The 72,089-nt window shown below is 49.2% G+C and overlaps 1 non-coding gene across 1 annotated transcript; it reads right to left on the bottom strand.

Annotated features, from left to right (window-relative positions):
* Positions 1-53,685: 53,685 nt before the first annotated feature.
* On the bottom strand, positions 53,686-53,757 carry TRNAC-GCA. The gene has a single exon. It is a non-coding gene; the product is annotated as a tRNA-Cys (tRNA).
* Between the last annotated feature and the right edge of the window lie 18,332 nt (positions 53,758-72,089).

Genomic DNA, 72,089 nt, shown 5'->3' with positions numbered 1-72,089 from the left:
CTAAAGAAGGTGCTGGCTTCTAACCCCTGAGGCCGTCAGTGTGTCTGCCCTTCTTTGTTGGGCCCACGTGACAAGTTGTATTGTCCTTGGCTCTGGCTCCCATTCCCTCTCCAACTGTTGTAGCTGTCTGGAGGTGGGTGTCTTCCAAGCCTCACTCATTCACACCTCATTCGGTCAATAGGGCAATTGATTACAGAGTGGGGGGAAGATCTTATTTTACTTCTAGCCAAAAGGCACATGTTTCTTTTACTGTAACTATACTATCCTTAGGGGCTATAGCATTTGATACAAAGTTTTCTACCAATTTTCTATATAGGGATCTAATACAACGTTGTATGAAAATAGAGAGGCCCAATGCCAAGTCACATGAAATGCAAAATAACATCATGCAAGATGCAATGTCATAAAGATACTTAATACAGAAAGATATTTAATACAAAATAACACAATGCAATGTCATAAAGATTTATAGAGGTAGTTAATACAGAGATTTCTCTACAGCTGAGGCCTTAAGGAGCTGGGTTAGAAGCCACCGGGTGTTTCTGTGGAGGTTTGATTCTTGCCAGCTAGACAAGGCTGGTGTGCGGTGTCTCCATGGCTGCACTTTCAGTGATGCAGGTTTCTCTCCCCCATTGTTCCCTGGGCATCCTACTAGATTGCCAGCTGCTTTTCAACTGCAGTGTGGAGACTGTGTGTGTATGTGGGGAGAGACAGTGTGTGTGTGTTGGGGAACAGTGAGTGTGTTGAGGTAGGTAGGAGCGGATCATTATTATCCCTACTTGAAAGAGGGAGAAGCTAAGTCTGAGAAAGGAGAATTGACTTGTCTTAGGTCACACGCCCAGGCAGGGCCAGAGTTGGGAATAGGACCCAAGGGCCCTGATTTTCAAACTAACCATCAGATCTTGAATTTCAGACATTGAATGACCTGAGTAAAGTGCTCTCAGATGAGCTCCAGACCAACAGTGCATAGGAATTATTCAGCTAGTATTTGAGGAGAACTGCAATGTTAGAGAGAATCATGAACTGCTCAGAGACCATTAATGCAGAGAAGCAGCAAAATTCATCAAACACAGAACTGGTTCTGACTTATTTCCTTGGTCTTAAAAGAGAACAACAAGACCTGAGTCTCCTCCCTGTCAATAACCCCCTGCTCAGCCAATCAGGGTAGAGACTGAGGACGGGAGGCTGAAGGTTCTCACCAGAGAGCCCAAAGGATGGCCCAGGTCACTGGTGGGGATCACTGCCCGAGCACTATTTCAGCCCCACATTTTTGGGTGGACCTCCCACAATGGGAGCTGCAGAGCACTCCCTTGCAACACACACACACACCGCACCTACCTCCCAGTGTTGGGAGGAGAACAGGAGAAAGGACAAAAGAAGCAAGAGACAAAGAGAAAGGAGGGAGGGAGGGAGGGATGGAGGAAAAGGTGAAACAAAAAGGACAAACCCTAATGTGCCGCCTAATAGAGCTGATGGAAGAAAAGATCCAGGGCCTAGAGTTGCAGGTAGAAACCCTGGTTGAGTTTAGAAGGGGGTTTGAGCAGCTGATGGAGCAAAGGCAAGCAGTAACTGAAGGGGAACGCCCAGGGGTACAGGGGGAAGCAGGGGATAAGGCCAGTGAGGGGGGACCGCCGGATGAGGAAGATGGGCGGTGGCAGCATGTGACAGTGAGAAGCAGGCCGAGGAAAAGGAGAGCCAGTGAAGGAGAAATAGAGCTAAGGAACAGGTTTGAAGGTTTGGAGAATGAGGAAGGGGTACAGCAGGTGGTAGCTGACGGTGGGAGGGCAAGGAAAAAGAGACGAGCGGCCAGTCCCATAGATAGAGGGGAGGAGTCCATGGAGGCAGCACCAAGTTTGGGCCCAGGGAGGATACAGGATGGCTTAAGGGGAACCACAAGTGATGATAGGAATGGAAGGAGCTTCGAACCGGGGGGACGGAGGATAGGATAGCGGACCGCACTGTCCCCAGGCAAAGGCAGGTCTACGTGATTGGGGATTCCATACTGAGAAGGTTGGACAGGCCTGTGACCAGGGCCGATCCGGAGAACAGAAGGGTGTGCTGTCTACCGGGCGCTAAAATACGGGATGTGGACCTGAGGTTGAAAACGATCCTAAAAGGAGCAGGTAAGAACCCGTTGATCATCCTTCACGTGGGAACGAACGACACGGCTAGATTCTCGCTGGAGAGAATCAAGGGAGACTATGCCAGGTTGGGTAAGACACTCAAGGAAACTGAGGCTCAGGTGATCTTCAGTGAGATTCTACCTGTCCCTAGGGAAGGGCGTCAAAGGGGTGACAAGATCGTGACGATAAATAGTTGGCTGAGGGAGTGGTGTTACAAGGAGGGCTTTGGGATGTATGGGCACTGGGAGGCTTTTGGGGACAGAGAACTGTTCTCACGGGATGGGCTCCACCTGAGTAGGGAAGGAAGTAGAATTCTAGGAGGGAGGCTGGCTCATCTGATTAAAAGAGCTTTAAACTAGACATTGGGGGGAGACGGTTGGGAGAGGTCCAGGTACTCTCCACGCCAAATTTATACGTTGAGAGTGAGAACAACAATATAACAACAGATATAGCCAGAGGGGGACGGTTAGGTGTAAGGAAGAGGTGGGGGGACGGATACTAGACCGACAGGTCATACTGGTAGTACTGTGTCCCTACCAAGTTGGGTGAAAAGAGTGAGAGGAGCCAAACAGCAAAAATTAGGATGTTTGTTCACCAATGCGAGAAGCTTAGGTAACAAAATGGAGGAACTAGAGCTCCTGGTCCGAGAATTGAAACCGGATATCGTAGGAATAACCGAAACATGGTGGAACGGTAGCCATGACTGGAGTACAGGTATGGAAGGGTATGTGATGTTTAGGAAAGACCGATACAAAGGTAAAGGTGGGGGAGTAACATTGTATGTCAATAATGAGGTGAAAAGTAACGAAATAACTAGCAATGCAATGGATAATACAGAGTCTGTTTGGGCAATGGTCACATTGGGCAAGAAAACTACTAGAGCCTCCCCTGGGATAGTGATTGGGGTGTGCTATAGACCGCCGGGATCTAGCCTGGATATGTATAGAGAGCTCTTTAATGTTTTTAAGGAGGTAAATACTAATAGGAACTGTATGATCATGGGAGATTTTAACTTCCCAGCTATAGATTGGGAAACAAATGCTAGTAATAATAATAGGGCTCCGCTTTTCCTAGACGTGATAGCTGATGAATTCCTTCATCAAGTAGTTACTGAACCGACGAGGGGGGATGCCATTTTAGATCTGATTTTGGTAAGTAATGAGGACCTTGTTGAGGAAATAGTTGTAGGGGACAACCTTGGCTCGAGTTAATTCGTTTAAAAATAAATGGAAGGATAAACAAAATTGCATCTGAGACTAAGGTTTACGATTTCAAAAGGGCTAACTTTACTAAATTGAGGCGACTAGTTAGGGAAGTGGATTGGACTAACATATTTAGGGATCTAAAGGCGGATGACGCCTGGGGTTATTTCAGGTTGAAGTTGCAGGAGCTGTCAGAGGCATGTATCCCGAGAAAGGGAAAACGGTTCGTAGGTAGCAGTTTTAGACCGAGCTGGATGAGCAAGCGTCTTAGAGGAGTGATTAAGAAAAAACAGAAAGCGTACAAGGAGTGGAAAATGGGAGGGATCAGCAAAGAAACCTACCTTATTGAGGTCAGAGGGTGTAGGGAAGCAGTGAGAAAGGCAAAGAGCCGGGTGGAGATGGACCTAGCGAAGGGGATTAAAACCAATAGCAAAAGGTTTTTTAGCCATATAAATAGGAAGAAAACCAAGAAGGAAGAAGTGGGACCGCTTAAAACTTTAAACGGAGTGGAGATTAGGGATAATCTTGGAATGGCACAATATCTGAACGAATATTTTGCCTCGGTCTTTAATGAGGCTAATGAAGGGCTAAGGAATAGTGGTAGAGGGACTGACGGGAATGAAGATATGGGGGTAGACATTACGGTATCTGAGGTGGAAGCCAAACTTGAACAGCTTAACGGAAGTAAATCGGGGGGCCCGGATAATCTTCATCCTAGAATATTAAGGGAATTGGCGAGTGAAATTGCAAGCCCGTTAGTGATTATTTTTAATAAATCTCTAAACTCGGGGGTTGTACCGTTTGACTGGAGATTAGCTAATATAGTTCCTATATTCAAGAAGGGGAAAAAAAGTGACCCGGGTAACTACAGGCCTGTTAGTTTAACATCTGTAGTATGCAAAGTCATGGAAAAAATTTTAAAGGAGAGAGTGGTTACGGACCTTGAGGCCGATGGCAACTGGGACAAATTACAGCATGGTTTTACGAAAGGTAGATCGTGCCAAACCAACCTGATCCCCTTCTTTGAGAAAGTAACAGATTTTTTACACAAGGGAAATGCGGTGGATCTAATATATCTTGATTTCAGTAAGGCGTTTGATACGGTACCGCATGAGGAATTACTGGTTAAATTGGAAAAGATGGGGATCGAAATGAAAATCCAGAGGTGGATAAGGAGCTGGTTAAAGGGGAGACTGCAGAGGGTTGTATTGAAGGGTGATCTGTCGGGTTGGAGGGGTGTTACCAGAGGAGTTCCTCAAGGTTCGGTTTTGGGTCCGATTTTATTCAATCTATTTATCGCTGACCTCGGAACCAAAAGTAGGAGTGGGCTGATAAAGTTTGCGGATGACACAAAGTTGGGAGGTATTGCCAATTCGGAAAAGGATCGGGATATCCTCCAGGGAGATTTGGATGACCTTGTAAACTGGAGTATTAGTAACAGGATGAAATACAATAGTGAGAAGTGTAAGGTTATGCATTTAGGGATGACTAGCAAGAATTTTAGTTATAAGCTGGGGACGCACCAGTTGGAAGTAACGGAGGAGGAGAAGGACCTAAGAGTCCTGGTTGATTGTAGGATGACTATGAGTAGGCAATGTGATGTGGTCGCTAAAAAAGCAAATGCGGTCTTGGGATGCATTAGGCGAGGTATTCTAGTAGAGATAAGGAGGTGCTAGTCCCGTTATATAAGGCGTTGGTGAGTCCTCATTTGGAGTATTGTGTGCAGTTTTGGTCTCCCATGTTTAAGAAGGATGAATTCAAACTGGAACGGGTACAAAGAAGGGCCACTAGAATGATCCGAGGAATGGAAAGCCTGTCGTATGAAAGGAGACTTGAGGAGCTCGGTTTGTTTTCCTTAACCAAAAGAAGGATAAGAGGAGATATGATTGCACTCTTTAAATATATCAGAGGGATAAATACCAGGGAAGGAGAGGAATTATTTCAGCTCAGTGCTAATGTGGACACGAGGACAAAAGGATATAAATTGTCAGTCAGGAAATTTAGGCTTGAAATTAGACGAAGGTTTCTAACCATCAGAGGAGTGCAATTCTGGAACAGCCTACCGAGGGAAACAGTGGGGGCGAAGGACCTCCATGACTTTAAAATTAAGCTAGATAAGTTTATGGAGGGGATGGTATGATAGGATAATGGGTTTAGTCAATAGGTCAATAACGTGCCACAATGGTAATTAGTACAAAGGATCAATGATAGGATATTGTTAGCCTTTTTCCAGAGGGTCTGGCTGGAGAGTCTTGCCCGCATGCTCGGGGTTCAGCTGATCGCCATATTTGGGGTTGGGAAGGAATTTTCCTCCAGGGTAGATTGGCAGTGGCCCTGGAGGTTTTTCGCCTTCCTCCGAAGCATGGGGCAGGGGTCGCTTGCTGGTGGATTATCTGCTACTAGAAGTCTTTAAATCATGATTTGGAGCATTCAACCGCAGAGTCAAGGGAGAGAATTAGTTCAGGAGTGGGTGGATCGGCTTATGTGGCCTGCATCTTGCAGGAGGTCAGACTAGATGATCATAATGGTCCCTTCTGATCTTGAATTCTATGATTCTATGACTGGACTGCCCACACTGCTGCCAAACATTCCCTCTCACAGGGATCAAAATTATTTCTGGCCCCTGTAACTTCCTAGATTCGTAAGCTACTGGGACCAGTTTATCTTCTTCATTCTTTTGGAGGAGAGTAGCTGCTAATGCCAGGTCGTTAGCCGCGAGTCGGATTACAAAGGGCTGGGACTCATCTGGGAATCGCAGAGCAGGGGCTGTCAGGGCTTTTTGTTTAAGCACCCTTAGAGCCTCCTCTTGCTCTGGCCCCCACTCCCACTTTACCTTTTTCTTAAGCAGTTTCCACAAGGGCAGTGTAATCTCAGCATATTTGTAAATATGAGGTCTTAGAAAATTAAACCCTCCCAACAAGACCCGTAGGGAATGTTGGTCGGTAGGAGCTGGCATTTCTATCAGGGCTCTTACTTTTCGTTGGTCTACCTGCCTCCCTTCCTTTCCTATAACAATGCCTAGATAAGTCACTTGAGACAGGACCAACTGGGCTTTTTCTAAGCTAACTTTAAAACCAGTCTCTTGGATTAGAGCCAAAACATTTTCAGTTAATCGTTGTACCTGTGCCTCAGTTTCCCCAAAAATTAAAATATCATCTACATAGGAAAGCACAAAGGACCGATCTTGTGGGCTAAGGTGATCCAGCATGTCTATGACATGTTTGTGAGCTATAGCTGGGCTATTGTGAAATCCTTGGGGTAGACGCTGGAATGCCCATTGCTGCCCATTGACCGTGAAGGCAAATCTATCCTGTGAGTCCGGGTGCAATGGGATAGCAAAGAAGCAATTAGCCAAATCAATGACTGAGAAATACTTTGAAGTAGCCTGAACCTTTTGAATTACCTGGGTCATATCGGCTACTATAGGGGCCATAGGGATTGTGCCTTTGTTAACACGCCTATAGTCAATAGTTAAATGCCAAGATTTGCCGTCTGCCTTGAGGACTGGCCAGACGGGAGAGTTAAAAGGGGAGTTAGTTTTTCGAATGACCCCCTGCTGTTCTAAGTCCCGGACTGTTTGCTGTAACTGTGTTTCAGCCTCCTTGGGATAGGGGGATTGTTTTTGAGGGGGTACCAAATCCCCAATGATTTTTACACAAGCCTGCATTTTCCCACAGTCCGTTTTCTTTTGAGTCCAGACAGTGGGGAATTTTGAGCGCCACACCTCAGCTTGCTGAGTTGTGGTGGTGCCGGCTACTGGTCCCCCTTTGGTTAGAGGGGTCCCCTGTTCCACTTTTCCCTTATGGGGAGGGGGCATGTCCAGTTTCCATAAAGTGCCCCGTGGTAAATCAATCACTAGGCAATTTTTAAATAGCCAGTTTGTGCCAAGAATCCTATCATTTGTCATGTCTGGGGTCTGGATCAGATCTCCGTGGGTTCTAAACCCTTGCACGGAGAAAGGCACTTCTGCCCACTCCCATCCGGTACTGGGCTTCCCTTGGAAGGACTGCAGTGTGACTCGTTTGATTCTAGTGCCGGCTGGTGGCTGAGCTCTAATTAGCGAGACTGCAGCTCCTGTGTCAATTAAAGCCAATGTAGGAGCACATGTGCCCTGCTGGATATAAATACATGGTCGACCTTCGGGGTCCCATGCAATTTTACTGATGAACCTCCAACGTGGTGCTCCTACATATGGAGGAGGTTCAATATCCAGAGGGTCTCCCTATACTGTATCTCCTGGGAATGGAAGGGGGTCTGTAAATACAGAAGGAGTAGGGGGAGGGAGAGGAGCTGTCAGCGTTAGTATGCTCGCTACTCTCCCCTCCTTAGAAAGCATCTGAAGTTTAAAAGCTTCTGCCAATAAGTTCTGTGTGGGTGCCCCGTCCCACTTGTCTCTATCTGCCCCGTGTTGCATTAACACCTTCCAGGCCATGCGGCGAGCGTCTCTGTCAGTTAACTCTTCCTTGTCTGGAGCTGGGGTGTTTGTTTTAAATTTCTGGAGGTCTGGGTACAAATTATCCCTTTGTCTTCCTCCATAATACCCTCTACCCCGAGATCTACCTCTAGTGTGTGCTCCCCGTGCCCCAGTTATGCCTTTATTGCCGCTTTCATTAGAATAAGTAACCGAGGGCTCTAATGCTGTAACATACGCCACTCGTTCCTTTTTTATGGTAGGGGCAGGACCGGAATATGTAAGTATTTGCCGGACCATGTCTCTTAGTTCCCGTAATGTGGCAGGCTGGCCGGGTTGCCACACTCCCAGTCTCATTGCATAAAACGGTTGTAAGGAGGCAGCACATTCTCTTAAAGAATCTACACTGAAAGGCACCAGGTCCAGTTTAGTGGCTGTATCACGTGTAACTAAGCCAGCCATCATCTGCATGAGACCCCCTCGGATTAAAAACGTTTCAGGGTCCTCATCAGTTTCCTGTGAAATCGCAATGGCTTGGGCCACAAAATTACGCCTGCCCATTAGTTCTGCAAATTTTGTCAGAACATCCATTAGCTGGTAATCCCCACCAATCCTGAACCTGTCTATAAGCCCCCGCATATCTGGGGCTGCACAAATGCTCATTAAGCGGTGCAGCTCTTGTGAGTTGAGATCCTCCCTCTCTCCCAGTACAAGAGCATTCACACTCCATCTAGAGAAATTTTCCCGTTTTAAAATCCCCAGCCACTTTGCCATGGCCTGGAGATCAGAGGCAGAAACAGGCACTGTGGTTACTGTTTCACTCCCACCACCCTCCCTCGTGGTGGTGACTGTTCTCTTTGTTGTTGTTGAAATGGCATTTTGGCTCTCGGAGGGGGAATCTACCCAAATATCCCCTTCCCAATCTCCAGAGGGGTCTAACAAGTCTGCCCCATCTGGGGTCTCAAATATCCCTTCTCCTGAAGTTACTGCTGCAACTTGTCTGTTTGCAAATCCCACTTTTTGTTTTAGTTGGTTGATAAGTCATTTACAGTGGCTATGGTCAATAGGGGCTTTCCCCTGTTCTAAAGTTAACTTTTTGACCATTCCCTGTAATACCTGATTTTCTTTTTCAATTCTCTCCTTCTCTTTGGTATGCTCCTGTAAGATTTGAGAGTGTTGTTTTAACTCACTGTACCCATCCTTAAGGGAGTCTAGCTGGATTTGGCTGCTAATAGACAAACATTTCCACTTCTCTGCTTCTGCAGCAGAGGCTTGTAAATCTTGCTGCAGTTTCTCCTTTTCATTTTCACATTCAGCCAATCGAAGGAATACCTCATTACAGGTTTTCCATAGAAGCCAAACTGTAGCTGCTTCTTTTTTTATTGGACTTGAGGGTTTATATATTAACATATATTGAGCCAATTTATCTTCTAGGTCCGAAATCGTATGGACATCAGCTAACACTTGATCAGACCAAGGGCTGTGTCCAAGTTTTTGCAAAATTCGTTCAAAAGGGGTAACATTTTATACAAACGCCGAGACTGCTCCAAAGCTGGGGTCTTAGCACCCGTCTTGTGGATCTGCAACAGTGGGTCCAGCAGCTGGCTGGACAATTCTTCCCCCACCCCTAGTCCTGTCCTCCCCACTCCCATACTTGCCTTCTCCTGGTAGATCTCCAGGTAGGACATGGAGACGGAGAAGTCCCACTCCTCAGCCCCGGGTGAGCGGCTCGCCTCCCGTGTCATTTGCAGGACATCCCGCAGTGCCCGTGGGATCACACCTGGCTGTTCTGGGCTGCCCAGCATGGCGTGCGTCTTACCTGGGGTGGGGGGCAAGAAATGACTTCCACAGCCCCCTGCCCCGCCTCTGGGCTCAGCCTCCCCCTCACTCACCAGCACCGGTGCGTCCATAGGCAGCACACTGGCGTTCTGCCCCTCCAGCAGGTGGCACAGGACAGGCTGCATGGAGCCAGTGTAGATGTCATTCTGGGTGGCTCGATCACCATAGAAGGTGTCGAACCTGGAGAACAGGGTAGAGCATCCTGTGATGGCAAGGGAGGAGCTCAGCCCAGGGGCACCCCCAGCTGGAGACACCCCACCCGGAGACACCCCACCCCACTTACTCGTACTGTATAGTCTCCATCTTGTTCCTCCAATTGATGATCTCCACGGAGTGGGAATCCAGGCCGCGGATGCAGGGGTCCCCCTGGCTGCAGGGGCGCAGGCGGATGCACACTCGCACGTGGGCTGGGGGGCTGGCACGGCGGGGCTTGGCCAGGCTGGCTTTCTGCTGGGACAGCATGGTGCCCACCACAGGGGCTGGGGGGGGTGGCGGGGAGGGGAGAGCTCGCTGCTGGGGGGAGGGGAGTTAGAAGACTGCTAGATGGGCTTCCCCCCACTCCACTCCCCAAGTTGAGCTATGGGGTGAACCTGCTGCTCTCTGCCCCCCATGGCCCCCCACATAGCTTTCGGGCTCCTCCCCTCCCCCTCCCCTTCCCGATGCCCTGCCCCTCCCAGTGCCCCCATCCGTTCCCCTCCCCTCCTCCCTCCCGGTGCCCTTCCCCCGCCCCCTCCCTGTGTCCCCTCCTGGTGCCCCATCTTCTCTCCCCACCTCACGCCCCCCAGCTGCTCCCTCGGATGACCTCGATGGGCGCGGCGCGTGCCGGAGAGTGAGCGGCTCGCTTGACGCGTCCGGAGGCTCGGGTGGTGCTTGCCGCTCTAGCCGCCCTCTCTGTGGTCTGGAGGTCTCTGCGGGGAATGCCGCCCGGGCTGGGGGACGGTTAGTACTTGCGGGGGAGGGGCGCCATTCCCCGGCCTGTGCGCGCGCTGTGCTGCTGGGGCTCTGCGCCCCCCCCTCCCCCCAGTGACTGAGGCGGTGGGTGGGGCAGGATGCCTGGGTCCTTTCTTTTTCTGAGCAGGGAGCTGCTGGATCCTGCCCCCCAGGCCAGGGCTGGGGAGCCCTGAGAGCCTGGGCTAGCCCAGCCCCAGGGCCTGGCACGGGGGGGGGTGCCCTGTGCCTCCAGTGTGGGCTGAGACCATGTCTCGTTGCCCCCCTGTGGGGAGTAGCTGGGGGTAAGTGCGGGTGGCTGTGACACCCCAGGGGAAGGGTGCTGCAGGCAGGTGCTAATGAACACCAGCTTCCCCCTCATTGTTCTCGTCCTTCTCTCTTACGGAGCCCTTCTTCCTAGGGGATTTTCTCCTTGCTGGTGTTTTGGGCATCAGCTCAGGTTCAGCACTTAAGTTGCTGTTCAAAAAACAGAACACAAGAGAAGGACTTTATTTCCTTGCCTGAACATGATGCTGTTCAACCCTTAGCAGCAGCATGTTATTCATTACAGTGGGGACAAGGCCAAGTGATGCCATAAGGCTGTTGTACTCAAAGTACTATACAGGATCTTTTCAGGGGGATTAAGGCAAAACGCCACATTTATTAGTAATACAGGTATCAATTAATACTCTATGATACGCATATGAGATATATATCACAGTCATGCATTCACACACACACACACACAGACACAAACACACTCCGTCTTGCTGTTGTTACCAACTAGTTGCTCCCCTTAACTGCACTGGCCAGGTGAGTTAGATGGGGGAGGGGTGGAGCCGGGCTTCTGCCGATCCGGACCGATGCTCCGATGGTGACAAGACGAGACCCGGGGTCCTTCTGCAAGACACCTCACATTTATAGCAGCTTCCCTCTTATGGAAATCTAGACCAGATTCAAAATCTGGGTCTGTGTCCATTGGTCTGTGTCCGTTGGTCTTTGTGCTGCTTTTCTCTGGGTGTTGTCCCAATGCTGCTCAAAGAGGGTGTTTTCTAAAGAAGGTGCTGGCTTCTAATCCCTGAGGCCGTCAATATGTCTGCTCTTCTTTGTTGTGCCCACTTGACAAGTTGTATTGTCCTTTGCTCTGGCTCCCATTCCCTCTGCAACTGTTGTAGCTGTCTGGAGGTGGGTGTCTTCCAAACCTCACTCATTCACACCTCATTCAGTCAAGAGGGCAATTGATTACAGAGTGGCGGGGGGGAGATCTTATTCTACTTCTAGCAAAAAGGCACATGTTTCTTTTACTTTAACTATACTATTCTTAGGGGCTATAACATTTGATACAAAGTTTCCTACCAATTTTCTATATAGGGATCTAATACAAAGTTGTATGAAAATAGAGAGGCACAATGCCAAGTCATATGAAATACCAAATAACATCATGCAAGATGCAATGTCATAAAGATACTTAATACAGAAAGATACTTAATACAAAATAACACAATGCAACGTCATAAAGATTTACAGAGAGAGTTAATACAGAGATTTCTCTACATTGTCCCCCTTTTGACCTCTCAAGAACAATTCTTGAGTGGTCACCATGTAAAATCTCTGTTTCAAAGCTATGTATTGGGTCATGATTTCAGAATGTGGTTTTAATTTGGAATACGTCTGTTTTATCCAGCAGCACCTGCAGAGCATTAGAACTAACAGAACCATTAGGGTTACTAATAGAACAATGATGGGATGGAAAACTATATTTAGGACTGCTGGCCAGGTGGGTGACCAACCTTTAAACACATCGTACCACTGGTGGATACTTAACTGTTTTGCCTGTTCAGCCACCCTGAGTATTGCTCCTCCCTCATGGAGGATAGCCAAACTTCTGGTTTGGATTTTCTCTCGAGTGGATTTTGTTAGTTCACTAATTTGTTTGTTGTTGTACATCCATCCATATAGGCCTGTCCAATTAATGCCTAGGGAGAAATCAGGGTCAAGGTTTTCCAGGTCCAAGGTCCCCATATCTATTTCTTTTTCTTTGTATGTTGGGAAATAGAATACTAGTTTAGGGGTATGTAGTATGGAGACATTACACATACATTTCTGCACCGGGGGATCTGAATGAAATTTGTTTTGCCATATTACAGGTTCCAGACCTACAACACAGACACAATTCTTTCCATTAAAATATACTTTGGTGGAGGAATTATCCATTTCATCCCAGAAACATGTAACTAATTCTCTGTTTTGGAGGGAGCATGGCTCCTCCAGGACAGGAAGTGTGTGGCACACCCATTGTTGTGGGGACCACTCCTCACACCCTCTATGGTCTACTATATCCCCTTTAACATTCATGTAAGTTCCAGCTAGCCGGGGAACCCAAATATGTTGTCCTTGGATTACTGGCAGTGCTGAGAATGGCCAAAGTACTGTAGTTACCTGTGCATCTCGGGCTCTTAGCACTTGGACTGAAATACTTCCGCTCAGTTGTTGTACATTAAGGTAAGAATGTAATGGTTTGTACCATCCAGAAATATATGGTGTAAATAGATTACTTTGATGGCGTGTCAATAAAGGGGCTAGGACCATCATATCCTTGGCCCTTACCCAGTCAATTTCCCTCTCCATCAACATTATGGAAAGGATTTGTTGTTCTGAGCACCACCGAGCCATGGCAGTTCTATCTGCGCGCTCTCTCATGGTAGCATATTCTGCCCAGAAAGTATGATTTATATGTTGCCATGTATACCATTGTAGATCTACAGTATCTATATCTGTTTGCACTAACTGAGCAATTTGGTGTTCCTGCCCCTTAGTTATTGAGTAGTGCAGGGTTTCCATGGCACTAACTTTATTTCGTAGTGCTTCAAAGTCTATGGAGTTCAGGGCACTAGTTCCTGTTCCCCCCAGTATGGTATCAGCTACACTTCTAGTCCTTCTTCCAGGAATATGTTCTCGTAATAATGCCCGGTACCATGCAGCAAATATGGGGGAACACTCGGGCTTCACCTCGGCCAAGTTGTTCTTATTCCAGCTCATGGTGACATGTAGGGTATAAATCATGGGGGCCACTTGCACCCGAATACAGGGTTGTCTTCGGAGTAAGTGGGGGAAGTTCACAGTTTCTGGATCTAGACCATTTCTAATGAGAGAGGTTACATTTCCAACAGGAATAGTCTCATTTACCCAGATCATTATTGTTCTTGTTTCTGTTGGCTCTGGTTTAAAAGGGGGGATGGTTTGAGTTCCAGGGTGGCCAGGTTTACAGGAGGGGTTGGAGCCCCACCTAGAGTCCCCTGGGGCTGACACAGCATAGGTGCACCCATAATCACCAGGAGTCATGTTTACCCAGACTTGGACCGATATGAGTGCGAAGATCCCCTGCAGCGTGGTGTTGGTCACTGGTATTTCCTGTGGCGTGTCCCAACTGGTCCAGTTATACCCTTGAATTCCCCATTGTGGGTCCGGTTGTTGTTCTGTTTCCAATGCGTGAATTATCATCAAAGTTACTGGAATCCAAATGCTCCATGCCTTGAGCGCCATCTGCTGGTTTGGGTTCATTAGTGATGTTGGTATCTGTAGCTTAAGAAAACAATTTTAGTTGCGAGATATGAGCCCATTTTAGCTTGCCCTCTTTATCTATCAAAGGGCTGAGCCGGTCCACAATAGAATATGGACCTATCCATTTAGATTCCAAATTGTGCTCCCTTCTACCCAATTTTAAATACATAACCAGATCTCCGGGCTCCCAGAGTTGGGAGTTACCAGCTTTTTGCTTATGGAGTCTGTTATTCATTTTATCAATGGCCTCATTGATCCGGTATTGCAAGGTTAATTTGTCCTCCTGTAATTGTTTGAGCCACTGAAAATAATCATGTTGTGGTGTTACCACATCTATTTCCCCTGATCCTAAACCCATCTCTGTGGGATCAATCATCAGTTTCATCGGCTGTCCAAATAAAATTTGAAATGGCTGGATTTTTGTTTTTAGCCGGTTGCTACTGCGGATGGCAGCCAGAATTAGAGGCAGCTTCTCTGGCCAATTCTTCCCAGTATTACTTACCACCTTCCTTAGGGCTTTGTCAAGGTTAGAATCAAGACTCACAATTTGTCAGACCACTCTGTTTTTATTAGCGCAGTGCTCCGCCAATAACACCCAGATAATGTGAGTGGCCATGCAAGACCCAAACAGTCTTATTTATACAGATAAAAGAGCGGGAATTAAACAAAGGGACAAAGAGAGAAAAACAGCAAAATTCACCTGGGGCATAGCATGCATATCCTACTTCCTTACTAACTCCTATCGATCTAAGGCTGATGCTTCACCAATTGCCCTTAAATGGTTCAATTGTTCTATGTTAATGTCTGTATTCCTGACACCTGGACTCCAGCATTCCAGCGATTTTCCTTAAAGGTACATTTAGCATTTCTTTAATCCTATCTATTTTTGTAATATAATTCATTCTACTTTCACAATCCCTCCTTTTGGTCACGCTTCGCCATGACCAACGATGGACTGGGTTCCACATATTAACTGTTCTTTATCTTTTTGTTCATCAGCGATATTTAAAATCATCATATTAGCACTCTGTTTTGGGGCAGTCACCTGGGTGGAATATTTTACACAATTTTGGATACAACAGGAGATTAACTGAAAACATACAAAAATCACTAGGATTCCAAACAGGATAGTCAGGGCTCCCTGAAACAACCAGTTTCCTATGCCAGAGAAATTGAACAGGTTGCTTAGCCACTTCCATAAAGAACTCGGCTCTTCATGGGGAAGATATGCGATTTGTTCTAAGTGGCTAGCGCGATCTGTTACCTCATTGGTATTGTCAGGTATATACACACAACATTCTTTTCCAATGAGAGCACAGGTCCCTCCTTTGGCCGCCAGCACTATGTCCAATGCCTGACGGTTTTGAAGGGCCACCTGTCAGATCGCCTCTGTTTCTTTGGCCAGGGTTTTTAAACTCTCCCCGGTTTCATTTGCCATTATTTCAACTACTGCTTGTAACCTCAGGAGCCTTTTTGCCTGGTGTATTACTCCCCCAAGTGGGATAAGGGAACCGCCAATGGCATCTTCCCAGGTTAAGGGGCTTATGTTATTTATATACCGTTGGGCATCTGGTAAGTCCCTTCTTTTTCGCCTGAAATTACGGAGGCGTTCTCGTGGGAAGGACCCTAGCACTCGGAATTGTGGGAAGAGTTGGGCGGGATAACAGATACCTGACCAGTTAGCTGGTAATGCAGTATAAGCTTTGGTTCCACAAACCCAATGATGGCCTATTAAGGCCGGGAAGGGTCGATTGCATCCATTTGTTACATAGGTGTCTGCAAATGAGGAGTAATAGCCTCCAAAGGGGACAGGGTAATTCTCCTTACGAGGAGTGGTAGTGTTTGTATGGCATTGAAAGATTGTATTATTTTTACTAAGATTACTGTAAGGGGAACATGAGATTGATTTTTCTGTTTGATCCCAGGTTGAGAAAAAATTCATATCCCCATACCCGGCCCACCACTCTTTAGTTTTGTTTGAATAATCCCATACACCATTGGCCACGATATGCTGAAGGCAACGGCTTTTTCCCAGATCCAGCCCTGTCCCATTACACACCCAACACCAGTGACCCTTTCCCTCCACCACACTTATCCATTTAGATACTTATTCCCACTGCTTCCCAAGTGTCATTGCTGTTCCATGTTTTGTTAAACGGACGAGGTCCTCCAGTGAGATCTGGGGAATTGAGTGGGATAGTCAGGACAGGAATACCAGCTTGAGAGTGGGCTGGGATGTGGCTGCAGACCCAGCATTTAGAAATATTAAGGGTCTGAGCTATCCACACTTGCTGCTGGATAAAAGAATTGTCATTGTGGGCTCCCCAGACCGTAAGACACCAGCAGCCGAGGAACAGGCGCCACCAGAGGTGCATGTTGGAGGCAGGGCCCTTCTGGTTCTGACAACCTCAACTGAGGGAACCGCAGTCACGGTTTTACATCCACCAGGCAGCAGGCGCTAGGCTCACTACTGCTTCTTTTGGTGGGCCTTGCTTTAGGTTGTCGTCTGCTTCTGGCAACCCTTACGAGAGCGTAGATTGTAAGGTATTGCAGGCTGTTCCTCTATGTCATCTTCTGGAGTCAAAACTGACTCTGCGTGGTCCTGAGGTGATGATTGGTTCACTGGGGAGGGTGTCTTCTTACACTGCGAAGCATGTATCCACGCTGCGATGCCAAATAGTTTAACAGCCATCTGGGTAGTAAGCAGTACCTGATGAGGACCCTTCCACCGGGGTTCCAAGGCGTGTTTTCGATTATGGTGCCATACGTAGACCCAATCACCTGGCTCGAGGTTGTGGCAAGTGTCGGAGGTGGGTTCTGTCAGCCAGACGGCTCGAACCTGTGAATGGAAGTGACTTACAGCTTGCATTAATCCCTTGCAGTATTGAAGGAGCGTACTGTGAGTCAAGTTCAAGTCTGGGACTGGAGTAATGGTAGCCACAGCTCGCATAGGGCGTCCCATAACAATTTCAAAGGGACTCAGTTTATGCCTTTGGGATGGAGTGGATCGCATTTCCATAAGGGCTAGTGGTAAAGCTGCCGGCCAGCTTAACCCTGTGGAGTCACAAATCTTAGCAAGCTTATTCTTAAGTACACCATTTCGCCTTTCCACAGCACCTGCACTTTGTGGGTGGTAGGGACAGTGCAGCAGGTGTGTGATATGTAATATACGATCCAGGTGTTGAACAATTTGTCTAGTAAAATGTGTACCCCGGTCACTGGACAGAGTGGCAGGAATTCCCTTGGCAGGCATAATATGATTTAACAAACATTTAGCAACAGACAGTGAGTCAGCCTTGTGACAAGGAAAGGCTTCAATCCAACCAGAAAATAAACATACCATAACCAAAATGAATTCATATCGTTGGCACTTGGGCATTTGTACAAAATCAAGTTGCCAATGCAAGAAGGGTGCTTGGGGCAGGCACCGGAATCCCTGAGCCACTTTTACAGGTTTACCAATATTGTGGCTTTGACAAGTGGTGCAGGCGGCACAGTGGCGGGCTGCAAAAGAGCTGAAATGGGGGGCCCACCATCCCACCTTAGTTACAGCAGAGACCATCCCCTCCTTTCCGACATGTGAAACACCGTGAAGCAGGGCGGCCAGAGACGGGTAGAGTGAAATGGGAGCCACAAAGGCACCAGTAGGCGAACGCCAAAGGGAATCAGGATGCAGAGAGCAACCCTGGGCAACCCAGGAGTCTTTTTCGGCTTCTGGGGCAGAATCCTGGAGCAGGGTGAGGTCAGTGAGGGACGGCGGTGCTATAGAAACAGAAAGGGAACCTAGAAATGCATCTGGGTAAGGTTCTATGGTAGCAGCATGTTTAGCAGAGGCATCAGCAAATGCGTTACCCGTAGCGACATCAGTATCTGCCGTCGAGTGGCCAGGGCACTTAACAATAGCTAGGGCAGAGGGAAGTAAAACTGCATACAGGAGAGCAGCAATGTAGGGGCCGTTTTTAATGGGGGTACCGGCGGAGGTAAGGAAACCCCGAGCTTGCCACAGGGTGCCAAAGTCATGTACAACCCCAAAAGCATAGCGGGAGTCAGTGTAAAGGGTGGCGGAGTGTCCCTCCGCCAAAAAGCAGGCACGGGTGAGGGCAACTAATTCAGCAACTTGTGCTGAGGTTACAGAAGGTAAAGGCGCAGCTTCGAGGGTTTCAGAGAGTGACACAACAGCGTATCCTGCAAGGAGACGACCTTGGCTGTCTCGAAAACAGGAACCATCAGTAAACAAAACAAGGTCAGAGTTAGGGAGAGGGACATCAGAAAGGTCAGGGCGCGGGACGGTGACAGCAGACACAGTTGCAAGACAGTCATGGGGATCACCATCATTAGACAAGGGAAGGAGAGTGGCAGGATTTAACTGAGAACAACGCTTTATGGTGATATACGAAGCCGACAGCAGTAGAAGTTCGTACCTGGTAAGGCGAGCGGAGGAGAGGTGGCTTGTGTTACGCTGTAACAGCAGAGTTTCCACAGAGTGAGGGACCATGAGAGTAAGGGGGGAGCGAAGGACAAGGGATTCAGACATTTTGACTAGGCGCGCTGCGGCAGCCACAGCACGCAGGCAGGGAGGTAGGCCTTGGGCCACAGGGTCCAAAGTGGCAGAGAAATAAGCTACTGGGCGGTTCTTTTCTCCGTGCACCTGAGTAAGAACTCCAAGTGCACATCCAGATTGTTCATGGCAGAAAAGGGTAAAAGGCTTAGAATAGTCTGGCAGCCCTAAAGCGGGGGCAGAAGCTAAACCTTGTTTGAGGGAAACAAAGGCAGAGTCAGCTTCAGGGGGCCATGGCATGGGATTAGGCACAGAGAGTCGAGTGAGTTCCTGGAGAGGTTTTGCAAGGGAGGCATATTGGGGAATCCATTGCCTGCAAAATCCAGCCATGCCCAAAAATTTCCGGACCTGGCGTGGGGAGCAGGGTCGGGGAAAGCTAAGGATAGCCTGGACACGGGTGGGAGAGAGCATACGGGATCACTGGGAGAGGAGAAAACCAAGGTATGTGACAGAGGCTTGACAGAGCTGTAGTTTAGAGCGAGAAGCCTTGTGACCTTTGTTTGCTAAGGCAGTAAGGAGCACTAAAGAATCAGTTTTTGAGGCAGATAACGAGGGGGAACAGAGGAGTAGATCATCTACATATTGGACTAGAGTGGACTTGGATGGGAAAACAAGGTCAGCTAGGTCTCGGGCTAATGCCTGGGAAAAATAAGATGGGCTCTCCGTATACCCCTGAGGAAGCGTGGTCCAGGTATATTGCTGTCCCTTGTAAGAAAAGGCAAAGAGGTACTGGGAGTTAGGGTGAACTGGAACAGAAAAGAAAGCAGAGCACAAATCAACAACAGTAAAATGAGTTGCAGCTGGTGGGATAGAAGCCAGAATCGTTGCTGGGTTTGGGACAACAGGAAAGGCGGGTATGACAATACGATTAATGGCTCAGAGGTCCTGAACAAATAGCCATGATTTGCCATCAGCTTTTCGAACTGGGAGGATAGGGGTGTTACAGGGACTGGAGCAGGGAACAATAATGCCTTGCTCCCACAGGGCAGTTATGACTGGAGCAATGCCAGCCTCTGCCTCAGGGTTTAAAGGGTATTGAGAAAGGCGAGGCAGGGGTTTGGAGGAGTCCACAGTAATGCAGACGGGGTCAGTGTTTAAGCGGCCCACCTCAGAGGGATGGGTTGGCCACAGAGAGGATGGGACCTGCGAAATTATGTGTTCAAGGGACGGGACCAGTGGGCAAAAAGGGACTGGAGTGGAAAGGGAAGTTTCAGACAGCAGGGAGGCTACAGAATCACTCAGAGAGGACTGGGGGATTTGTAAATAGACCCCATCCGGGGAACAGTATATGGTGCAGCCAAGCTTACATAACAGATCCCGACCCAAAAGGTTTACTGGAGTGGAATCAGAGAGAAGAAGGCATGATCCGCAGAAAGGGGACCAACCTGGACCAGTAGAGGTTTTGAAAGGGGATAAGGGGTTGGGACTCCCGTAATGCCCACAGCGGACACAGTTTTTCCGGAGTGGGGAACTGCAGGCAGATCAGTAGTACGAACTGCAGAGAGTGAAGCTCCCGTATCAACAAGGAAAGGGAGAGAAAGATCATTGATAGTTAACAAACACTCACCCGTAGGAGTGAGAGGTAGTAAAGGAGTTAAAATTTCCTGAGGTTCCCCAGCGTCCCATCATTGCTGTGGGACAAAGTAAGGCTGGGGACTGACTGGCTGTGCTGGCAGGGGGTCTAGCTGGTTATTTACAGAGTTACCAGGCCGGCTGGGACATTCGTTCTTCCAATGTCCGGGCTGTTTACAGTAATTACAAACATCCCCATAACCCGAAAAACCAGTTCCTTTGCCCCTCCCTCGACCATGTCCCCGTCCCTGGTATTTTCCCCGTCCCCGGAACTGTTTGCCCTGCCCTGAATAATGCTGTATTTGCAGGGCCATTAACTGTTGAACTGATTGTTCCTCCTTTCCCTTTAAAGTACGTTGGCAGTGCTCTGCCACTGTTTGCAATTTGTCCATGGTTTCAGTCTCCCACCCAACACTTATTCGTTTTAGCATATTGCCAATAGCAGGTAGGAGGCCATTAACAAACGCACTAGCCAGGGCGCCCTGTCCATTTCTGTCTGGCTGCTGTATACCAGAATGTTGCAGAAAAATGTCAGTTAGCCGAGTGCGATAGTCGCCCGGGTTCTCTCCCTGTCATTGCTTACAGCCATTTATGACCATCCAGTTGGTTTTAGGAGTCCATACCCGAGGGATGGCTTCAAATAGATTTTTAGCTCGCTCTTTACACTTTTTCCGGTAATCAGCACTAGGACCAGTGTCTGGTAAAGTAGAGTGGCGGTCAGCAGTGAGCCAATTTGCTGCTGTGAGCCATTTTTCATGCTCACTTGGGGCTGCTACAAGTAGCTTGCACAGCTGCAGGAGGTCTGCCTCAGAGGGTTCATAGGTGTCACATACTAACAAGAATTCCTCTGCGAATTTGGTAGGGTTTTCCCGGGGCTTTGGAAAGCCTTTTACAATTGAAAGGAGCTCTGTGCGAGTCCAGGGTTTATAGCTCCAAGTGGGACCCCCGTCTTGGCCCCCAGTATGCAGGATTCGGAGGGGAGCCTGGACATTTTTAAGGCCCAAGCGCGAGCTTTTACGGGGCAGAGTGGGTTCAGAGGAATGGGCTTCGGCCGTACTGGATGATCCGGACAGGTCTGAACTGGAGATCTCTGGGAATTGTTCATGAGCTGAGAAATCTGGTGACAGTTGTTCCTGAGCTGGGGGCGTGGGTGGCTGTCTATTGATCCGACGCAAGGCTGCCAGGCCAATTAGTGCGTCTTCCTCATCATCGTCCCCGGAATCTAGCAAGGGGTTTTCTTCGTCTCTTCCCACCCGGAGACAGGAGTATGAAGGGGGATCTGCTTGGAGAACTGGATAAAGGGGAGCGCTCGGTCTAGTGGTGGGAGAGGAGGTTTCCAATAAAGCTTTTAACTTATCATTTGAATCTTTGAGAGAGGCGAGTTTCGATTCTGTCCATCTACGATTTGCCTCTTCCCACCATTGCATGAAACAGTCAACCTCTCCTTTTGCCAATTTAGTTTTAGATTGGCCGAGTTTGTCTTTTAAGATGTCTACTCGGTCCTTGTCCCAAGATCCTAACAGTGGCCACTGAGTTTTGGGATCTCCCTGAGTTAGCCTAGACCATTTTTCCAGAAATTTACAGGAGTCCGGACCCTTCCTAAAATGCATAAAATGAGCCGGGGTTCCTTTAGGGAACTGTCCCGACTTAGACGTCTGGTTACCCATACAGGAGGACTTTACACACCAATCACACAAGAAGGAAATTTGGGTTAGTCAGAGCGATGCCCGGTGCAACACACAAAAGGAGCCCACAGGCTACTGCCTCCATCGCCCTTGCTTTCACACCATGGGCTTTACCCAAGGTGCGGTGCGGCTGCGATTGTGCAGATTTCACTCACTCAGACCGCGGGGACAGGAACCCCTTGGTCGGCCAATCCCCGGACGGAGACGGCACCCAGACTCAAACACTCCACAGAGAGGATGGATAGACAGAGACAGGACAGTCCTCAGTTCGGACAAAACACAGATATAATTACCTGACCAGATTCCTGATGCCAGATCCTGGGGTCCCTACCAGAACAGAGTGGAAACCAACAGGTTCGATGGCGTAGACTTCACTGTGATCGTGCACTCTTCCGTTCAGAAGGAGGACCGCTTGGGCCAAATGCCCAGGTGCCGGCTGCCACGGTCGTCCCACAAAATGGTCAGGAATCACACAGCCCCAGTGAAGACGGTTGCCATCTCGGTGGAACCTCCAAATTGTCAAAGTTAGAATCAAGACTCACAATTTGTCAGACCACTCTGTTTTTATTAGCACAGCGCTCCGCCAATAACACCCAGATAATGTGAGTGGCCATGCAAGACCCAAACAGTCTTATTTATACAGATAAAAGAGCGGGAATTAAACAAAGGGACAAAGAGAGAAAAACAGCAAAATTCACCTGGGGCATAGCATGCATATCCTACTTCCTTACTAACTCCTATCGATCTAAGGCTAATGCTTCACCAATTGCCCTTAAACGGTGCAATTGTTCTATGTTAATGTCTGTATTCCTGACACCTGGATTCCAGTGATTTTCCTTAAAGGTACAGACAGCATTTCTTTAATCCTATCTATTTTTGTAATATAATTCATTCTACTTTCACAGCTTCTTTAATAGTGCGGTTCATGCGCTCTACTTGCCCTGATGATTGAGGGTGATAGGGGATGTGAAATTTTTGTTTAATACCTAAGGCTTGTAATAAGCTAGTAAACATTTCCCCTACAAATGCTCCTCCATTGTCCGAATCTATTATCTCAGGAGTTCCATAACGACAGACCACCTCAGTAAATAATTTTTTTGCAGCTTCTGTGGTGGTGTTTCTTCTGGTGGGGAATGCCTCTACCCAGCCAGAGAAGGCAACTATGATTACCAGTAGGTACTGGAATCCCTCTTTGCTCCGTGGCAATTTGTCTATGTAGTCAATTTGTATTCTATGCCAGGGACCTACTCGTCTCTGGTGCATAAGGGGCTGGTAATGTGGTGGCCGGGCTTTATCCTGAGCACACCTGATGCAATTTTGAACCCAAGTTTTAACATCCTCTTCCATACCTTTCCAATGGGCTACCTCTCTTAGCCTGTTTAGCGTCCCTTCCACTCCCTCATGCATGAACTGATGTGCAACATTAACCAGTTCCTGTTTTTCTCTCTTTCCTGGGGATCTGTGTGGGGAATGTAAACAGTTATTGTCATTAATAAATTCATCGATTGACTGTGGATCCCCCATTACCTTTCCCGCCTGACTTCTAGTTGCTACTGCAGCTATATCATACTGCCGTGCTATACCATCTACTTTATTATTCCAAAAAGCCTCTGGAGTGTTCTGTCTGCTATGTGCCTTTACATGCCTGACCTTTAAACAGCCAGGATGTTGTGTTACCCATTGGTAAATCCATTTCCACTCCTCTACATACGAAATGCTTTTCCCATCTGCTGCCTTCCACCCATTTCTTTCCCAGTCATGCATCCAGTATTGTATTCCCTTGACACAGAAATCACTATCTGCATAGATAAACACAGGTCTGGGGTTGTTCTTATATTGCTGTAGTACCCGATATATGGCATGGAGTTCAGCATGCTGGGCTGACCCATGATCCAAATAGCCCTGTAGTATTTCCTCTTCTAAGTTAATTGCTGCATATTTAATTTTCCTTATGCCTTTAAGCACCATTGAGCTCCCATCTGTGAACCACATGTGTCCCTCTATCCCAATGGTATCTAGCTCCTCCAAGGGGCGGTGCCTGTATCAGGGCTATTCTTTGCTCTAATGTAACCTCGGGCACTCATGTTTATTGCCTTTTTCAATCAGAGCGTGAGTCAATAGGTCAGGTCTAGACACGGTCTCGGTGGTGACTCCTCTGTTTATCAATGTGAGGGTCCACTGAGCCATGCGGGTGTTTGAGACCTTGCCCCCAACCAGTTTCCCAGACAGAATGTACTTTAAAGGGGTGTGGGTACTTTGGATTGTTAGGGGAGCCGTTCCAGTTAGGGGTTCAAAATTCCTTATCGTAGGAATAACCAAAACATGGTGGAACGGTAGCCATGACTGGAGTACAGGTATGGAAGGGTATGTGCTGTTTAGGAAAGACCGATACAAAGGGAAAGGTGGGGGAGTAGCATTGTATGTCAATAATGAGGTGAAAAGTAACGAAATAACTAGCAATGCAATGGATAATACGGAGTCTGTTTGGGCAATGGTCACATTGGGGAAGAAAACTACTAGAGCCTCCCCTGGGATAGTGATTGGGGTGTGCTATAGACCGCCGGGATCTAGCCTGGATATGGATAGAGAGCTCTTTAATGTTTTTAAGGAGGTAAATACTAATAGGAACTGTATGATCATGGGAGATTTTAACTTCCCGGATATAGATTGGGAAACAAATGCTAGTAATAATAATAGGGCTCAGCTTTTCCTAGACGTGATAGCTGATGAATTCCTTCATCAAGTAGTTGCTGAACTGACGAGGGGGGATGCCATTTTAGATCTGATTTTGGTAAGTAACGAGGACCTTGTTGAGGAAATAGTTGTAGGGGACAACCTTGGCTCGAGTGATCATGAGCTAATTCGTTTCAAAATAAATGGAAGGATAAACAAAATTGCATCTGAGACTAAGGTTTACGATTTCAAAAGGGCTAACTTTACTAAATTGAGGCGACTAGTTAGGGAAGTGGACTGGACTAACATATTTAGGGATCTAAAGGCGGATGACGCCTGGGGTTATTTTAGGTTGAAGTTGCAGGAGCTGTCAGAGGCATGTATCCCGAGAAAGGGAAAACGGTTCGTAGGTAGCAGTTTTAGACCGAGCTGGATGAGCAAGCGTCTTAGAGGAGTGATTAAGAAGAAACAGAAAGCGTACAAGGAGTGGAAAATGGGAGGGATCAGCAAAGAAACCTACCTTATTGAGGTCAGAGGGTGTAGGGAAGCAGTGAGAAAGGCAAAGAGCCAGGTGGAGATGGACCTAGCGAAGGGGATTAAAACCAATAGCAAAAGGTTTTTTAGCCATATAAATAGGAAGAAAACCAAGAAGGAAGATGTGGGACCGCTTAAAACTTTAAACGGAGTGGAGATTAGGGATAATCTTGGCATGGCACAATATCTGAACGAATATTTTGCCTCGGTCTTTAATGAGGCTAATGAAGGGCTAAGGAATAGTGGTAGAGGGACTGACGGGAATGAAGATATGGGGGTAGACATTACGGTATCTGAGGTGGAAGCCAAACTTGAACAGCTTAATGGAAGTAAATCGGGGGGGCCCGGATAATCTTCATCCTAGAATATTAAGGGAATTGGCGAGTGAAATTGCAAGCCCGTTAGCGATGATTTTTAATAAATCTCTAAACTCGGGGGTTGTACCGTTTGACTGGAGATTAGCTAATATAGTTCCTATATTCAAGAAGGGGAAAAAAAGTGACCCGGGTAACTACAGGCCTGTTAGTTTAACATCTGTAGTATGCAAAGTCATGGAAAAAATTTTAAAGGAGGGAGTGGTTACGGACCTTGAGGCCGATGGCAACTGGGACAAATTACAGCATGGTTTTACGAAAGGTAGATCGTGCCAAACCAACCTGAACTCCTTCTTTGAGAAAGTAACAGATTTTTTAGACAAGGGAAATGCGGTGGATCTAATATATCTTGATTTCAGTAAGGCGTTTGATACGGTACCGCATGAGGAATTACTGGTTAAATTGGAAAAGATGGGGATCGAAATGAAAATCCAGAGGTGGATAAGGAGCTGGTTAAAGGGGAGACTGCAGAGGGTCATATTGAAGGGTGATCTGTCGGGTTGGGGTGGGGGTTACCAGTGGAGTTCCTCAAGGTTCAGTTTTGGGTCCGATTTTATTCAATCTATTTATCGCTGACCTTGGAACCAAAAGTAGGAGTGGGCTGATAAAGTTTGCGGGTGACACGAAGTTGGGAGGTATTGCCAATTCGGAAAAGGATCGGGATATCCTCCAGAGAGATTTGGATGACCTTGTAAACTGGAGTATTAGTAACAGGATGAAATACAATAGTGAGAAGTGTAAGGTTATGCATTTAGGGATGACTAACAAGAATTTTAGTTATAAGCTGGGGACACACCAGTTGGAAGTAACGGAGGAGAAGGACCTAGGAGTCCTGGTTGATTGTAGGATGACTATGAGTAGGCAATGTGATGTGGCCGCTAAAAAAGCAAATGCGGTCTTGGGATGCATTAGGCGAGGTATTTCTAGTAGAGATAAGGAGGTGCTAGTCCCGTTATATAAGGCGTTGGTGAGTCCTCATTTGGAGTATTGTGTGCAGTTTTGGTCTCCCATGTTTAAGAAGGATGAATTCAAACTGGAACGGGTACAAAGAAGGGCCACTAGAATGATCCGAGGAATGGAAAGCCTGTTGTATGAAAGGAGACTTGAGGAGCTCGGTTTGTTTTCCTTAACCAAAAGAAGGATAAGAGGAGATATGATTGCACTCTTTAAATATATCAGAGGGATAAATACCAGGGAAGGAGAGGAATTATTTCAGCTCAGTGCTAATGTGGACACGAGGACAAAAGGATATAAATTGTCAGTCAGGAAATTTAGGCTTGAAATTAGACGAAGGTTTCTAACCATCAGAGGAGTGCAATTCTGGAACAGCCTACCGAGGGAAACAGTGGGGGCGAAGGACCTCCATGACTTTAAGATTAAGCTAGATAAGCTTATGGAGGGGATGGTATGATAGGATAACGGGTTTAGTCAATAGGTCAATAACGTGCCACAATGGTAATTAGTAAAAAGGGTCAATGATAGGATATTGTTAGCCTTTTTCCAGAGGGTCTGGCTGGAGAGTCTTGCCCGCATGCTCGGGGTTCAGTTGATCGCCATATTTGGGGTCGGGAAGGAATTTTCCTCCAGGGTAGATTGGCAGTGGCCCTGGAGGTTTTTCGCCTTCCTCCGAAGCATGGGGCAGGGGTCGCTTGCTGGTGGATTATCTGCTACTAGAAGTCTTTAAATCATGATTTGGAGCATTCAACAGCAGAGTCAAGGGAGAGAATTATTTCAGGAGTGGGTGGATCGGCTTATGTGGCCTGCATCTTGCAGGAGGTCAGACTAGATGATCATAATGGTCCCCTTCTGATCTTGAATTCTATGATTCTATGATTTAATCCCAGGTATTTTTAGTAAATGTCATGGACAGATCACGGGCAAAAACCAAAAGCTCATTGCCCATGACCCGGCCATGACTTATACCATAAATACCCCTCACTGAATCTTGGGGAGGGAGGCCCAGGGGGTCCGTGGCACCAGCTGTGGGCGCAGGAAGTCCAGGGGGCCCGTGTACTGGGGGAGAAGCCCCGGGGACCCACTGCCACTCCAGATGCTGCCAGGTCAGGGGAGCCCTAGGGCCAGCCCTGCTCCGGCCACCTCGGGACAGGTGCCAGGAGCCACTGAGCTGTGGCTGCGCCTGCCACCCTTGGAACCACTGCTCAAGCTGCCCCCAGGCCAGCTGCTGGGGCAGCCACGGAGTCAGCCGCAGTGGCCACTGCAGAAGCCGCAGAATCTATGACGTGTGCAGCCTCCGTGACACAGAGGGATCCCTAATAAAGAGACAAACCCCTCCCTGCTGTGACTGCAGTTCCTGGAAGGAAAGAGAAGAACAGAAAGTGAAGAGAGAAGGAAAGAGAGAGACTCCCTGTCACCTCTCTCCCCTGCTCCCTCCCCCTTGTATTCTGTAACCCCATCTCACTGGGTTCCCTGTGCTGGTGCCATGGGGGTGACTCTAGAGTTCTGGGGATTTGTGGGGAGGGGAAGGGGGCTCTTCACTTCTCAGCATTTCACACAAATTTGTCTTTGGGCTGAAGTTTCTCCTGTGAGGCCTCTCAGTCAGAGCTGTACCCCACCCCCTTCAGTGGGGGGTGTGTGTAAATTGCAGAGCAGGCAGAGAAGTCGCCCATAAAGGGACATATTGATCCGGTGACTGGTTCTGACCTGGGTCACACGTCCTCTGACACAGGATCATGTACAGAACATGGGAGCTCTGGCTTGTCCTAAATGCTGTAGAGTGTGAGTTCCTGGAAAGGGCAGGGGAGAGGGAGCAAGAGGAGAAAAGCAGAGACATTGGAGACGAGGAATTGGGGGGAGAAGAAGGAGAGAACAGAGAGACAATAAATGATTGAAGCAGAACAGGTGTCCCAACTCCATCTTGCTCATCACAGGTGTTGAGAGAGACAGGTAGCTGCAGGTTTTCCAGTGTCAAGTCTGAACTTTGATTCTAACAATGTGCGTTGAAATATCAAGGGGATCTCCACATACCTGATCTCTTCCCCCCTCCCCTTTTTTGTATTAATTTTTATTTTGACATGTTTGGCTTAACCGTGATCTTCCCTTTCCCCACCTGTATTGCAATTTGGGGTTTATGTTTATTTTGCTTCCCTTTTGTTCATGTCATTATAATTGTAACAGCAAAGGAATCTGCAGGAGCAAAAACTAACTCAAAACTTCATTTCCCCATCACGCCGGAACATCCTACAAACAGCTCACGCAACTGGAATCGTAACACGCAAGGCCAGGGGATGGGAGATGCAGGTTTCCAAGGGTTCTGTCTTTCTCAGATGACACATTCCAGCCCCTTGTGTGCCTCCATCCTGTATGACCTGCTGGACTTTGACACATTTATTGTTTCATTCTATAGATAATGTGATTGTAACACAATGTGACTGAAATTGTACCACTTCCAGATGAGGAAACAACAAAAGAGAAAAGCCATTATTGCATTGACTGGGAATAAAACCCAGATGAAGTGCTTAGAAAGCACCCATGCACACCACTATACCAATGCATCTGGCAGGAGTAGCTTTCCTGCAAGCTGTGAGTGCTGGCAGAGGGAGTGACATATGACCACAGAGTTCATGAGCAGGGTGGATGGGCTGGAAGCTGCCTGACAGCTGGGAGCAGAGTTAGGATCCCAGAGTGACTGAAAGGGGGCAATGGTGAAAACAGATCTCATTGGGAGCTGGCCCCACACCTGCCCCGCCCCTAGGAGAGGGGAACTGAAGCTCAACTTCAATCACAGAAAACTCTTCCCTGAGAAGGAAGGGGACAGCTTGTTTTAAAGACCAGGTTTGTGTTTGTTCCTGCTACATACGGAGGGGCTGGGTCGTGCTGATTCCAGCCCCCAGACTCTGGGAGGATAAGGAACAAATTCAGGCTGCCAGTGACCTGCAGGAGGGAGATGATCTTTTGACAGTGACAGATGCCTCGTCCTAAAGGCCTTTGTCTGCCCCCTTCCAGTGACTGTTTGGCACAGGAATGCAGCCCCCACTCCTGGGTCTCTCCTGGGGAAATAATGTTTCTGTGCAAAACACCAAAGCTTTTAACAGAAAGGAAGAAAAGGAAATGGCCACATGATGGGACTAGCACATAAGGAATGAAACACAAGATCCTTCTCCCCTGTGCATTGACTTTTAACCTTGTTTGTGGTGATGTTGTATCCATGTTGGTCCCAGGGGTCCCCTAGGGCGCCGGGCATTGGCCCCTTTCGGGAGAGTGGGCTAGATGAACTGGTCTGACTCAGTGTGGCTGTTCTTATGTTCTAACTGCTGGTTATGGAGGAGACGACCTTCCAGGCTACACAGAACTGAAGAAGGGTGCTGGGTTAGCTCCACAGCTTGTCTCTTTCACCAACAGAGGTTGGTCCTCTGCAAGCTCTTACCCTCACCCGCCTTGTCTCTCTTGGACTCTGAAAAGTGTTTTCTCTCCACTCCCCTTGGAGAGACGTTAAGTTTCCCTTTGGGCAACTATCAGGCTGAAGCAACTGTATTGACTGTGACACTAGAATTGAAGATTTAATATTATAAATAAATGAGTCTAAACCTGAGGTTCTGGTTTTCACATTGGATTTTCTAACTCAGTTCCCAATGCTCTTCTAGAAAGGCCTCCAGGCTGCCTGCCCAGCCCAGCAAAAGTGGCCAGGAGAAAGCCCACACTGCTGCTCTTTCAGGTAGTTGAAGGCTGCTATCAAACCCCCCTCACTCCGTCAGTCCCCAGTCTGTGGCAGTGCATAGGATTCTTGGGTCCTAAGTGCAGGACTCTGCACTTCTCCTTGTTGAACCTCCTCAGATTTCTTTTGGCCCAATCCTCCAATTTGTCTAGGTCGCTCTGGACCCAAACCCTGTCCTCCAGCGCTTGGATTCTTTACATGCTTTCACAGAGCAAAGAGCACATGTTCCATGATTTCATAGGGCAGAGTTTTGTGCTATCGGGAGCTTTCGCTGTGTGAATTTGACAGGTGGATCAACATAGAGACACATTGTGACCCTTCTCAGGGTGCTGAGGGATGTGAGTCTCCTTGTTGCCACCTGCCACAAGGAAGAGGGAGTTTTGCATTTGGCAGCTGGATGTTAGTGACCAAACTCACCAGCCTGCTGGAACTCAAGGACCCTCCTCTGAGCTACAGCAGCCACCTTAACCCTTGAGTTCCTTCAATGTGTCCCCCTCTGGGGTCCAGCCTGGATCACCAGATACTTGGTGAAATCCCAGATCCTCTCTTCCCCACGTATCCCAGGTTACTAGTTTTACTGTGGACCATTGCTACTGTATCTCACACAGCACTTGAGTACAGTTATCGAACAAGCAAAAAATTTATTTCACAATGGATAGAGATTTAAACAAACAAATGTGAGTGATGGAAACCAACTGTTACCACTAAACAAAGGAAGAAAGTGATAGAAGAGAAAGGCCAGCACAAAAAACAGAGAGAGGAACAATAAGATACTAAAAGGACAATGGTTGGAACTCTCCATTTCTCTCAGTCTTTGGATTGATGGGTACTAGAGCTGTAGCAACAGTTGAGGAACGAGGGTAAATTAAATTAATTAACTTTTCAAGATTAGCCATCATTTCCTGTACGACTAACAAAACACAAAACCAAGACAACTTTCAGTTTTCCAAAATAATTCAGATTATATCACAGTCTCTTACTCTTTAACCAATAACTTCACCTATAATTTCAGTTTAATTGGTAACAATAACATATTCAAAGATCACAAATTCTTGTCATATATGTTAGTTTTCTTTTAATCCCCATTGCCAACAACTGAACCTTGGCTCAAGTTGTGGTTTCTTCCAACGTAGGTCCCAACCACTTCTGTGAGTTCATATATCTCAGGATCTTCAGCCATATGTGTTGGTAGAAGGGGTCTTCTATGTCGGAATGTTTGCATCATGGAGAAAAATACCTCTCTTTTCACACTTTTTAATCTTTTGAAGTAGGAGGAGGTAGAGAAGTAATGTAGATGCATAAAACACAAGAGAAACCTCTCTGGTCTACACTAAAGACATTTATCGGGATAACTATATTGCTTAGGGGTGTGAAAAATCCACACAGCTGAGCAACTTAGTTACACAGCCCTAACCCCCTGTGTAGATAGTGCTACATCAGCAGGAGAGTTTCTCCTGCCAACACAGCCACCGCCACTTGCGGGGGCTGGACTAATCAAGTCTGATGGGAATAATCTCTCCCATTGGCTTGGAGCATCTGTTATAGCAGTGCTACAGCAGTGCAGCTACATTGGTGCAGCTGTGCCAACATCAGCTTAATTGTGTAGCCACAGTGTCAGACACAAAACCATAGTCTCAGGACTCAACATGCGTGTATCCGGAAGTCTGAAATTGGAGGCTGACACATTTGTTGCCTCATTGGTTACCATAATTTCTACAGCCTGAAAGTCCTTGTTATATAATCAGGCAGCCAGTTTGGGATCCACAGGGAAGGACTGTCCTATGAAGCACTCTCTCTTTGCATCCAAACAGTGAAGGATGACTGTTCTCAATCTAACCCTGGCATACTTTGGAAGTGTAATCAGTGACACTGAACTAGGAAGTGGAATTGTACAAACAATTTTCCTTGGGTCACCATAGCTTCCTTTACTGGGGTGGAAACCAAGAACTGGGTGTGGACTCTTTCAACCTCAGCTCTTTCCAAATCCTTGGTCTTGGATAGGGTAAAGTTACAGTTCTCTGAAGTAGAATCCTTTACAAAACCACTTAAAATCTCAGCAGTGTTAATGAGGAATGGCTTCCTGAAACATGCCCAGCTTTTCTTTAATTCGGTGGCACAGGTCCAGGGAAGGGACTGGATACAGGCGTGGATCAGAATCTTCGTTAGTTACCAGAGCTGGAGATTCTATTAAAAAATGGCTATTTTTCGGAAGCTATTACATTTTCAACACTGGTTTCATTTTATACACATCTTTAGCACCTACAAAGGATAAATTTGACAAAAACTCCACTTCTATTTCCTCAACATCTATGTCACGAAGGGCTGCATTTCCCATAGCATAGGATTAGCTAGGAGAGATCTTCTGTAGGGCCTGGGTTACAAATGCTTTGGGAACCAAACACATGGGCATTTTGCCTAGTTCAAAATCACTTACCATGGAATTCTCTTCCCAGATCATCCGAGACAATATTTCCTTAAACAACTGAAATACACTGTGATCAGATGCACTTCCTTCAGTTAGTTGGGGTTCTGTTGTTGTTCACCATTTGTGAGTGGAGATTTTAAATCACTGCTGTTTCTTTGTTAGCCTGTCCAGTAAATTAGAGAGTTCTCTCCTGTTGATAGAACTGCACTTCAGCTTTCTCATGACAAAGAAAGTGTCAAGTGAAATTCCAGAGCAGGTTACATCTGATTATTCAGTATCGGGACAAGAGAGTCTCCCATCACATTCTCCTCTGATCCATTCAAACCTGCTTCACTCATCCCTGTCTCCATAGTCAGTTATGTTATTTACAAATTTTTTAGTATCGTAGCATCCACATAATGAGGGAAAAGCAGCCCTCTTGCCAGAAGTGGCTTTACAATAGATGGAACCTGGGATTTAAACTCTAAATGATCACACTGTATTTGGGATCCATTTGAATCCCCTCCCAGGACTTTGACACTTTCATCTCCAGTCATAGCGACTCTGATATAGGATTAAAGAAGTCAAAACATCATCTGCAAGCACAGACAACGGAGAATGCTTCATCACATGACACTTTGAGAAGTGGATGGATAGAATGTGATGAAGATAAACTCTGCCTGGCTCAGGCAAAAGGTAAGAGTTCTGCAGTGATGGGGAAGGAGGGAATCTCTGAGTCACCCCATTTCCTTCCAGTGTCACAGAAGCTGAAATTATACTGTTTTCCTGCCCCTGCTCCTCTTCATTTACATATAATTTGAAAAATTCCCAATATATCTGCTCTTCAGCACAACCCAGAGCAACGTGAGAACAATTGGCAAGGATACAATCTGTATCACTGGTGACTCTAATAATAACTTTGCAATAGGAGGAATGGTATAAATGTGATGCTCCCTGGTTCCTCATAGGAAGGGCACACTCCAATTACTTGTGGGACAATAGAAAGGACAAATAGGTCCATCTCAAAAGAGGGCGAACTGCAAAAGGCAAAAATGGGCCACTCATCTGGACAAGCTGAGGGATAACGGTGCTGCACACAGTTCAAAGAGCTTGAAAAGTTACTATGTGGGAATCAGGAAAAGTATTAAACAAAAGAAAGTCTTGACAGCCCTAGAGATTTTTACAACATTTATCTCCCTTGCATATTCTCTGATGGCTAACATGGGTTGAGCTGCGACTGAAGGTTTTCCCACACTCACTGCATTCATAGGGCCTCTCCCCTGTGTGGATTTTCTGATGTTCAGAAAGGGCTGAACTCTTAGTGAAGCATTTTCCACACTCACTGCATTTGTAGGGTCTGTCCCCTGTGTGGATTCTCTGATGCCTAATAAGGTGCGAACTGCGATTGAAGCATTTCCCATAGTCACGGCATTCATAGGGCCTCTCCCCTGTGTGGATTCTCTTTTGTTGAGAAAGGTTTGAGATGCTAGTGAAGCATTTCCCACACTCATGGCATTCAAAGGGACTCTCCCCTGTGTGGATTCTCTGATGTTGAGAAAGGTTTGAGCTGCTAGTGAAGCATTTCCCACACTCACGGCATTCATAGGGCCTCTCTCCTCTGTGGATTGTTTGATGCCTAATAAGGTGCGAACTGCGATTGAAGGTTTTCCCACACTCACTGCATTCATAGGGCCTGTCCCCTGTGTGAATTCTCTGATGTACAGAAAGGGCTGAGCTGTGAGAGAAGGTTTTTCCACACTCCCTGCATGTATTTTTTCTCTTTCGCCTGAGGATTTCCTGCTGTGTTGTGGTTTCCATGAGGACCTTCTGAGTTCCCCAACAGGAAATAAATTTATCCACTTTCTCCCCTGGCTGGTTTCCTTGATCTGTTTTTGGTCTGTGCTGAATCTCCCAGGATTTTCCCTGCTCATGACTCCTGGACACATTCCTTTTTGATCTTTGAGATAATGTTCTGTTTTTACCCACTGGCTCAACATTTTCAGGCTGAGAATTCTGCTCCTCTTTCTCACATGCCATTGCATCACCTGCTGTGATAGAGACAGAAACCTCAGACAGGGATGGAAAGGGGAAGACCGAACAAAAACAAGTGCTGAGGACAGGTCAAATAAAAATCAGGAACTGAACTCCCCCAAACTCTTCCCCCAAGTAGGAGAGAGGAGGGGGATGAATTCAGCCTTCACATCCCATCCAAATACGCAGGGGGAAGGGAGGAAGCCAGGGCCGCCCAGAGAATTCAGGGGGCCTGGGGCAAAGAAATTTTGGGGGCCCCTTCTATAAAAAAATTGCAATACTATATTCTCCTGGGGGCCCTTGTGGGGCCCACGGCAAATTGCCCCACTTGCTCCCCTCCACAGGCGTTCCTGGGGAAAATAAACCTTCTGCATTTCGGCACAAACCCAGTTTTGAGAAAACTTCTTTACAAGGTATCAGTGGTTCTCAGCATCAGCTAGTGCTAAAAGGCATAAAGCTCATTAAAAGGGTTGGACAAATATTTTCCATCAAAACTTTTTCTGGATCGAAAACTAGGGGTTTTTAAAAAGCAGAAAAAAATCACGGACAATGTCTGCTTTCCTTCAAAATTTGTTGTGGTGTTTTTAATTGAAAAGCTGAAATTAGTCTGCCAAAACCTGAATATGGTTTGAGGTTTCAGAACTGTGTGGCCAAATATTTGCTGCTTGCTGTGTTTGATTGTTTAAAGAAACAATTAAAAAATTCTGCTTAAAAAAAAATCCGAAACTTTTGAACCACCTCAGCTTGTAACCAAACACCTGAGCCCATCCAGGCAGAGATTTTTCCAGGTTTCTGATACTCTGCTGGCTTCCTTGACTCATATCTGTCTCCATAACTTTGGGTTCATTTAGGTTAGAACATAAGAACAGACATACTGGGTCAAACCAAAGGCCATCCTGCCCAGTATCCTGTCTACTGACAATGGCCAATGCCAAGTGCCCCAGAGGGAGTGAACCTATCAGGTAATGGTCAAGTGATCTCACTCCTGCCATCCATCTCCACTCTCTGAGAAACAGAGGCTAGGGACACCATTCTTTACCCAGCCTGGCTAATAGCCATTAATGGACTTAATATCCATGCATTTATCTGTTTCCTAGAGACTGGCTCCATGTGGTCCCTCACAAACTGGAGACAGTTACTGTGCGTTTTTCTTTACTATAGCTTATGTATATACTCCACAAACTGAGCATTTGAGCTTGTTCCAGAATCTGGGATGAGCCTATGTTGTCAAAACTGAAATGCTCAAAATAGCACATGCATGTGAATGGACACAGGGTGCTAAAATTAAATTAACCCAGGGTTCTCAAACTGGAGGTCAGGATCCCTCAGGGGGTCACAAGGTTATTACTGGGAGTCGTGAGCTGTCAGCCTCCACCTCAAACCCCGCTTTGCCTCCAGCATTTATAATAGTGTTAAATATATAAAAAAGTGTTTTCAGTTTATAAAGGGGGGGGGCACATCAGAGGTTTGCTATGTGAAAGGGTCACCAGGACAAAAGTTTGAGAACCACTGAATTAACCCCTCTGAAGCCTCAGGGAATGCAGGGGAGGGGGGTCTCCCTTGGTAAGGTTGGGAAGGATATTGCTCTTCTCATGTGATCCCTCCCCCAGTGGCTAATTTTAAATGAAGCTACTACCCCCTCCCCTGACATGAATCTCCCTGTGGCACTGAAATTACATATACACTATAATTTGGCATTTGAGAAGTGAAAGGGATGGTAGCTGTAGACAGGTTGGACTCACCCCTGCGGCGCCTCCTGCTGGTGACTCTGGGAATTAGCTCTGTTCCAGCACAGAGCGCCCTCTGCAGGCTGGTGTTCCGCCTGTCCTCAGGCCCCTGTGTCTCTCCCTGGACCCGGTGACCTTTTACATGGGGGTGCTGCCCCCCCAGGGAGGTCTGGGGTGCAGATCCTGGGCTGGGGATTAGGGTGCAGGAGAGGTGCAGGGTGCAGGCTTTGGGATGGAGTTTGGGTGCTGGGTGCAGGCTCTGGGCTGGGGCAGGGGGTGGGTGTGCAGGAGGGGGTGAAGGGTGCAGGCTTTGGGACGGAGTTTGGGGTTGGGAAGGGGTGTGTGGGAAGGGGGAGGGAGTTTGGGGGTAGGAGGGAGTGCAGGGTGAGGGCTGTGGGGCTGAGGATGAGGGGTTCATGCTGTGGGGGGGCTCAGGGCTGGAGCAGAGGATTAGGGTGCGGAGGGGATGAGGGTTCTGGCTGGGGCTGGTGCTGAGGGGTTCATGCTGCGGGGGGGCTCAGGGCTGGGGCTGAGGATTAGGGTGCAGGGGGATGAGGGGTTCATGATGTGGGGGTGCTCAGGGCTGGGGCTGAGGATTAGGGTGTGGGGGGAATGAGGGCTCTGGCTGGGGCTGAGGGTTTGGGGTTGGAGAGGCTCAGGGTAAGGGCAGCCTGCCTTACCATTAGTGGTGGGGGGCAGGCACTAGGACCCTGCGGCAGCAGACAGCCGTTCTGCCGGGAGCCCAAGCAGGCAGGGGAGAGGCGCGCTGCGTTCTGTCAGGCAGGGACAGGACGCGACTCGGCGGAGAGGGGGGACACGCGGCGGGGGCTGAGACCTGCTCCAGGCAGGGTTGCAGCGGCGGGGGGAGGCCCGTGGGGGCTGGGGCCCGATCCAGGCAGGGCCGGGGGAGAGACCCAGCTCCAACTATTGCTGGAGCAGGGCCCCCGGCCCTGAATATTCCTGGAGCCCGGGCACCTCACAAATATATAACCTGCCGCCCATGCTCTTGGGGGCCCCTGCGGAGCCCGGGGCAAATTGCCCCCTTTGCCCCCCCCCTCTGGGCGGCCCTGGAGGAAGCTACTGCCTGGTGTCTGCTAGGATCTATAGGAAGCCATGAACTATATTTACCCTGAGGATATGACCCCTGCTAGGGATAATAATGAACTGAGAGACCTCCCCAAGGGCTTTGTTAGGCATTCCAGATGTTTCCTTCAGGCACTTACAGATTCTGAGTTGGTTTAATGTTTCCTCACCTGTGCAGGAAGATCTCAGGATCTCTCTTTCCTCTGAACCCTGGAGGTCTGGGACCCATGGCTCTTCCCCTTGTTCCAGCTGGGAGATCACATCACGTTAGAAAACTAGAAACCCTGCTCAGATGAAAGAAAACAAAGGAGTTCAGTTGATTTCATAAGATTTGGTCATAAAAAAACATTCTATTAATTTAACTTCAGTGCTTAGTGTGACCTGGTGGGCCAGGGGCAGTTCTCACTGAAAATGCCAAGATTAGAGCAGGCTGAAAAAGACAGAGCAGATGCTCCCAAAACTGCTGGTTAACACTGAAGTTAAACTCACTGACCAGTCACCAACTAACTGACCAGTCTGATCCCCCACATAGATTATTGAGAAGCTGAAAAAAGAAATCACACAGCCCCCTTTATTGCATCCCAGTTCTCTGACTCCTAATCAGCAGCGAGGTCCAGTACAGTGAGAGGTTATTTTAAAACTCTGCTCACATAAACAAAGTGTTCCTCTGACGCCAAAGGGTCAGCCACATCACCAGGTCACTATAGGTTTGGATATTACCCAAAATTCCATCCTTCCAGACAACCCTTTAGCATCTAAACTAAAGGTTTAAACGAAAGAAAGACAGAAAGAAGTTAAATGGGAACGCAGTCAGATACATTCCAAAATGGATATATCAGGTTCTTAGCAGTATTGGTGAACTGCTGGCTTGAAAGTCTGTCTGGAACACATCCACAGCTTGGATGGGTCATTCAGTCCTTTGTTCCAGGGTTCAGTTTGTAGAGAAGTTGCTCCAGAGGTAGGAAGGGGGATTGAAGACAAAATGGAGATGATGCAGCTGCCCTTTATATTCCTTTTGCCATGTGGCCTGTACTTCCTGTGTTCCAAACACAAGATTCACAGCACATGGCATGGAAAAGCCTTGGAGTTCTCAGTAGACAGGCATACCCCGGCATGTCTTGCTGACTCAATAGGTGTATCCCCTTGGTCATTTCCATGGGCTCATTGTACAGCTGATGATCCTCAATGGGCCATCAAACAGGCTAGGCAGTGTTGATGCCAATATGTCTGAGGGTGTCACCCAGAAACACTGCACAAGTCTGGAAGTACAGATATACCCCACATATCTATAACTCACAATACAAAGGTGATACAAACATAGAAACAAAATTATCATACTTGGCAAATCATAACATTTTTACTGACACCTTACATGGCATATCTAGCACGATTCATTGCAATTTTATCAGATTATATTATTATTTTATTATTAATACCAAAGTGTCTCACAATTCCGTACAGTGTCACATGTGGTAAACCAGTGAATTCCCAGGACCAGTTCCCCAGGTCCTTGAAGATGCCGAACACTGTGTCTATGAGGGATTGAAATACCCACATATCTGCTGGGAACACACACACAGACACTGTGTCAGTCTATACCCCTGTGTTCACGCTTCTAGAAAATTATGATCAATTTTGTACACAGAATGGCTTGTGAGGTATCATTTGAAAATGCATAATCTTCTGAATATTATCCTCCTGTTAAAATGTGTAGTAACACTGTATATAAAGTTATGAGATTTTACTGTATGATATTACTGAAAAAGTTACAATTCCGGGGAACACCCACAGAGCAGTTCCTCAGAGACAGCCAGGCAAACAGCTGGTCAAACAGCCATTCTCCTGCAGGGGGAAGGTGTGAAGAAGACATTTACATTCCATCACAGGGACCTCTTGAAGCTGTTGTGGAAAACAACCACACGACTGATTTTGAATCAGCTCAGCCTGAGGCTCTTTTCTTGGTTAAAAGTGCGCAGGGGGCGACAGCTATTGGAATAATGTCCCCCTGAGCTAAAAATCACACAAGCCTTTTAAAGCTTAAAACCCCAAACAATGACACATACGTTGCATGTTAATTTCCTTATTTGGAATATATTGCAAAATATGATGCAGGTCAAAAGCAAGCTGAACAATCAGTTTTCCATATTCGGCATTTCCTGTTATTGTTATTACACCTGGTGATATGGGAGCAAAACTCTGCATGTCTCAAGAAATGTCACTACCAACTTAGGCCATTTTCACATGCTAGGGTGCAATCCAGAGCAGTGAGGAGTTGTGTCATCTGTAATCCTGGGTGAGATTCAGTGTTCTGCTGCTGGAGCTCCCCTGTCTGGATACCCTCAGCCAGCATTCAAGGATGCACCGAGAGGTTCAGAGACAGAGAGAGTGTCCTGGGGAAGCTGGGAACAGGAAGCATGGGCCGGTGGGGTTCAGTGGAGAAAGGGAACAGGAAGGGCAGGGATATCACTGAATGCAGGATCTCAGCAGTGCTAGATGTCAGGATAGCACATAGTGCAGCCCATTGGAAAACATAATCCCAACTATACATACAGAATGATGGGGTCTAAATTAGCTGTTTCCACTCAAGAGATGGATCTTGGAGTCACTGTGGATAGTTCTCTGAAAACATCCACTCAATGTGCAGCAGCAGTGAAAAAAAGCGAACAATGTTGGAAATAATTAAGAAAGGGATAGATACGACAGAATATATCATATATCATATTTGTAAAAACAGCAAATGAATCCATGATACACCCACATCTTGAATACTGCATGCAGATGTTGTCGCCCCATCTCAAAAAAAGATATATTGGAATTGGAAAAGGTTCAGAAAAGGGCAACAAGAATGATTAGGGGCATGGAACAGTTATGCCAGACCTAACCCCCAGTTTCACTTGAGCAAACAGGAGCTATTTGACACTGTGCGATACGGCTCCTGTGCTCTGTTCCCAAAGTGTTCTGCAGCAGGGGAGGGTCTCTGGTAGTGTGTGTCTGTGTCACTGGCATATTGGGGTGATGCTGAAACAGGACAGAGTAGAGGTGGCATTGTGGGGCTGGCGTAAACCTTAACTCTTCATTTCCCCTTCCAAGAACTGAGGGGACAGGAACCCTTACCCAGCGAGGTCACAGTCTCATAGTTCTCCTGCATGACATCCCAGTAGAGGGCTCTCTGAGTGGGGTCCAGCAGAGCCCACTCTTCCCTGGTGAAATGCACAGCCACCTCCTCAAAGGTCACCGGCCCCTGAAAGAGCAAGAGTCCAACACTCAGGACCTCTTTCCCCACTCACAGCCCCACTATTTGTGGCAGAGAGGAGCCAATCAAATGGAAGCTCTGGGTGGATCGCAGTCAACAGAGTCCCACCCCGACCCCGCTCAGCGTATCCAGCAAATACCAGGGTGGGGGGACGAAGAGAGAGCCCCTTGTCTCGCCCAGCAGATCCATCACACACCTACTAGCCACCGACTGATACAGGAGATGGAGCCCCTAGCAGGATCCAGGGAGAGCTCCCTGGTAGGAAGCCCAACACCCTCCCCATTGTGAGGAGCAGGATATGAAGGGAGAGGCAGCTCCAATAAGCCTGACTCATGGGTGCCCCCTTCATATCTCACAGCAGCCGCTGGTTAGTGAGCTCAGGCTCCAGCACTGGGAGTCTGGTCAGTTTGACTAGCTCCATGTAGGTGGGCTATTTTCTTTCTTCACAAATTAGGGCATTTCCACCTCCGAACCTCCTGGGTCTGTTCCTAGAATCTAGGCCACTTATTAAATAACTCCCAGCAGGTTTGCCACACCCTGGCCTCCTCCTTTCCCCACGCTGTGAATTTCCTGCCCTGCACCAACCTCCAAACCAGACTGTGCAAACCTTCCCATCTCCGGTGTATTTGCTCTCCCTCTCCTCCAGCAGGAACCCACCAGCAACCCCCCGATAATCTCTACCTGAGTTGGCTCCACTGCAGCCATTTCTCTTCCCTGTCCCACGCCAGGCTGGGATGAGCTGGAGCAAAACATGGACGTCATTCTGCAGCCTGTCTGGGGGAGAAGGGCAGTTGTGGGCGTCTCACAACCGGTTTTAGTTAATTTCACATCAGAATTCCCCCAGGCCCTTTCCCTGCAGACAGACACCCTAGATCCTGCCATGTTGGGAAATGCTGAATCTATTTATTACAATGTAGATCTGGCCCCTCCTGCCAGGCTAAGCCCACAGAGACATTTTTAACCTCCCTTCTCCCTCTCCTCACCCCGTAACAAAGTCTCTGAACACAAGGCTAGAAAAGAGCAGAACCAAAGAAGTCACTGTGGGGGATCCCTCGGACACTGACCCCACGGCAGCCACACCCCAGCAGAGGGAATATGGAGTCAGGAACTGGCTTTTCCTCTCTCTGATCCTTGTTTTGTTGACTGGAAAGTGGTTCTGCCCAGGGATGCAGCAATACATGTGTCTGGGTGGACTAGAGAGCTGGAAATCTCTCCCCCCTCATTTCTCCCACTGCCCCTTTCAGTCTCTCCTTCCCCGTCCTCTCTCCCTGCCCCTCTGGCTGGGAAAGTCCCATTCCTGGGGGCTTTGCTCTCCCAGGGCTGGATTTTCTCCTGGCAATTGCTACTGGGAGGAGAAATGAGGAGGGGCTGTTTGTGCAGAGTCACTTTCTTGCCAGTCCCCAGCACTTTCCCTGAGGTCTTTCAGTTACCTGGAGACTCTGGCTCAGAATTTAGTATTAACAGGGCCCAGGGCTGCCCTAGGGGGCTAGGACCAGCTGGAGAAAGTCATCCCCTGGGCCGGGCAGAGAAGCAGCTTTAATTCAGGTCACTTCCCAGCACAGAACCCCACTGGGGGAGCAGCAGCTGCTAAGCCTGGTCTCCCCGATCACAATGGAGGCTGCAGCCTCTGACCCAGGAAGCTGAACCCCAGTATCCTGAGCAGAGAGGGACAGAGCGTTTGAGCAGCTTCCCTCCTTTAGCTCTCTGGGGAGAGCAGCTAATGAGAGCCCCTCCTCACAGGGAGAATTGCTGATCTCATTTGCCCCACTGTCCATCCGGAGTCACTCCTTGTCTTTCCATACAGTGACTCTGGATTAACAATGGTCTCAATGAAACCAGAGTTCAGAAAGAATGAGTCCAGAATGCTGTGGAAGAGACCATTGTGCGGCAGTGCTGACCCCCTTCCCACCTCCCTCACCCCCAGATCCAGGACAAGGACTGGACAATGGACTGGACAATCTAGGAGAATGGAACTGGAAGTTCCTGCAGTTTTCAAGAGGGGAGAAAAGCAAAAATCTGTGATTTCACCTCACAGTGTTTGATAAGTGGCTAGAAAGTTATCACAGTGACTGGGCCTGGCCGGGGAATGTCGGGCAGTGCTTGGAGCCAGGATTCTGGCATAAGCTAATTAGGGAGAAGAAGCGAGGTCAGGAGCAGCCCCCAGAGCCCCAGTCAGCCCCCCACCCAGATACTCCCTGGGACCCAGCCCCCAGAGTCCCTGGCCAGGGAGCTCAGATACCCCTCAGAGCCCCACCGGCCAGAGAACCCCCACCAGATCTTCATTGCCAGGTTGGGAATCCCAAAGGGTTCCCCCCATCAAGAGACCCCAACAGCCAGAGACCCCCCAAAAGGGACCCCCACTGGGAACTCAGTCCCTCACTGCCTGCCTAGGATCCCCCCCCCGCCCTCCAGCAGGATCTGCCCTGCCCTTTGCCTGGCACCCCCTCTTCCCCCCTGCGGGATCCCCTGATGCTTTACAGGGGCACCCCCTGGCCTAGCGCCGGGGATTCTCCCACACACACTCTGTGCACTGGGCACGGCAGCGATCCCAGGAGTCTGCGGGGGAAGCCCAGACAGAGCCCCTGGCACAGCACCAGGCTCCCTCTAACCCCCTGTCCCGCCTCCCCAAGAGACGCCCACCCCGGCTGTTCTGCAGCCAACAGGCCCCCAGCGATACCCACCTCCAGGACCCACAGCCTCAGGGCTGGGCACATCACACCCACCCCCTGAAACCCCAAATCTCCAGAACCCACCAACCTCACTAGGGTACCCCCCTGCCCAGCCACCCAGAGGCCTCCCCCACCACAATCCCCCTTCAGCTGCTATCTCCCCCCACAGCCCCACCCCCACCCAGCAACACTGTTACCTCACAGTGCCTGAGAAGTGGATAGAAAGTGACCACCGCCCCCTGCTGGCCAGTCACACAGGCAGAGGGAGCCCTGGGGGATGTCTCTTTAACAGGAGAATGGAAAACCTGGAGGGACAAAATAGGTAAGAAATGTCCATGGCCTGTCACTAGCAAATAATGGCCACCATGGATCCACCCCAGAGGTGGCTGCATCTTAGCACTGCGGGAAGCAACCCCTCACAGAGGCCATTTGCCATGGGATTTGGGATACTTCTCAACTCACACTGCACTCCGAGTGACCTCCTCATCCCGTGCCAGCTGGAGAAAAGAAAAGGGTCCAGCCAACTCTCCTGTTACTGGTTGGGAACCACTGATCCCCAAACAGGGGGAGGCCTCTGGCTTTGATGGTTATTAAATATCTGGCTGGTCTCTTTCTTCGGCAAACATTTTAACAGAGGTAAAGGAGGGAACAAATGATTCGCAAAGGAGTCGGGAAAGATGATCTCTGGGCAATTTAACCCCCTACAACATCCAGGATGGAGAAGGACTCAGGGCAACAGGTTCCCTTGAAGGAAGAAGTTGCTGGGATTTAGAAACACGGGGAACAGCCGCAAACACGAGAGGATTTTTAACTGACATTTGATAATGACATAGAAAGAGGCAAAACCTGAGCTTTGAGAGCAACGTTCAGAAATGAAAGAGTTCCCAATCTGAGAGATTTTGGATCCATTTTGCAAATTATAGAGAGGTAAGTGGAAAATCAGGGGGATTTTATATCAGTTGTCGATAGGAGGCAAAATCTGAGTGTTTTACATCAATATTTGATAAATGAATAAAGAGGAAATGGGCAACATTTGCAAACATTTTATATCCAGGTTCAAGAATCTGAGAAAAGGTGTAAATCTGAGATTTTCTTGGTATTTTATAATTAGAGAGACGGGGAAATCTCAGGGCATATTCAATTAGAAATAGACAACTAGAGAGCAGTGGGGCAAACATTTAGGTTATTTTATATGAATCTTGGAGATTTGCAAAGAAAATGTGTCACAAACTGCGTATTTGGTAACATGAGAGAAAAACACCAAGATCTGAGGGGATTTTATATTGCTGTTAACGAACTAGTGGAAAAGGGGGACTGTTGGACTGGATTTTATACGACTGTCCAATACATAAACACAAAGTGATGGTTGCCCCACCCCCACCATTCCCATGGGCAGCAGGAAGCCCTTTGAGGAGCTGATTAAAAGGGCAAGGGAGGGGGAGGGGGAGCTGAAAGGTCCCTGGATGAGGGAAGGGGGCAGCAGTGGGGGACAGGCGGGTGACTGGCAACTGATGGTTGGGGGCAACTGTGTTGGTAGTTAGGGGGCAGCAACTGGGATTGGGAAAGGGGGGTCTGGGCAGTCCCCATGGGGGACACGTGCGCCTCCCTTCCCTGCCCGGGCAGAGACCCGGCATCTCCTAGAATATCAGGGTTGGAAGGGACCTCAGGAGGTGTCTAGCCCAACCCCCTGCTCAAAGCAGGACCAAACCCAACTAAATCCCCAAATGGCCCCCGCAAGGAGTCAGCTCCCAGCCCTGGGTTTAGCAGGCCAGTGCTCAAACCACTGAGCCATCCCACCCCCACTCCAGGGGCAGCCATGTGCTGGGGAATGACTCAGGGCAACAATTTCCCACCTGAACAAGGACAAATCGCTGCAGATAAAATGGGTGGGAAAATGCCCCTCAGTAGAGAAGATTTTAAACTAACGTTTGAGACTCATGGGGAGAACGGGGGTAATCGGGGGAGACGGGAGAGCTGATCATTGGAGGGGATGGGAGGGAATCGCCCCAGATTTTATAGCCCCGTGTGAGATACTGAGAGAGAAAAGGGGCAGAACTAGAGAGAATTTGTATCGGGGGCGAGAGGCAAGTGGCACAAACAGGGACAGGATCCAATTAACTCACCTCCCCCCTTCGCCCGCCCGCCATTTCCCCCCCCCCCGGGAATTTCCTGGCTGCACAGAGACAGTTCAACCCCCCCCCCCCCGCGTCCCACTGACCTTCCCCCCCCCCGCAACTCCAGCTTCTCCCCTCCCTGCCTGACACCCCCCATCCCCCCCCACACCACAGGGGATCCCCCCCACCAGGCCCCAGTCTCTGCCCCCCAAATCCCAGCGGTGCCGGGGGCAGATCCTGCTGCAGCTCCACTGGGGCTGAGGCAGCTCTGAGGCTTCTCCCAGGTTCCCCGGGGCAGAGTCACTTTCCTGCCCAGCCCCAGTGCCCCCCCCCGGGGTCTCTCACTCCCCGGGGGGCTCCGTGGGAGGCTGGACACCAGGGATGCAGGACGGCAGGAATGGGGGTGACAGGCCTCCTGTTCCTCAGTCTCACGGCGGGACCGAGGGGGCTCGTCACTCTCCGGCTCGGGAGCGCTGGGAAGACCCGACCGTGGAGGGGCCGTCGCTGGGGGGGACGGCCCCGCGCAGGCGCTGAGCACGTCCTTATATCACTTCTGTGGCGGGAAAAGTGCTGAGGAGATGGAACGCTGAGGGCTGGTTTTGGCGGGAAAAACCGGTTTGGACTGGTTTGAGCCTGTGTCCTGATGGTAAACAAGTCCCCTCTCAGAGATGGAGTCCAGGGGTCAATAGTTCATATGCTCCAGATTGGATCTTATTTTAAAGCCAGTGATTTACTTCATAAACATCTTATTAACCAACTAATGGAACCTATTGAACAGTTCATACTTCTAACACCTAACAATGAGATAAACAAAAGAACACAGACAAGCCTTGTCAGTAACGTTGCAAGGTTCAAGCAGGCTCAGCCCTGGCATTACCACCCCTCCTGCGGCTAGTAGCTGCAGCTGGCTAAGGCTGGCCTCTGGGAACTGGCCCCATGGCTGTAGCCAGAGAAGCTGCAGGTGGCTCTGTGACTACTGGGGCCATTAAACTAGAGCAGCTAAAGACACTGGAGTTCACCTCAAGGAACAGAGGTCACCAGTAGGACAGGAATGTCAGGGGGAACAGGGAAAGAGGGAGCAGGTCAGGCTGGCAGAGGGAGCTTCCAGCTGGGTGGGAGCATGTCCAAAGTGGAAAAGAAACAAGCATGGGGAGAAGTGGTGGTGACCAGGTAGCAGACTAGCATGTAGATGGGAGCAGAGGGAGAGAGGCTGGTGGCTTCAGATTCCCAAGGGCTAAGTCCTGACTTTGGGGAGATGGTGTTTGCAGGTGGCTGGCTCACATGGCAGGACGGGGGCTGAGGGAGGGATCTGTCAGAACTGATCAGGTATCTGCTGGCTTTAGAACTCTGAGCTGAGACTAGGACCACATGCCGTGACTGGTGACATGGGGGGTACTGGAGACATGGCTAGAGAAGGTCTGAATGAGGAAGGAGATAAATCTGTGGGGAGTTTCCTTGATCACTATGAAAGTTCTGCTCACTGTGGACACTGGTAAACCCACATGGCTGTACAGCTCAATAAGAAAACGCGGGGGCTGAGGGAGCTGTGTATGGCAATGCGTACAGTCACGTAGGGGTGTGTGATCAAAATGAAAAATGTCTCTGAGGTTCAGTAGCGGGTATGCTATGGCACCAATGGCACTGCCCCACCAGGCCCACACTCGGAGCCCACAGTGACTACATAGGGGCCTACAAATATGTTTGGTGCTGGGACCCACAGAAGGTTAATCCGGCCCTGACTGCCTGAGCACTATTTCAGCCCCACATTTTTGGGTGGACCTCCCAGTGGGAGCTGCCGAGCCTTCCCCCGCAACGCGCGCACGCGCACACACACACACACACACCCATCCCCCTCCTGGTGTTGGGAGGGGAACAGGAGAAAGAACAAAATAAGCAAGAGAAGAAGAGAAAGGAGGGAGGGAGGGATGGAGGAAAAGGTGAAACAAAAAGGACAAACCCCAATGTCCCCGGTGATTCTAAGGGACAAAATCCCAGGTGCACAATAAAATTCTGCCTCTTTAAGCTCGTGTTTTCCATGCCTAGAATTCAACTCTCACCAAATGGATCAGACTGAACAGGTTTCAAACCTCCAGGAGGCTCTTACCTTCTAAACAGGGACGGCTGTTTTCTAGTAAAATAAGGAAAAGGGAAGGAGAAAACTCGAAAGAGGTTCCTCCTGGCGCTCACGTCCGTGAACCCGAATACTCTTTCAGTCCTCAAAGAGAGACCTGGAGAAGGAGACTTGCTGGAGCAAAGCAGCAGGGGTCTCTGAGGTTTCCCTGGCCCCTCGCCCCTGTCCTGCCTGGCTGATGTCAGCATCTCTCTGTGAGGTCACCACCTCCCCACCACCGTGGACCAATAGTCTGAGGTCCTGCAATAGGCCTTTGTGATGTCACTGTCACACCCCTCCCTTGCAGTGCCAATGTCCTGCCCCTGCCCAGGCACTTTGGAGGTTTGAGCTACTCCCTGTGGATCACCCCACTCAAGGAGCATTTGTTCTAGGCAGCAAGCCAGCTAGACAGGGAAACATCAAACGCTGCTCACAATGCTACACTCAGTTTTTCAGAAATGAGTCGACTTTATGGCCAGAAGAGACCATTAGAGCATCTAATCTGACCCCCTGCATATCACAGGCCTCCTGTAGGACACAAGAGCTACTTTTGGGGCAAACATTCCAGAAAGGCATCTAGTCTCCATGAAATGACATCAAGAGATGGAGAATCTACCACTTTCCTTGGTAGCTTGTTCCTGTGGTGAATCATCCTCGCTGTTGAATATTAGTTGTAATAGGAATTTGTCTCTTTTCACCTTCCAGCCATTGGGTCTTGTTATGCCTTTCTCTGCTCGATTAAAGAGCCCTTTAATACCCAATCTTTTCTCTCCATTAAGGCACTTCAAGACTTCAGTGAAGTCACCTTTCAATCTTCTTTTGATAAGCTAAGCAGGTTGAGCTCTTTCAATAGTTCACTAGAAGGCATTTTTCTCCAGCCCTCAGAACATTTGGTGGCTCTTTTCTGCCCAAGCTCCAATTTCACAACATCTTTTTCAAATGAGGACACCAAAACTGGAGGCAGTATTCCAGTATCAGTCTCACTGATGCCGTGTCACCTCCTGTAACGTTATTGACATAATCTGTAACTGTATAGATCACCGTTGCGACTGCTGTTCTATATTTGCAGCCAATATTGTAGAAAGGTTGTCGTGTAAGGGGTCTATGGAGAGGTTCTGATTGGCTGATTATAATGATGCCATCTCCAGATGTGAATCATTTTTGAAGTTGACGTTATGAATATTGGCTCTGTGCTGCCCGTATTTCAAACTTGTGCTCTGCTTCCAGGGAACACCCCAGCCAGACAAATTGGTGTCAGTTCTGCCTAGCCTGCTTAATGGCCCATTAAGAACCATCAGCTACACAATCGACCCATTGAGAGAAGGCAGATACGCCTTGTGACTCAGCAAGGTCTGCAGGGACCTGCCTATGGACAGAACTCTAAGGTTTTTCTATGCCATGTGCTTAGGGAGATGTATTTTCCATGCCCTGGTTCCTCGCTGACCCAGAGAGAACAAAGGAAGACGAAAACAAAAACCTTCCCCCACAGATTTGAAAGTATTTTCTTCCCTTATCGGTCCTTTTGGTCATGTGCCAACCAGGTTATCTGAGCTTTTTAACCCTTTACAGGGTATTTTATGCTACCTGTAGCTATACGTTTATGACACCCTGTAAATAGCAATCTGCAGAATCTGATCCTGAGAAAGGGCAGGGTGAAGGGAAATGGCTTCAGCAGATTTACTGAGCATGCTCAGTTTATGTGAACATGCTCAGTGCACCATAAGTAGCAAATTCCTACACACAGCAGTTTCTCACACTACACCTGAGGCAGCATTAGGCAGGGGCTTCATTGCTGTCCAGACCCCACCCAAGAGCAGATCCCCAGGGGCTGCGAGACCCTCAGCTTCTGGGACCTGTGTGTGGAGTCTCTCTTCTGCCCACCCAGGGCTGCCTCACCTCGGATGGGCACAGAAAGTGCTTCAGTGAAAGTCTGTCCCTGGAGCAGCCCCTCTGGCGCCGCAGCAGCAGCCCGGAGCTCAGCCCCGGCTCCCAGCGCACACTGGAGGCAGCAGCACCAGCAGTGTCTGGTACCTTCCAAAGCCCGGCCACCAGGAGCTGCCCCACGGCTCTTTTCCTTGTTTTTCCTGCTTCCTTCCTACCAGCCCCCCACTGCTCCAGCCCCTTCCTGGCTCCTTCAAGTCCAACCCAGGCTGCAGCTGCCACACTCACCGGGCCAGGGACTTTCTGAGGTGGGAACTAGCCGCATCTCTGCCAGAGCCCCGCCCCGAGGAGCTGCCCCACCCCTAGGCTGTGCCAGAGCCCCGCCCCCAGGAGCTGCTCCGCCCCTGCCCTGTGCTAGAGCCCCGCCCCTGCTCTGTGCCAGAGCCTCGCCCCCAGGCTGTGCCAGAGCCCCGCCCCCAGGAGCTGCCCCGCCCAGTTTGGTTTGTTTTTTTGCCAGGGTGTGTGTGTGTGTGATCCAGATGGAGTTAGAAGAAGTTGGGCTGCAGAGGCTCAGGGAGATTGAGGGGAACCCCCTGGGTGTCCCAGTGTTGGCCAGGGATTGTACAGCACCTAGCGCAATGTGGGGTCCCAGAGCCGTAACTAGCTATTTTTGCACTCAAAGCAAGAATATAAAAGTGCCTTCCCCCGCTGTGCCACCCAGCCCCCTTGAAACAACGTCCCCAGCACTGCCCGCCCCAAAGAAACAAACCCTCCTTCCCCAGCGCCGCCCCACCAAAACAGGTGTGGGCCAAAAAGGAAGGTTGGGGGGAGGGGGAAGAAATGGCACCCATAGGGTGACCAGATCACAGCAGTAAAATAGGACCTGCCCCCTCCCCGCTCGTCCCCATCATCACACCCCTCTTCAACCCCTAGCTCCCCGCTGGCCTGCTGCGTTCCTCCTAGTCAGTCCCCTACCCACCACTCGCCTCCTTTCACCTCCTCCCTCCCCGGCCAGAAACCCCCCTGCCCACCCCTAGAGCCCCTGCTGGCTCACTGCTCACCTCTGTGCCCACCCGCCACTTGCCCACCCGCTCGCCTCCGACTCGCCTGCCCCCCAGTATAAAGCCTCATTCAAAGACCCAGGGGTCACCATATCACTGCACCCAGCAGTCACTCAGTGCAGTTGTAGCTAAATCTCTGCATTATGCATTTTTGTATAACTTGCCTATGACTTTGTATTGAACCTTGGTAATATGTTATAGGGGGCCCCTAAGGTAGTGTAATTAAGGTAATAGAAAAATGTCTTTTTGCTAGAAGTAGAATAAGATCTTCCCCCCACTTTGTAATCAGTTGCCCTGTGGAGTGAATGAGGTGGGACTGAGGAAGGCAGCACCTCCAGACAGCTGCAACCCTTGGAGAGGGGCTGGGAGCCCGACCAAGGCCAATCAGATCTGGCAAGTGGGCTGGCTAGAGAAGAGCCGACATACTGACGGCCTCAGGGGTTAGGAGCAAGCACCTTCCTGTGGGAACCCCTCTGTGCAGCACTGGGACAACCCCCAGCCCAGAGAAAAGCAGCAAAAAGGACCAACAGACACTGTCCCAGATTTTGAATCTGAGAGATTTGCCCCTCTCCATCCGTCGACTCGCAGCTGACCTCCTCACCCCCCCCCCCGAGTATGGACCCCCCAGGGGTCACTATATTACTGCACACAGCAGTCGATCACTGCAGTACCAAACATTAAAATACTGAAAATGGCGCCCCCCTCCAGCCACCGACTCACCACTCGCCTCCTCATCCCCCCTCCAAGTATCAGTGGCAGCAGGTTTGTAGAAGTTTTGGTGGTGCCCAGACCACTCAGAGCCTGCCCCCCCCCCGAACTCTTCCCCACACTTGCCTAAGGCTCTGCAAGGGAGTTTGGGTTGGGGGAGGAGGTCTGGGGTGCAGGCCCTGGATTGGGGCAGGGGATTGGAGTGTAGGATGGTTGAGAGGTTGCGCTCTGGGATGGAGTCAGGTGCAGGCTCTAGAATGGAGTTTGGGTGCTGGATGCAGGCTCCGGTCAGGGGCACAGGGTGGGGGTGGCTCTAGGCACCAGTAAAGTAAGCAGGTGCCTGGAGTAGCCCATTTGCAGGGGCGGCAGCCAGCAGGGATCGAGCCTGGGAGCGGAGAACCAACAGGGAGCCCTGAGAGCTGTAGTTCCTTGGTTAGCTCCCTGTCTATAGAGCCAGCCCTGGAGCAGGGAAAGAACCAAATTTCCCAGCATTCCCTTGGCTGCTATCAACAGGAAAGGGAGGGGGAGGGAGTATGGTAGCTGAAACCTCATGCTGAAAGTGGAGAGGGGGACAAATGTGCCCGAGGAGTAGGCGGCTTTGGCCCAGAAGCAGCAAAATTCATCAAACATAGAACTGGTTCTGACTTATTTCCTTGGTCTTAAAAGAGAACAACAAGGACCTGAGTCTCCTCCCTGTCAATAACTCCCTGCTCAGCCAATCAGGGTACAGACTGAGGACGGGAGGCTGAGGGTTCTCACCAGAGAGCCCAAAGGATGGCCCAGGTCACTGGTGGGGATCACTGCCCGAGCACTAGTTCAGCCCCACATTTTGAGCACTCTCCCGCAACACACACCCCTCTCCTGGTGTTGAGAGGGGAACAGGAGAAAGGACAAAAGGTGAAACAAAAAGGACAAACCCCAATGTCCCCAGTGATTCTAAGGGACAAAATCCCAGGTGCAGAATAAAATTCTGCCTCCTTAAGTTCATGTTTTCCATGCCTAGAATTCAACTGTCACCACATGGATCAGACTGAACAGGTTTCAAACCTCCAGGAGGCTCTTACCTTCTAAACAGGGACGGCTGTTTTCTAGTAAAATCACTGAAAGGGAAGGAGAAAACTCGAAAGAGGTTCCTCCTGGCGCTCACGTCCGTGAACCCGAATACTCCCTCAGTCCTCAAAGAGAGACCTGGAGAAGGAGACTTGCTGGAGCAAAGCCACAGGGGTCTCTGAGGTTTCCCTGGCCCCTCGCCCCTGTCCTGCCTGGCTGATGTCAGCATCTCTCTGTGAGGTCACCACCTCCCCACCACCTTGGACCAATAGGCTGAGGTCCTGCCAAAGGCCTTTGTGATGTCACTGCCGCACCCCTCCCTTGCTGGGCTAATGTCCTGCCCCTGGCCAGGCACTTTGGAGGTTTGAGCTACTCCCTGTGGATCACCCCACTCAAGGAGCGTTCGTTCTAGGCAGCAAGCCGGCTAGACAGGGAAACATCAGACACTGCTCCCAATGCTACACTCAGTTTTTCAGAAATGAGTCGACTTTATGGCCAGAAGAGACCATTAGAGCATCTAATCTGACCCCCTGCATATCACAGGCCTCCTGTAGGACACAAGAGCTACTTTTGAGGCAAACACATTCCAGAAAGGCATCTAGTCTTCATGAAATGACATCAGGAGATGGAGAATCCACCACTTTCCTTGGTAGCTTGTTCCTGTGGTGAATCATCCTCGCTGTTGAATTTTTGTGCCTTAGTTGTAATATGAATTTGTCTCTTTTCACCTTCCAGCCATTGGCTCTTGTTAGGCCTTTCTCTGCTCGATTCAAGAGCCCTTTAATACCCAATCTTATCTCTCCATTAAGGCACTTCAACAGTTCAGTGAAGTCACCTTTCAATCTTCTTTTGATAAGCTAAACAGGTTGAGCTCTTTCAATAGCTCCCTAGAAGGTATTTTTTCCAGTCCTCAGGACATTTGGTGGCTCTTTGCTGCCCCAGCTCCAATTTCACAACATCTTTTTCAAACGAGGACACCAAAACTGGAGGCAGTATTCCAGTATCAGTCTCACTGATGCCGTGTCACCTCCTGTGACGTTATTGACATAATCTGTAACTGTATAGATCACCGTTGCGACCACTGTTCTATATTTGCAGCCAATATTACAGAGAAGTGGTCGTGTAAGGGATCTATGGAGAGGTTCTGATTGGCTGATTATAATGATGCTATCTCTAGATGTGTATCGTTTTTTTGTAGTTGACATTATGAATATTAGCTCTATGCTGCCTGTATTTCAAACTTGTGCTCTGCTTCAGGGAATGATACCTTTGTTTAATTGATGAAAACATAAACTAGACACTTAGAGGATTGGAACTGATTTCAGCTGATGGACAGGTTTGCTAGGTTTTTATGCATTTGGACAGCAAAATGTTGAGTGTTCACATTCATTTCAAGCATCCTCGTATGGTGGAGCTCCTGAACGTAATGGAGAATGGAAATGAAAATGTTTTTCTTTTCTTTAAGAGGGCACTTGGGTTTGAACCAAGAACCACTTGATCTGCAATCAAACACTCTACCACTGAGCTATACCCCCATTACAACAGGAATATGGAATCGTGATCTCCAGGACTTTGAAGGACAGACCCTGCTTCATCGAGCTCCTTTGCCATTCCCAGACCACAGGTGGTTTTAAAAATGGGGTTTGATTAAACTTCTTAAATGTGGTAAACACCACAGCTTGCACCCCCACTGATATAGCTTCTCCCCATGACAGAGCTGCCACCTCCTGGGGAAGTGGATTGACTACACCAACAGGAAAACTCTCCCCCCTCAGCATGGAGCAGTGGTTCTCAAGCTATGGGTCAGGACTGCAAAGTGGGTCGTGACCCTGTTTTAATGGGGTCACCAGGGCTGGCATTAGACTTGTTGGGTCCTGGGGCTGAAGCCAAAAGTCTGAGCCCCCCCCCCCCAGGGCTGAATCCCTCAGGCTTTGGTTTTGCCCTCCCCCCACTGGGGCTCAGTCTTTGGCTCTCCCCCCCGCCCGAGTGGAGGGGCTTGGTCCCTCTTTCCAGGGCTACGTATTAAGTTATTTTGGCAGAAGGAGGTTGCAGTGAAAGGACGTTTGAGAAACCCTGGCACAGAGCATCTCCATTACTGAGCTGCAGCAGCATAGACTCACTGTTTGAAATATTGACCTGGCCTTAGCCTCTGAATATGTCTAGGCTTGGCTCCCTGTGGCACCGTGGGTGATCAGACCCTGGAAGTACAGCCATGGAGACACCACACACCAGCCTTGCCTAGCTGGCAAGGATCAAACCTTCACAGAAAGACCCCCATGGTTTTCTAGCCCCGCTACCTAAGGCCTCAGCCACAACCACTTAACGCAGAGGCCTTTCTACACTCTGGTTCTGTTCTCACTGAAGGGTCATTTCAATTGTTTGCTCAGACCAGCTTCCCCAGCGCACTCACTGCTGTGCAGCTCTGTACGTGTGGCCATGACTGAACAGCCAGAGTTCCTGCCCATTTCCCTACTGGCTGGAGCATGATTAGAGTGTGTTTGTGGTTAATGACGTTGCTGTAGATTGTTCATTCCCTGCCTTGGCAATTCAGACAGTCCCTTTTCCCGTTGTATTGCCAGCACCTCTGTGAGTCCAGTAACAGAGGCAGGTTTTCTCTGGGCACTGAGATTTTTGAGGGCATTGGTGGCTCCTTTCTTTCCTCACCCTGGAGTAAACTCAGCTTTTTATTCCATCCTTGATGACTCATGGAATAACAACAGCAGCATGAAGAGAAGAGTGAATATCTCACTGCCAGGGGGAAGGTGGACGCATCCCCTCTGTCTGACCATTGCCATTGCAGGAGAGAAGGTTTCAGTGGAATTGAATGCCCTGGCTCAGACAATAGACACAGGGAGGTTTTGCTGTTCATGGATCTGTGCAAAGGAAATTGTGTGTCTGTGTGAAAATGAGGAGGGATATGAAATGCCCACGTGGTGGTGCCTAAGGCAAAAAGGAACCCTAGAGGATTAGAATAGGATAAGTTCTCAAGCAACATGTTTCTTACTTTGCCCATGTGTTAGTTTTGATGATTATCGATTGAAAGATTTTGCCATTGGGTCGTGTGTTTACACAGAAATTGACATTTACCAACAAATACGTATTTCTTCTTAGTCTGCTGGTGGTGAGTTTAGAGGGTCACACTCACTCTTCCCACCCCCCATGCCAGGCCTGTGCTCTCCAGAATGTCAACTTCCCACAGAGCTGGGATCCTTCCCTCATCTCCCCCCAGACCACTGCCCCACCCCCACTTCTGGGGTCCCCTTCCAACACTGTCCAACGCCCCTGCTGGCAGGATCCCTTCCCATTCCTTTCATTTCCTGCCTCCCCTCTGAGCAAAAGCTCTGCATTGTTCCCACACTAGGATTGAACCCAGGCCACCTGGGTAAAAACCAGGAATCCAGATCATGAGACCATATGGGACTTGTATAGTCAATAGCATGTTTACACATTCACACCCAACAATTCAAAGTAGCCATTCAAAAAACCTTCAAAAACAGACTTCAAAGAGAAATTGCAGAGTTACAATTGATTTGCAAACTTAACACCATTAATTTGAGCTTGAATAAGGACTGGGAGTAGCTGGGTCACGACAAAAGCAATTTTCCCTCTCTTGGTATTGACACCTCCCCATCAATTATGGGGAGAGGACCACATCCACCCTGACTGAATTAGCCTTCAACACTGGTTCTCCCCTTGTACGGTAACTCCCGTCACTTCATGTTCCAATCTATATTTATGCCTCTATCTGCAATTTTCACTCCATGCATCTGAAGAAGTGGGCTTTTTACCCACGAACGCTTATGCCCAAATAAATCTGTTAGTCCTTAAGGTGCCACCGGACTCCTCATTGCTTTTAATTCTAAGCTGATCTTAACCCTTTCAGTACCCTTACAAACTCAGATGCTTCTCACCACAGGCTGGCTGGTGGCTTTTCAGCCAGGCTCTCCCCTTTCATCAGCGCTTCAGTTGCTTGGTGTGGGGGTGTCTGTAGATGTAGGTGGCAGAGAGAGATAAAGCCTGGCAAATGTCTCTCCTTTTATCATGTCCTTTCTTCCCTCATGGCTTTCCCCCCCCCCCTTCAGAGTCAGGTGAGCATCACTGCGTCTCTCCAAGCAACTCTGAGCAATTCCCCTGGGGTGTCCTAATGCAGGTGAGTCATTGCATTGTAGCTCCCTTGCTGGACAATGGCTGTCGATGGGTTGTTTGACACCCTGTCCGGGTGTTGGTTACTTTCCTTGCTGTTGCCACTGGGGAGCTAATATTTGGCTGACTCCCCCACCTTACAGCACAGTGACAACCACACTGCACAATTCTCATAACTTCATATGCATGAATGGTCTACATCTATGGGTAGAGAAATTACTTTCAGCAGATCATATCCTTTCCCCGATACCTTACAAGTCATGCTCTATATGTAAGATCACGATGATATGAAAATGAGGATTATGGGGGTTACAGCCGCTCCCCCAAAGGTATAGAATGTCACATGAGATTCTATGTTCATTTGTTCTGTAACAGCATAACAGAGATCCAGTGACTGACCAATGGCATTTCCAAGTGCTAAAATAGCAAGCGATGTCGGTCTCTCATTGGCCATCAGCGACTGAAGATGTGGTTTAATGAGCCGGAGCTTCAAGGCGAGGGTGGCTCTGTCCACTGCCTTCCATTGCGCTGCTGGACCCAAGTCCCTGATGGCCAATATGTGACGCTGGGAGAAGAGAGTGGGGTCCAAGTGATGGCAGGACTTTTGCCACCAGGGTCTAGCTGCCCAACTTCCTCCTGGTACTGCTGGCCCCCCGTCGCCTTCAGGTAACACAGGAACTAAGGCAGGAATAGGGTGAGGAAGCAAGTAAAGCCGAGCAAGGAAGGCAAAAGTGAATCTTGTCTTCATGGGCCGCTCGCAATGACGTCCTTTTTCTGTGCCACAGCTGACAACAACATCCCAGACAGAAAAGCAGGAGGCCAAAAAGAAACCGAGCAGCTGCTGAAGTAGTTCAGTTGGGAGCGTGCTAGACTAACAGGCTCTTCTGTCCCCCTGTGTGCACGAGTGGGATGTTTTCTGAAAGTGCAGCAGTGCCTTTAACTGCCACGAGTCCCTCCTTTCAGGCTATGCAGCAGGAAAAGACAGCATGGGCTTCTGCACCGAGTTGGCCCACCTGATCTTTCATTCTTCTCTTGCTCTTTGTCAGCAAGGGGAAGAAAAAGAAGCTATCCCTCAAGCTGGAGTCACAAGGGCGATGTAAGGACGACTTCCTGAGCCCCGGCTCCCGTCCTCTGCTCTGCCAGCTCACCTATTGAAGGGCTGCCACCACTTTCTCCAGGTTTGTCCATCGGTCTGTGCCAGGGTGAGCAAGAGCCAAGCAGATGGAGTTTCTGTAGTATAGTGGTTATCACATTTACCTAACACGCAGAAAGTCCCGGTTCAAAACGAGGCAGAAACATGCTGGCTTCCTTTTCCCAGATCCCCTTGCTGTTCAGGAAGATGCTCCTCCTTCTCCTATTGGCCTGTCCCTGGGATAACTCCAACCCCCGCATGACAGAGGGTGCTGACAGCAGTGGAGAAAGCACCTTGGCGTCACGCTGGAGAACCTAGAGGAGTGCGGCGTGTCACCTTTGGAGGCTTGTGGCTTGGCCTCCTCTGCTGTTGGAGGTTGGCTGGTGGAGGCCGGCTCTTCCTGCTGGCCTCCTCTGCGTGACTTGCCAAAGGAGGAAGTGAGGCAGGAATGGGGCAAATAGGAAAGTCGAGCTGAGGAAGGCAGGGCAGAAGCTAAGCGCCTCTGTGTGGCTAAGTGGGGTTAGTAGAGCATCACCATTCGTTCTGCAAAGCCGGGGGAGGTGCGGTTGGCTGCTGGGAGGCAGAATCCTGTGCCTGCCTCTTGGCTTCCCAGGGGTGGCTCCTTGCAGCCCAGGAGAAGCGGGGTTCTGGGGGGAAGGAAAAGCAGCAATGGCGAGGCTGAGTGGGCTCCTTTCTGGCCGACATGGTGGGCTGTGGTGGGTTTGGGAGTTGCCTGTAAGCCATAAGTGGACTTGGTGGAGTGAAAACCGCTGCTCCATTCTGGCTGACCTGGGGGAGCCATTAATGACATGGGAGTGGGGGCAGGGCACTGGTAACTTACTTTGATTTTTTATGCCTACCACTTATAATCCTTAAAACTCCATCTTTCTGTAGTTAATAAATCTGTTTTATGAAACTGGTGTATTTTGCTTGAAGTTTTTGGGAAATCTCAGCTCCATTACAAGGCTGGTTCATGTACTATTCATAGTGAGGGAGGGGTGGACCCTGCATAATAAACTCACTATTGTGTCATACAGGAGGCCTGTGATATGCAGGGGGTCAGATTAGATGCTCTAATGGTCTCTTCTGGCCATAAAGTCGACTAATTTCTGAAAAACGGAGTGTAGCATTGGGAGCAGCGTCTGAGATTTTCCTGTCTAGCCGGCTTGCTGCCTAGAACGAACGCTCCCTGAGTGGGGTGACCACAGGGAGTAGCTCAAACCTCCAAAGTGCCTGGCCAGGGGCAGGACATTGACACAGCAAGGGAGGGGTGTGGCAGTGACATCACAAAGGCCTTTTGCAGGACCTCAGACTATTGGTCAAAGACTATTGGTGGGGAGGTGGTGACCTCACAGAGAGATGCTGACATCAGCCAGGCAGGACAGGGGCGAGGGGCCAGGGAAACCTCAGAGACCCCTGTGGCTTTGCTTCAGCAAGTCTCCTTCTCCAGGTCTCTCTTTGAGGACTGAGGGAGTATTCGGGTTCACGGACGTGAGCACCAGGAGGAACCTCTTTCAAGTTTTCTCCTTCCCTTGTAGTGATTTTACTAGAAAACAGCCGTCCCTGTTTAGAAGGTAAGAGCCTCCTCGAGGTTTGAAACCTGTTCAGTCTGATCCATCTGGTGACAGTTGAATTCTGAGCATGGAAAACTCGAGCTTAAGGAGGCAGAATTTTATTGCGCACCTGGGATTCTGTCCCTTAGAATCACTGGGGACATTGGGGTTTATCGTTTTTGTTTCATCTTTTCCTCCATCCCTCCCTCCCTCCCTCCCTCCTTTCTCTTTGTCTTTTGCTTCTTTTGTCCTTTCTCCTGTTCCCCTCCCAACAGCAGCAGAGGGGTGTGTGTGTGTGTTGCGGGGGAGTGCTCTGCAGCTCCCACTGTGGAAGGTCCACCCAAAAATGTGGGGCTGAAATAGAGCTAGGGCAGTGATCCCCACCAATGACCTGGGCCATCCTTTGGGGTCTCTGGTGAGAACCCTCAGCCTCCCGTCCTCAGTCTCTACCCTGATTGGCTGAGCAGGGGGTTATTGACAGGGAGGAGACTCAGATCCTTGTTGTTCTCTTTTAAGACCAAGGAAATAAGTCAGAACCAGTTCTATGTTTGATGGATTTTGCTGCTTCTCTGCATTAATGGTCTCTGAGCAGTTCATGATTCTCTCTAACATTGCAGTTCTCCTCAAATACTTGCTGAATAATTCCTGTGCACTGTTGTTGGTCTGGAGCTCATCACAGAGCACTTTATTCAGGTCATTCAGTGTCTGAAATTCAAGATCCGATGGTTAGTTTGAAAATCAGGGCTCTTGGGTCCTATTCCCAACTCTGCCCCTGACTGGCTGTGTGACCTCAGACAAGTCAATTCTTCTTTCTCACATGTAGCTTCTCCCTCTTTCAAGTAGGGATAATAATGATCTGCTCCTACCTAGCTCAACACACTAACTCTTCCCCAAGACACACACACTGTCTCTCCCCACACACACACACACAGTCTCCACACTGCAGTTGAAAAGCAGCTGGCAATCTAGTAGGATGCCCATGGAACAACGGGAGAGAGAAACCTGCATCACTGAAAGTGCAGCCATGGAGACACCACACAGCAGCCTTGCCTAGCAGGGGCAGGGGGGCAAGAAGGGACATCGTCCGAGCTCCCTGCATCCAGGTCACGTTCCTCAGCCGGGCTGCGTCAGGGGAGGGCAGAGAGCAGCAGCTTCTGATGCTCCCCTCACAGCCCAGCCCAGGTGGGGAAAGTGACCAGGACGCAGGGAGCACATAGTGTTGCTCCTCGCTCCCCCCACCCTCTATGGGGCCATGGAGGAGCATTGGGGCAGGGGAGAGCAGTGAGCACCTTTGCACGGCCACACGGTGCCCTTTGACCCCCTGGAGCCCTGGGCGGCTGCCAGGGGGCCCCACCCCTAAGGCCGGCCGGGCTCCCCAGCACAAACAGCAGAGACACAGGGAGACTGGCCACCCACTGAGCAGAGGTAGCCTGGGTGGCTCGTAATGGAGGCTCGGGGGGGGGCTCAGCCTCCCCAAACCTTGCCTTGCCAAGGGGGCAGTGGGGCCCATGACTAGGGGCCCTGGCCAAATTGGGCCCCCCTGGAAAAGTCTCCCCCATGTCAGCCCCAGGGCTGGAGGAGCTCCCGCTCCCTGCTACGGCCCGGGGGCTGCAGCAGGGGCACAGAGCTTCTCTGGTCTCGGGGCCGCAGCGGGGCAGGGGTAAAGGAGTGACGGGGGGGCCAGCGGGGGATGGGGTGGAACAGAGGTCACAGTGGGTGGGGCCGTGGGTGGAAGGTGTGGAAGGGGGCGGAGCCACACACAGAAGTGGGGGGGGCAGGGTTCCGGTGCTGGGGCCCCCGCACTTGTTCTCCCTTTCCCTGGGCTTTGGCATCACCAGCCCCTGCTTAGCGAGTAGGGGTCAGTGGTCCCCAAAATGTGGGTGTGACTCCTAGGGGGACACAGAGGAAGATTGATGGGGGCACCTCAGGGCCTGAGCCAGCCCCCATGGAGGGCAGGGAGGGAGCCCCACTCAGCCCCACTCTGTCCCAGCTCTTCCCCAACCCCACCCTCAGCCTGGGCCCCTGGCTCCCAGCCCGGCCTCGACCCCCTTACCCCTGTCCGCACCCCTCTCCCCAGCAAGCACCGGCCCCACTCCCAGCCCCGGTTCTCGACCGCGGCTTCCGAGGGGCCACAGCCATGGATACGAGGGCGCAGTGTGAAATGTTTGGGGACCACTGGGTTAGGGTGACGTCCTCAATCACTTCTCTGCCGTCCAATGAAAGCGATTCCTCACCCACCCCTCCGTCAGGACGGCCTAGGTACGTTCTGCTGCCCTTCACTCATACAGGGAGGAGAATAACATTTCATTCCACTCAATCCTGAAGTGATTTGCAACCCACCACCCTCCCAAACTGGTCATTTTGGGGAAGCGACCCCTCATGCTGCATAGCTAGGCAGAGTAGGGGTGTCTATGCAAACACGGCCTGTTCCTGAAGTCTTCCCCCAGCTCCTCACTAGATGTGAGGGGGGAGCTCATTCAGCCCCTGCTTACGCTTAGTATTTAAAAACTCCTTAGTGGCCCTATCTCTGCTGGCCTTAGATTTCTCCTCCTGTCCCCATTTTAGCAGCTCAGATGAGGTGGGTGAGTGGTTAAGGTGATGCTGCTAATCCATTGTGCTCTGCACGCAGGGGTTCAAATCCCATTCTCATGGGATGCATTTAGTCTTCACCCTCCTTTATAGACAACCATCTCCCCCCTTGGTACAATGACAGATCAAACAATGTTTCTTGCAAACAAAAACCGTCTCAGAATCTCAGCTGCCTCCCTCGCTTGCTTTAAATAAAATGTCTAAATCCCAGATTTCTAAAAAAATTCTCTAGTCCAGCATATCTTAGTTTTTATCTCAAAGGGGAACAGCCTCATAATCTGCCCGAACACCCTGGGACCTCCCCAAATAATTAAAATACCCCCAACCTGAGCAAGGCCACAACAGTGAACCAGAGCTAGTGTCTAGGCCAAGCTGTTCTGAAGGAGGCAACTCAACCATTTCCTCTCTGCTTCCCTTGGCAAAGTCTGACTGAGAAAACAAAATTCCCCAAACTGAAAATTTTCTGCTGAAAAACCACTACTAGTCTGTTTGGGGACTTTGGTTTGAATGTACTATTATTATTCTCTTCTGACTTCTGAATCAGTTTTGTCATCCAGGTGTATTGCCAGTTGTTGAGTTGTGGGGGAGAGAGGCCAACTCATGATGTCTCTACCCCGCCCCCCCTTTCATAGTTTCTTCCAACTTGCTAGGAAGTCCCTTTGCTAGGATGTGAGTCAAGCAGTGTCCATTGTCTCTGTGCTGTCTCAGAGAAGTCTGCATTGTACACGGCTCCTGGGATAGTCCTTGGGAGTGTGGATCCCTTTAATGGGCCAGCAGCGAGTCTGGCTCCTCCATTGTCACACCTGAAAGGCTGGTGGTGGGCATTTCCCAACCTCATCTCAGTAACACACACAGAGCAAAACTTCCCAGCCAATGCTACACACACAATCCAACACAATAGTAATGTTCAACAGACCAAGACTTTTGAAATGACACCTCACCAGGCAGACTTTGTACAAACCATATCATCATTATAGGAGAGTGCTGAATATGGGGCTTCCAGGGTGCTGCTTTGAGCACAGCGTGCCACACCTGGGCTGACATTGCAATGGAGACGTACCCTTAGAGTCCATCTCTCCTGGGATAAAGATGGCAGCGTGGCTGGCCTGGACCATCTGACATGGGCTCATGAAGCTAAAGCTGAGAGGCTAAAAACTGTGGTGCAGATATTTGTGTTCACACTGAAGCCTGCGTTCGGAAACCCTCACCCCTCGTGGGGTCTCAGAGGTTGGGCTCAAGACCATCTGTCTGCATTGTAATTTTATACTCTTGCAGCCCAAGCCGCATGACCCTGAGTCAGCTGACCTGGGCTTTGCGACAGGTGCCCTGGGTGTGTTAATCGCAGTGCAGACATAATGTTAGGCTACGTCTCCAGTGCAATGAAACACCCATGACTGGCCCGTGTCACATTAATCAGGGTCATGCGGCTTGGGCTGTAAAGTTGCAGTGTCCGTGTCTCAGCTCAGGCTCCGTCCCCTGCTCCAGGAGCCCAGAAGGTTGGGAGGGAGTTTAGCAAGTGGAAATGGTAAAACCGCAGGGGAGTATTACCCTGGACTTACGGCATTACTCCATTGGTCTGTCTGCTTTGGGGCAGGGACAGAAACAAGTCCTGCTGCATTTGTCATTTCAAAGGGCGGTTTAGGATTTTCATTCTCAGACACAGTGCACAAAACAGGACTCCACCCTCGGCATAAACTAAACGAGCTGTCCATAGAGTCTGGCAGCCACAATGAGCATTTGGTGTGAGAGCTCAGACCTGCCCCTGTCCCAGAGGGACGGGGTCGTCTGTGAGGGGACTGGCCCACTGACCTATCAGCTCCTAACTCCCAAACTTTCAGTAACTCTATCATCAGTGCCTGTGAGTGTAATTTAAACCAGAAGAAAAACCACAGTAGGCTAGACTGAAGGTCCATCTAGCTCTGAATCTTGTCTTCTGACAATAGCCAATACCAGGTGCCCCAAAAGCAACTCAGTAAGGTACCACTGGAACTTGAACCCAGGATCCCCTGTATACAAAACAGTGGTTTTAGCCAGCTAAGCCATGGTGCCTACAGTTGCTGAAGGGATCATGTCTGCACACACCTGGCTCACTGCCAACCTCCATCTGGGCCTGACAAGCTTTGCTTCTGTTTGGATTCAGTAAAGCAGAGAAGCAGGGGAAGTTTTACTCCCAAGGTTCTTTGGACAGGTCTACACTACAAAATTAGATCGGTGTAACTACATTACTCTGGGGTGTAAAAAATTTACCTCCCTAAGCAATGCAGTTATATCAGCCTAACCCCGGTGCAGATAGCGCTGTGCCAACAGGAGGGCTTCTCCCAACAACATAGCTTGGGGAGGGGCTTGGTTAGTGAAGATGAAGAGAATAGGTGGCCCATGGCTCTTGCATTTGGGGAGGCTGGGTGTGAGCGCTGGAAGCTCCCTAGAAGTGGGGGGCCCATTGGTGCCCAGACCATGGCACTGCCCCCCACCCTTCTCCTCTCTCTGAGGCCCCCCCTGTGCTCCCCCCTTGCTCCTGTTTGGCCACTTCCCACCCCCGCTCTTCCTCTTTGGCTGAGGACGGCTGAGCCACCTTTCGCTCGCTCCTCTCCTCCCCCAAGGCCTTCCTGCCTCCTGCTCGTGCCTCTCCACTCCCTACCACACGGCCTGCCCACCAGCCGCCACCACCACCTCGCTGACCCATCCCTGCAACCCACCCTGCCCACCACCCACCCTTCTCTGCCCCTCCCCTGAGACCTGCCCTGCCCACTGCCCCCACCTCCGAGACCTGCTCTGCCCACCGCTCGAACCTCTCTGCCCCTCCCCTGAGACCCACCCTGTCCATGTCTTTCTTCGGTCATCTTTTGTTATTCCATGAAACATCAAGAATGGAATAAAAAACAAAAAGAATGGAATTACTCCAGAGTGAGGAAAGAAAGGAGCCACCAACCCCCTGGCATTGCTGCTTTAGTTAAAGTGTTTAGTTAAAACAGCTATTGAATGTCCTCCCTATGCCCCTTGTGTCACCAGAGCACATCCCTGCTAGCAGTTCTTGGATGGCAACAGAGAGCAGTGCACTGTGGGTAACTATCCCACTGTGCAACTGGCTGCAGGGTGTTTTGGGAAGGGTTTGCAATGCCTCACGGGCTGGTACAGCATCACATGATGCAGTTTCTCTATCCCACCGTTCCATGGGCATCTTACTAGATTACCAGCTGCTTTTCAACTGCAGTGTGCGTGGCAGGGGAGAGACTCTTTGTGTGGGGGGAGAGACAGTGTGTGTGTTGGGGAAGAGTGAGTGTGTTGACCTAGGTAGGAGCAGATCATTATTATCCCTACTTGAAAGAGGGAGAAGCTAAGGCTGAGAAAGAAGAATTGACTTGTCTTAGGTCACACAGCCAGTCAGGGGCAGAGTTGGGAATAGGACCCAAGAGCCCTGATTTTCAAACTAACCTTCGGATCTTGAATTTCGTACACTGAATGACCTGAATAAAGTGCTCTCAGATGAGCTCCAGACCAACAACAGTGACAGTAATTATTCAGCAAGTATTTGAGGAGAACTGCAATGTTAGAGAGAATCATGAACTGCTCAGAGACCATTAATGCCGAGAAGCAGCAAAATTCATCAAACATAGAACTGGTTCTGACTTATTTCCTTGGTCTTAAAGAGACCAACAAGGACCTGAGTCTCCTCCCTGTCAATAACCCCCTGCTCAGCCAATCAAGGGTAGAGACTGAGGAAGGGAGGCTGAGGGTTCTCTCCAGAGAGCCCAAAGGATGGCCCAGGTCACTGGTGGGGATCAAATAAAATTCAGAATAAAATTCGGCCTCCTTAAGCTTGTGTTTTCCATGCCTAGAATTCAACTGTCACCAGATGGATCAAACTGAACAGGTTTCAAACCTCGAGGAGGCTCTTACCTTCTAAACAGGGACGGGTGTTTTCTAGTAAAATCACTAAAAGGGAAGGAGAAAACTCAAAAGAGGTTCCTCCTGGCGCTCACGTCCATGAACCCGAATACTCCCTCAGTCCTCAAAAAGAGACCTGGAGAAGGAGACTTGCTGAAGCAAAGCCACAGGGGTCTCTGAGGTTTCCCTGGCCCCTTGCCCCTGTCCTGCCTGGCTGATGTCAGCATCTCTCTGTGAGGTCACCACCTCCCCACCACCTTGAACCAATAGGTTGAGGTCCTGCCAAAGGCCTTTGTGATGTCACTGCCACACCCCTCCCTTGCTGGGCCAATGTCCTGCCCCTGGCCAGGCACTTTGCAGGTTTGAGCTACTCCCTGGGGATCACCCCACTCAAGGAGCGTTCGTTCTAGGCAGCAAGCCGGCTAGACAGGGAAACATCAGACGCTGCTCCCAATGCTACACTCAGTTTTTCAGAAATGAGTCGACTTTACGGCCAGAAGAGACCATTAGAGCATCTAATCTGACCCCCTGCGTATCACAGGCCTCCTGTATGACACAATAGCTACTTTTGGGACAAACACATTCCAGAAAGGCATCTAGTCTTCATTAAATGACATCAGGAGATGACGAATCCACCACTTTACTTGGTAGCTTGTTCCTGTGGTGAATCATCCTTGCTGTTGAATCTTTGTGCCTTAGTTGTACTATGAATTTGTCTCTTTTCACCTTCCAGACATTGGGTCTTGTTATGCTTTTCTCTGCTAGATTAAGGAGCCCTTTAATATCCAATCTTTTCTCTCCATTAAGGCACTTCAACACTTCAGTGAAGTCACCTTTCAATCTTCTTTTGATAAGCTAAGCAGGTTGCGCTCTTTCAATAGCTCACTAGAAGGCATTTTTCTCCAGCCCTCAGGACATTTGGTGGCTCTTTGCTGCCCCAGCTCCAATTTCACAACATCTTTTTCAAATGAAGACACCAAAACTGGAGGCTATTCCAGTATCAGTCTCACTGATGCCGTGTCACGTCCTGTTATTGACATAATCTGTAACTGTATAGATCACCATTGCGACCACTGTTCTATATTTGCTGCCAATATTGTAGAAAAGTTGTTGTGTAAGGGGTCTATGGAGAGGTTCTGATTGGCTGATTATAATTATGCCATCTCTAGATGTATCATTTTTGAAGTTGACGTTATATTGGCTCTCTGCTGTCCGTATTTCAAACCTGTGCTATGCTTCCAGGGAGACAAGTTGGTGTCAGTTCTGCCTAGCCTGCTTGATGGCCCATTACGGACCATCAGCTACACAATCGACCCATTGAGAGAAGGCAGATACGCGTTGTGACTCAGCAAGGTCTGCAGGGACCTGCCTATGGACAGAACTCTAAGGTTTTTCTATGCCATGTGCTTAGGGAGATGTATTTTCCATGCCCTGGTTCCTCACTGACCCAGAGAGAACAAAGGAACAAGAAAACAAAAACCTTCCCCCACAGATTTGAAAGTATTTTCTTCCCTTATTGGTCCTTTTGTTCATGTGCCAACTAGGTTATCTGAGCTTTTTAACCCTTTACAGGGTATTTTATGCTACCTGTAGCTATACGTTTATGACACCCTGTAAATAGCAATCTGCAGAACCTGATTCTGAGAAAGGGCAGGTTGAAGGGAAGTGGCTTCAGCAGATTTACTGAGCATGCTCAGTGCACCATAAGTAGCAAATTCCTACACACAGCAGTTTCTCACACTATACCCGAGGCAGCATGAGGCAGGGGCTCCATCGCTGTCCAGACCCCACCGAAGAGCAGATCCCCAGGGGCTGCAAGACCCTCAGCTTCTGGGACCTGTGTGTGGAGTCTCTCTTCTGCCCACCCAGGGCTGCCCCTGGGGTCCCTCTGGCCCCTGGCCAGGGGCAGCAGAGCCTGGGACTGGGTCCAGCTGGAGAAAGTCCCCACCTCGGATGGGCACAGAAAGTGCTTCAGTGAAAGTCTGTCCCTGGAGCAGCCCCTCTGGCGCCGCAGCAGCAGCCCCGAGCTCAGCCCTGGCTCCCAGCACACACTGGAGGCAGCAGCACCAGCAGCGTCTGGTACCTTACAAAGCCCGGCCACCAGGAGCTGCCCCACGGATCTTTTCCTTGTTTTTCCTGCTTCCTTCCTACCAGCCCCCCACTGCTCCAGCCCCTTCCTGGCTCCTTCAAGCCCAACCCAGGCTGCAGCTGCCGCACTCACCGGGCCAGGGACTGTCTGACGTGGGAACTAGCCCCATCTCTGCTCCTCCTCCTGCCCCTGTGTGTCCCACAGCCGCTGCAGGGACTGACCCGCACCCAGGCTCTCGCTCCTATTAGCGCTCACAGGGGCCAATCCAGCTACGGGAAAATGAGCACCCCTGGGAGCAGGGAAGTGACCAAGTCTCCCTGCCAGAGGGTGGGGGAGGAGGAAGAAAGGGAAAGAGGAGAGACTGAAAGGGGATAAGGAGAAATAAGTGGGGAAAGCAGCACCCAGCTCTTTTCTACTGGATCACCCCTGAGCAGATTGCTCCTGAGCTCTGGGTAAATAGCCCCCAGTGTCTCCCAGATCCCCCTGCTCCCAAGGCAATGCCCATAGGGGTCTCCTTCCTGCCAGGCGTGATTACAAGTAGGTGTAGGTGTCACCCTTATGCCATGATTGGAGAAGGACAGCAAAGTTTGGGAACACGCGTCTGTATTTCCAGTCCAGTGTGACAATCCCGGCTCCAGGAGGGGTTTGTTCTCTGCTCCTGCTGGATGGGCACAGAATGGGGCAGCAACAGGTTTGTGTCAGTTTTTGTTGCTCCACGTTCCTTAACTTAGAACAGTGTGAAATGAAGAAAATGGAGAGTGAATTAAAGGGAAATATACAAAGAAAAGTTCCAGCCCCTGTTGCTTATTGAAAGAAATGACTCAATTTCCCAGTTACAGGTTTTATTAACATGAACAAATAAAGCCAAGAGCGCACGACACTAAGGCTAAATGACTATAGACACCACTCAGCTAAGGGTTAAACAACACAGTGATAAAGTTCTGGCCAAATCAGGAAATCAATGAGTTAACAAGGATATTGCGCTGGAATCAAGTCGTCAATTTAGTCCAACCATCAGATTAATACAGCAGAAAAACCAACCCCTATAAATCCTAAAAGAGCAACCCAAGAAGGCAGGTGCACATTTAGTGATGCCGAAACCCCAGAGATTTTTCACCCAGGCCTTGCAACCCAGATTTAGCCAGCTGAATATTTCAATACCGAAACCAAATCATTGCTGACATTTAACCCACAACCTCAACGCTAATTCGTTTTCTCCTTAGATTTCACTATTATGTAGCTAATACTTCTCCTCGCCCTCTCGCCCCAAAACACACACAGACCTTAAGAGAGACATTAGTAAAAGAAGTTCAAACAGCTCTCGCTGAACAATACGTATCTGACCACTCAATTCCTTGCGATGCTTGCACAGGTGAGGAGCATGCATTCTGTCATTTCATAGGGCAGGGTTTTAAGGCTGTTAAGATTTGGGAACTATTCTTCCTAGCATCTTCCCGTTGTAGATTTCAGAGGTGTTCACACCCTCACCGAGCCACACTGTTATAGCCCAATCAAATAGAAAGACTGGGAGTTCTCCAACTTCATAAAAAGAAACAGACAAAAAATAGAAAAGGGAACAAAACGTTTCTAAGATAATAAGGGGTTGGATCTCTGCACCTCTCGGGCTTTGGAGTAGGAACTGTAGCTGCAGTTTAGGAACCAGGTACTGGCATAGATTTCCTTTCTCTCAAGTGCAGGGCGTGACCTATGTCTCATTCTCTCTGTCTCCCATCGGGTGATGGGACTGTGAGTGAGAATGAGGAGGGGAAACCCCAGCAGGAAGATGCTGAGGAATTAAAACCAACTGTGCTCTATTTTCACACTTCCTAATTTTTCAAAGAAGCAGGAGGCAGAGAGGCGATACAAATGCATTAGACTCAAGAGCAAAACTAACGACAGGTCTACACTAGGAGGGGGGCTCGATCTAAGATACACAAACTTCAGCTACGGGAATAGCAGAGCTGAAGTCGACGTATGTAGGTCGACTTACCTCGGCATCTTCACGGCGCTGAGTCGACTGCTGCTGCTCCCCTGTCGACTCCGCTTGCGCCTCTCGCGGTGCTGGAGTACCAGAGTCGACGGGAGAGCGCTCAGGGATTGATTTATCATGTCTAGACTAGATAAGATAAATCAACACCCCAATAGATCGATCGCTACCCGCTGATCCGGTGGGTAGCATAGACCTGCCCTAAGAGACCAAACCACAGACTCTGGACTCAGCATTCAAGTATCCTGCAGTCTGAACTTCGCATCTGATACATTCCCTCATTGGCTACCATTATTTGGCCAGCAAGGAAGTGATCCTTGTCCAACAAGGCAGCCAGATTGGGACCCATAGGCATGGAATGGCTCTGAAGGAATCAGCTGTTTCTCTCTGTGCTTCATCTAACTTTGGAGCCAGATGGTAAAAGACAGTTGTGCCCAGTTTAATCATGGCGTCCTTTAGGAATGTGATCAATGCCACTTAACTAGGGAGCAGGATTCTAAAAACACCACAGCTTCCATATCTGGGGTGAAAATCAACCATCACTACCTGCAATTTCTACCTGAGCTCGTCAAATCTTTGACCTTACTTGGAGTAATTTTACACGTCTCTGGTGTAGAATTCTTCACCAACCACACAACAGATCAGTAGCGACAGTGAAGTACAACTCCCCCTACTGTGCCCTTTTATTTCTTTAATCTGGTGGCACAGATTTAAATTAGGGACTAAATTCAGGTGCGGCTTAGAATCCCTATAAGATACCAAATGTCAGGTCTCTATTAAAAATAGGAATCTTTCTGCAGATATATCACATTCAACATGGGTTTCAATTTCTACACATTTGCAGCATCTCCCAGCGGTGAGCTGAACAGAAATGTCACCTCCATTTTTCCCCATCTCTACCTAGAAAGGGATTGCATTTCCCAAATAATAGGCAACATGCACCTGATTAGGAAGGAGATCTCTTCAGGAGCGATAGGGCCTGGGCCACAACGGCTTTGGGAGCCCAGTGCATGGGTATTTTGCTTAGTTCCAAGTCATTTACTAGGGTATCATCTTCCCAGCCCTTTAGAAAAAAGATTGACCTAACCAACTGCACAATAGGGGGATTGGGATGGTGATGGGGAATCCCTCTGACTTACCCTATCTCCTTCTGTTGTTACATAGGGTGAAATGACATTTTCCCCTATCCCTGCCCTGTTCCTGCTCTTTGTTATAGTTCAATATAGTTTAAGTGAGGAAAATGGTAGTAAAAATATCTGCTCTGCAGCACAACCTGAACCAACATCAGAGCAATGGGGGAATGAAACAATTTGTTCCCAAAGGGGGAACTCGATGACTAACAATTGCTGTGTAAAGGGGAAACAGTATAACCGTGATGCTCAGGGTTTGTTTAGACTAGGGAAAGTGATGGAGTTTAGGTCAGGACAAGGGGGAAGCTAATGCCAACCCCTGCACCTGGGCTGCATCTGCACTACAACTATAATTGTCTTGTTACACCAAGATCACTAACTTGAGCAGCCAACGGCATGTACAGTCTTAGTGGATGTTAGGCACAGGTAGTTTTTGCCTCAGTGTAGCTTGTTGGAATCAAACCTCTCTCCCACCTGGAGCTGATCTGTTCTCAGTGGTAGCAGATGACAGAACAAGGAGCAATGGTCTCACGTTGCAGTGGGAGCCATCTAGGTTGGATATTAGGAAACTAAATTTGCTAAGGTGGTGGTGAAGCTCTGGAATGGGTTACCTAGGGACGTGGTGGAATCTCCATCCTGAGAGATTTTTAAGGCCTGGCTTGACAAAGCCTGGCTGGGTTGATTTAGTTGGGGTTGGTCCTGATTTCAGCAGGGGAATGGACTAGATAGCTCCTGAGGTCCCTTCCAACCCTGATATTCTATGGTTCTATGATATACACTCCTACGACTCAATAGAAAAGATCATAGGACTGACCCCAAAGAAGGGTGAGCTGGAAAAGGCAGAAGCAGGCAACTCATCTGGGGGAGCTGAGCTACTACGGTGAAGATGGTGCAAAGATCACTATGTAGGAATCAGCAAATGTGATTTAAAAAACAAAAAAAATCTTTGCTCAGTAAGGCTTAACTGAGGGAAGTGTATATGATCACAGTGTAGTTCAATTATTTAAGTCAGTATTTTCTCAGATGATTTGGGGAGAGAATTCCACATTAAGTGATTTTTAACTTGGCAAAATGCCCATGTATTTGGTTCCCGAAGCATTTTTGTAACCCATGCCCCACAGAAGATCTTTCCTATTCGGAATGCTCCCCTTCATGATGCAGATGTTGAGGAAAGAGAAGTGGTATTTTTGTTCAATTTATCCTTAATGGATGCTCAAAATGTGTATAAAATGAAATCAATGTTGGAAATCTAATAGCTGCAGAAAAATAGCTCTTTTTAAATAGAAATTCTAGCTCTGGTAACGAAGATTCTGATCCAGGCCTGTATCCAGTCCCTTGCCTGGACCTGTGTCACCAAAT

This window comes from Mauremys mutica, unplaced genomic scaffold (genome assembly GCF_020497125.1).
Source record: "Mauremys mutica isolate MM-2020 ecotype Southern unplaced genomic scaffold, ASM2049712v1 Super-Scaffold_100191, whole genome shotgun sequence".
In the NCBI taxonomy this organism is placed as follows: Eukaryota; Metazoa; Chordata; order Testudines; family Geoemydidae; genus Mauremys; species Mauremys mutica.
This window is presented reverse-complemented; position numbering and strand designations above follow the sequence as displayed.